Source organism: Andrographis paniculata, unplaced genomic scaffold (assembly GCF_009805555.1).
Source record: "Andrographis paniculata isolate CXL003 unplaced genomic scaffold, ASM980555v1 Contig69END, whole genome shotgun sequence".
NCBI classification, from domain to species: domain Eukaryota; kingdom Viridiplantae; phylum Streptophyta; class Magnoliopsida; order Lamiales; family Acanthaceae; genus Andrographis; species Andrographis paniculata.
In genome coordinates this window covers 5537440-5606112 of record NW_026137605.1, presented here as the reverse complement: position 1 = coordinate 5606112, position 68673 = coordinate 5537440, and the positions used below count along the sequence as shown (strand labels likewise).

Below are 68673 nucleotides of genomic sequence, written 5' to 3'. Positions count from 1 at the left end.
TCACCAACCAAATCCACGTGATCAACATTAGGGATGACAATGAGTTGGATCCAACCAAACCCGACTCGAATATACATTGTTGAACCCCAAGACGTGAATTGAACTCGATTAAACTTGGATCTGACCATACCGAACCCATCCTAAACTATATTCAAAAAATCCCAATGGACCAGACAAACTCAATTTAAAAAATTCTTAAATTTTAACTTAAACTCAAATCCGACACATTAAAATATATAATTTTTATTCAAAAGTAATATTATAAAATAAAAAAAAATAAATTAAACTTAAAAAATATTATTAATATAATTTATATTGTTAGAAATATTTTTTTTATATATTTAAATGATATACTATTATTAATATTTAATCAGGTTGGATAGGATCCACTCTATACTCAAGATCTAACCCGAATCCGACAAAGGTACACAATACATGAAGCAAAATAAATAAATCTTAGGCCTATCCGGACCCATTGTGATCCCTAAATTCAACATGCAGAAAGTTGATACAAATTTTATTTATGAAATTCACGTTTGGTGGTGATCTTAGAAACCTTTGCAGAGGCTAGTATACACTCAGACATGATATTTGTGATCATTTCAATTTCATGTGGCAGAGATAAAAAGATCAAAATATTAAGGCAACTACCAATGAAAATGCTCTTAGCCTTTTGTTTAAAATGGCTCTTCTAATCAACTATAAGTAAAAATTTACACACTTCCACACTGCTTTGATGGAAGCCAAAAAGGTTAATTTGCATTCCTGTGGATGATTGTTTACTTGCGTGCTGGCCTATGAGATGATTTCATTATATAGATCTCTATCGATGAAATCTTTATATGGGTAGTACACCACCTACCCACCCACACACCATAGACGTTGAGTAAATAAGTCATCACAACTAGGAATGATGCATCTCTATAATTCATTCATTCACAAAGGGAAAATAACTGGTAAATAATGGTTTCATAACAAAGTTTAATTCACCTTTATGGCCGAGTAAACACAACTGCATTCTTCATATGTAAACCAGGTTGAATTATTAAAAGGTTACAATGCCCATATGGGTTCAAATCAGATTTATTCACCAATGAATGAAGAGTTGACAAAAAGTTAGCTTTTACAAAATGTCTCCATCGAATATGTTACTTTTAAGTAGAAGAGATACAGCTTAAATGGATCCATATGTTCTTTCACTTGGTCTTGCTGTTCCTTGGGTGTAAGTTGGCTGCCGGTCCCAAGGACCTTGATTAGTGAAAGGATTGTTAGCATCACTAGGTTGTGTGTACCCATGAATGCCTCCACTTGCCTATTCAATATCAGTACAAAATAATGTGAGGCAGGTGCATGAATATATACATAATATACATATGCACATGAAGTTGGCAAGAGATTAACAGTTCAGAATTTTCATATAATACCAAAAAGCTTTGACTTACAGTTTCCAAACATGAGGATAGTATAGCAATTCCAGGGACTGCATCAATACCGTGCTGTAGAAAAACCCACCATAAACAAAAACAGGGCGATGAAAAGGCTAATTGCTATTCATTTTGGTGATGAAAGGAAATTAACAAACCAAGTTTTTCACTCGAGTTCTATAGATAAATCCTCCACAGCAGAAGAGTGTAAATGCTACAATGGATCTGTCCCATGTTTCAGAAATTAACCATCAATAGAGTGAAGCAGAAAGAAATACAATGCACTAACAAATCATTATGGGAAATTGAATAGCAGAAAATGTGTAGGCAAGCAGAGGATGTTTGCATCTGAAAGTAAAAAAGGCAAAACATTCGACATAAAAATTGTGACATACATGCAAGATATGATCCCGAATACAGCCCATCCTCTAGAATCCTCGCTGCTTTCACTTTGTGTGTGTTCTACAGGATTTGTTTAGGAAAATAGCATGTTAAAACCAAGCAAAAAGAACTGGTGTGGTGATCTGTCTGATGAAAAATAAAAGTTCAAGGTCTTTACGACTTCAAAACAGAGTCGACGGACAAGTAATGGAGGTGCAAACACATATGAAATTGAAGCTTACCACACATCTTTGCAAGGGTAAACTGAATAGGATCATAACCCTTTATTGGAATAGTAATTTCAACTTCATATGGCATATCAAGGCCCCTTTCACCTTAAAGAACAGTTGTAGAACATCAGGGAGATTGCCACAAAGTAAAGTTAAATGTATCATATGACATTAGCAAGGTCATTACATATCCATTCCACATGTATCATTGTGGGAGACAAAGTAGTTGGTGGGTCGCCATTTGCCCCTGAGCCAGACAACTGAACATCCAATCCTTTATCTGGAGAAATCTGAAAGGAAAATGCCAGAGAAAGAGAATAGACTGATACAATTATGCTCCTCTAGGCATTGACTGATACAGGTATATTCAGACATCAAACGATACTAGACCTTAACCATGGGCTTTTCCACTAAACCTGAGAGGGAAGCAACCGCAGTTAAGTATAACGTGACATCTCTTTGCTCAGATTTGAAGCTGCATTCGCAAAAAAAAGTCAACTAATTTGACATCAAGTCAATGAAATTCTAATCCAACTTTAAAATGCAAAAATTATTAATGTCCATGGAAAATAGGACAAGAGTGTTATAAACAGAAAACACAAGGAAGAAAAAATATGAAGAAATGGTGACTGAACTTGAAGCAAGGATTACAACTTCTTGGTGGTATCTAAAACAGAACAGAAAATTGAAATGCAAAGCAAATGTAAAAACTAATAAATGTGGTACCTAAACATATTGTGTGCTTTTTCATAACCCAACTGAGTCAGACCATTATAGACCTACAATAATGTAATGATATATGAATATATAGTTATTCACCATATGCGTAGCAATCCAAGAAGCAACTTTAATACAGAGGTAGCTTACAATTTCCCATGACCGTGGATTAAATCCAACTGTAAAGCCTTCAAATACCCGCAAAGCTGGCTTCCCACAAGGAATGGCAAGATCAATAAGCACTCTGTATCAGAAGAAGAAACTGATTACATGATCCGAGAAGTGGAAGGTAGATTTTTTATAGACTGATAAAATCAGTTGCGCACACAAAAATATAGAATTTTAGAAAAGAAAATACTCAATTGTGGATCCTTAAACAACCAAAAAGTACATTTCAAGCATATCAACTCATACATGCAGAAGATGCAAAACCTCTTGGATTATGTACTGATTAGCCATATCATTAAAACCGGTGTTCTGTGACCCATGGTCATCTAGCATTAGGCATTATATAGCCAAATAAAAGCTGCAAGCATGCATTGATTTGGTGCTTCCAGAAATAGCACAAAAAGTATACCATATTTCTATAATAAGGCCATATCATCTGTTAAATATATTGTTAGACATATATTACTCCCTCTATCCCACATAAAATGTCCACTTTTTCCATTTTCATCCATCTTACATAATTCATCCCTTTCTTTTTTGAAAAATTATTATACATTTTAATCACATTTTAAATTTCATAATTTATAATTTTCTTAATCTTAATTTTCAGATATACATATTATTAATGACGAAATAAGGGTCTATAATTAGACACATTATTGACTAGATAGACTCCAATAATAACAATTTAATCTAATAAATATAACCAAATAACAACGACCTAATCTAGATAATAGAAATCTAATCTAAACAATAAACTAAATGTCTAAAATATTTCAATATTTCTTTAAACTCAAGTGGTGTCACAGTTTGCAAAGAGAGATCGAATATTACTAACCAAAATCATCCATAGAGTTAAAAGAAACGCTATGAACTGAGTTAGCGTCGGAAACGGAACATACTCATAACAGAGTGTCGGCAACGGGACTTGCTCATGTCAGAGTTAGAATCAGAAATGGGAATGGACTAACTCATAACTAAGTTTGAGTCGAAAACAAGACTCTCAGTGAAGTAAAAAATAAAACTTCCAATGGAGTCGAAAATGAAACACTCAATGAAGTAAAAAATAGAGCTCTGTCGATTTCGGCAAAAAAAAAAAAAAAAACGATACTTAAAGTTTGGATATGGATGGACATCATAACTAGGCATCAATTTTTAGGGCATTCAAATCGATACTCTGTCGTAGTGGCGGCGCTAAACTCTAAAAATTGAGACTTTGACCAAATTAAGGTTTCTAGTGACGTCAATCCTCTGTCGTGGGAATGCGTCGACAATCCTTTGTCGCAATGGCGATAACTCGAATAAATCAAATTCTTTGCCAAGTTAGGATTTTTAATGACCATGATCCTCTGTCGCGGCGTCAACAACAAAGATATGTCGCTAGAGTGACATTAAATTAGGATTTCTGACGGCGATCCTTTGTCGTGCAGCGGTGCTAGTTCCTAATACGCAAAAACACTAGACAAAAAATTGAATAGAAAACTAAAAACCTTAATCAAAACTGAAAACAACTTGATAGATAGGTTGGAAATATATATTTCAACAAAATGAACCAATATTTCTCTCATATGGTATCAGAGCAAAGCGATTAACATGATACTAGGGTTTGGGGTAGGACATTTCGTAGGTTGTTTTGTTAGTCACCGGAATCGTTGCCATCACCGTCGCCTTTTTCCTGCCCGTCCATTACCTTCCCTAGCAAAGTGTGTGGGACTACATACGTTTGGTGGGGATTTTGACTTTGTTTCCCCATAGTAAATGTCCAAGTCAACGCCTCTGGTGGCGACAATACTTCTCTAGGAGTAGTACAGTTTCTAGTATATTCTGCTATGGGCGTGTTTCTCAGATTAAGCTCTGGGTGTGTTTTTGCAGCATGTTTATTCTTCTGACCTTATTTTCTTCTCTCTGGCTATGTCTTTGGTACAATTTTCTTGTGTATATAATGGGAGATAAAAAATCAGATTTAAGCGAAATAAAGAAGATGGTGATTGATGGAGTGCCCATTATTTCTCGAATTACAAAATACATATTAAATGGGTCAAATTACCTTGATTGATTTAAGACCATCAATATGTATCTATAGAGCACTGGTAAAGCTACCGACTTAGACAATGATCCTCTCTTGGTTATTGATGCATGTTATGATGATTGGTAGCAAGATGACTCCCGGCTATTCCTCCAAATTAAGAATTCAATTGAAATGACATAGTGAATTCCACATGTGCAAATTCAACCACAAAGGGAACAAATGGCAGTGATGAGTGTCTTGGCTGGCTTGCACTCTCGCTTTAAATATGCTAATGCCTTGTCGATTTTCTCCTTTGGTTAGCTTGTATTTCTTCTTGCTCACCAAGTCTCCATCGGAAGAGACTAGATGTGATTCATCAGCCCGGAGGACTCTAGAAAATATATCCTATAAAGAAGTAATTGCAGGGTCTACGAGTTTTCCCTTTGATTCTAGTGCTCCCACTCCGGTTTCAGATGACGACTGGTTAGTTTATACTGCGTCTCAGCCTCCAGCTCTATACCAGACTATCCACTTTCCACAGCTCTACTCCGGTCGCCCCAGAACCCCTTTTCCGTGTCCTATACCAGAATCCTCCTCGCCCACAGTCCCGATTCTTCCTCGCCTACTCCGCCCCTGAAGTCGGCTGATTCTCAATCTGCACCTCCTGTCGCTTATAAAGATCTCCCTATTGCCCTTCATAGAGGTAAACGTCAATGCACTTACCCTATTGGCTCTGTTGCTTCTAGTGACCGTTTATCACATCAGTCTCGTTTGTTTGTTTATACTTTTAACTCAATAACGCTTCCTAAGTCTGTGTTTGAGACCTTATCTCGTTCTGGTTGACGTGCTGCTATGATTGAGGAGATGAATGCATTGGACACCAATGGTACATGGGAGTTGGTTTTGTTGCCAGCAGGAAAACGGTCGAATGGTTGTTGTTAGGTATTTGCTGTAACATTTAACTCTGATGGCTCTATCGCTCGCCTTAAAGCGCAACTTGGGGCTAAAGGTTATGCTCAGACATATGGTGTGGACTATGTTGAGACGTTCTCTCTGGTAGCCAAGCTGACTTCTATTCGTATATTGATGTCTTTGGTTGCTTGTCATCATTGGCCTTTGTGGTAATTGAATGTGAAGAATGCTTTTCTTTATGGAGGAGATAGTGTCTATGGAACAACCTCCAGGGTTTGTTGCTTAAGGGGAGTCGGGGAAAGTGTGTCGCTTGCGAAAGTCTTTATATGGCCTAAAGCAGAGCCCTCGCGCGTGGTTTGGCAAATTTAGCCATACGATTGAGACCTTTGGGATGATGAATTGCAGATCGGATCACTCTGTGTTTTATCGTCGTACAAATTCTGGAATTACACTCCGCGTGGTGTATGTGGATGACATTATTATCACTGGCAGTGATACGGGTGGGATCTCAACCTTGAAGGAATTTATTCACTCACAATTCCAGACTAAAGATCTTGGTGAGTTACGTTATTGTCTAAGAATTGAGGTGTTTCGGAAGAAAAATGGTATATTTCTTTCTCAACTAAAATGTATTCTTGATTTGTTAATTGAGACCGGAAAGATTGGAGCTAAACCATCCAGTGCCCCTATGACACCAAACCAGGTGTTTACAAAGGTTGGAAAAGCCTTAATGAAGCCTGAAAGTTATCGACGATTAGTAGGTAAATTGAATTATCTCACCATAACTCGGTCGGACATCGCTTATCCAGGTAGTGTGGTAAGTCAATTTATGAGTGCTCATATAGTCCAGCATTGGGAGGTTTTAGAATAAATTTTATTAAAAGGCACTGCAGGATAAGGGTTATCGTACAAAAATTATGGTCATAATCAGATTAAGTGTTTCTCTAATGCTCAACCTCTGGATATTGCGTATTTGTGGGTGGTAACTTGGTTACGTGGAAAAGTAAGGAACAGAACGTGGTGTCTAAATCTAGTGCTGAGTCAGAATATCGGGCAATGGCACATTCAGTTTGTGAGATTATTTGGATTCATCAATTCTTGACAGAATTGGGTTTCCAAATCTCAACTCCAACACAATTATGGCCTGATAATCAGGCAGCTCTCCACATTGCGTCGAATCTTGTATTCTATGAAATGACTAAACATATTGAAGTGGATTGTCATTTTATTCGAGAGAAGATTCAACAGGGAGCGGTGGTTACAGGTCATGTAAGAACAAGAGGTTAAGTTGAAGATCTACTGACCAAGGCCTAACCTAGCACTCGACTAAAATATTTTGTGACAAGCTAGGCATGGTTGATATTTATGCTCTAGCTTGAGGGGGAGTGTTAGATATATAGTGTATATTATTTACATATATTAGTTAGTATTTGATATAGATTGTGGTCATAAGCCTTAATTAGATCAAGTATTACAGAGTATGAGCCCAAGCCCATATTAGTGTAAGGAATTGTATATTAAGTGTATAGGTTTATTTTTTAAATGATAAGAAATACACATTGATTACAAATACTAAAGGGCGTTAGTTCGTTAAGCTCTTCATATGTTCTTTTGAAATCCATAAAGTAATTCACAGATGGATTTGCCAAACATTTCAGCCCAGTAAAAGGCTTTGCACACATCGTATATTCGGGTAATATTCCCTTTACTAGGATACAAGAACTCCAAATATTGAATTCTTTCATAGTGTTGCAATGACACCAATCACTAGATCTGGACGTCAATCGAATCTTTAATTTGCAGGAATAATCTTTCATCATCCCAAGCAATGCCTTCCTTGTTTTTTCATCGGTAGGAGGTTCCTCTTCTAAATGACGGCCCTTTTCAATACTTAGCATGTAAGTTTCATGGTTTGCTCCACGCCAAATAATTCGATCCACTAAACTTGTACATGGTAATTTTGGATGTAACTAGGGAAACTTCAGAGTCAATAATGGGCTTGTTCTCATTCATAATGTTGCCGGAACAGAACCTCCACAGTAGTCTGGGGCTGGGGCAACAATTTGGAACAAACCCATTCAACATCTGGAGCAGAACCTGCACCCACCAGAACACAACTCACCAAAGTGTTACCGGAGCAGATTCCGCTCAGTTGCACCCGTCAAAACACCTATTGTTGCCGCACTCTCCTTCACACATTAGCGCATGAATGTGGGCGCGAACAAACTGCATGCATATGATCCACACGCTCGCCGGAACGCCGCGGCAGAGTTTGCTTGAAACCTCCAGACCTCCACTCACCGGGGGTGAGATGGAAGTCGGCCAAGATACAAGCTTAGGATCCTTGCCCTAAGACTATGATACTTTGTGAATAATAGATCAATATTTCTCTATTTCTCATTCTCACTATAAACAAATTACATCATGCATATATATATACATCATAAAGGAATAGTCTAGAGTTCTCTTAAATTTAACAAGAGGGGAAAGCAACATAACTGAAGACGGAACCAACTCCTAAGTATTGTTGGCATGCAAAGCAGACATTTCCTCCATCATAGCTTGACACCACCCTGAATGACCGAAAGTCTCACGCCACGAGCAAGGAATAGTGACAGAGTCTAAAACAGTCACAACACTACCTACACATGAAATGAGATAAGCGGTGAGAACTAAGATAATTACAAACAGGTGACCGACTAGACCGAGTACCTCGACGTGGGACGACAGGTGACCGTGGAGTTACAACCGGAGAAGGCGACAGAACCAGAAATGAGTCATAAATAGACGCAAGTGATGGTGAAGTAGGTATGTTCTCACGCTGCCATGTATACCGACTAGATCTGAAGTCGAGGCTTGGGAACTGGAAGAGAAGTCACAAGTATATGGAGATGATGACACTATAGTATGGTGATGACTCAAAGAATATGACATATGCGCTAAGGTAATATCGACAAGTGAGGAAAATAACATCTATCATTTTTGAACTCGAGATTACCCAATGAAAACATATTTGATGGACCGAGGACGTAATTTGTCCAAACCAGAAAAATGATCATGAACAAAGCACGTACAACCAAATACACAGAAAGATAAATGATATAAGGATATATTAGGTTGAAGACATTTTATGGGAATTTGATGTCTTAAGATAAGAGACGGTAGACGATTAATAAAGAAACATGTTGTAAGATTAGCATCTGCCTAAAAATGAAATGAAACATTATAATGTATGAGACAGGTACGAGCTATTTCTATTAGATGACGGTTCTTGCGCTCAACCACTCCATTTTGTTGGGGAGTGGAAGGACAAGACGACTGATTAATAATTCTTTTAGAGGAGACAAAATCACTAAATGACTCCACTATTATCAATTCTTAAAATCTTGATAGATGTATAAAATTGTGTACAAATTTCAGCATAAAACTATTTAGACAGTACTTCAAATTGATTTTTCATTAAATAAACCCATTTCAATCGAGAGAAATCATCACCAAACGTAACAAAATATTGAAAACCAAGAATTAAAGTAGTATAAAAAGGCCCCCAAATATCAGAGTGAACAAATGCAAAAGGCTCAGATGCTTGACTATCGACGCGCTTGGGAAATGAAGTACGAGACTGCTTTTCAAGCTCACATGGTGACAAAGATAGTGACAAAAAATTAGAAAAAAAAAATGCTTTAATTTAGATAGATTGAGATGACCTAATCATTAGTGGAATAATTTGAGAGACTCAATAGAGGATATACCAATGGTAGAGGTATTAAGAGGGGACTCATTTAGGTAATATACCCCATGAGACTCATGTCCAGGACAAATCATCCGCCCCGTGCTGCGATCCTAAATAACAAGAGAATTACTAGTTAGTAAGATAGAACAATCTGCATCTCTAGTGAGACGACTAACAGATATAAGATTAAATGGACTTTGAGGGACATAAAGTACAAACTTGTAAATTAAGTGATGGATAGGCTTTACCAACAGCTCGAGGGTAAACTTTATCACCATTAGCAAGAGTAACATGAGTTAGTGAATTCAATGGATGAAAGGTAGAAAATGAAGAAGGATTACCAGACACATGCTCAGTTGCACCTGAATCTAGAACCCATAGACCAAGAATGGTCTAAGAGACACCAATAACGACAGTATAGGTATCAGGTGAGGTGGCAGTACCGGTGGAGGAGCTGAGATGCTTGATACGGAAGGAATGTTGCATAATCTGCTCCACGTAAGGTAATAGTGTCACATGAATTTCCAAGCGAATCAGTAGCAACAACATTCGTCGAGCGAAGGGGTCGTCCATGTAAGCTGAAGCAACATTCTCATGTATGTCTTATCTTGTGACAATAACTACATTATGGACGTCCAGTGCGATCTTGATTCCCTCACCCCCACGATTTTTATTAGGATTACCGGAGTTAGGATTTTGGGATACCAAAGCTAAACTATCAATAGTATTATTAGATGGGGTAGCCACAAGGGTGTTACTATCGTACTAAACGAACAAGAACATCATCCAGCGTGGGTACAGTGACACCTCTTTGAATCTGGTCTCAAACATGATCAAGTTCAGGTTTAAGGTTAACAAGAGCTAATACAGCAAAGAATTTGTCCTAAGCAACTTTTGAATTTGCAGCAATGTTAAAAATAAGAGAACAAAACTTGTCGAATAGCTTCTAGTTTACTCAATAAGTAGAAAGATCAAGTGTGTAATCTTTAACTAAAACGAGACTTAAACTTCATAGCATATCTCAAATGACTTATACGTGGGATGTATGGTTGGATCTTAGGAATTCCACAATAAGGCACATAATTAGGTATCAGCTTTTGCCCATTAAAATTGAAGTTCTTTAATTTCTTACTCTCCTTGTAAGACAGTCAAATTTCCCTTGTCCTTTGAACCACAGTCGTATAGATGTAGCCTCTGACTTATAATTATATACACCTTCTAATTTATCGATTGTAATAGGCTCAAAATTTTGAAGTTTAAATTGATCAGCCATAGAAACATCACCAAAAAAGCTGTCTGAGAAAAAATACAGTGGACAGCTGACGGAGGCAGCGGAGAGCGATGCCACCCAATGCGTTTTGAGCAGAGGAACGCACCGGTGCGGAAAGTGTCTAAAAAAGCCACCGGAAAAAAGGTTGAAACCGACCGAAACCTACACTAGGTCGTCTTCTGGTGACGGCCAATGGGGAGCGTGCGCGGCGGACGGCGGCTCTCTCACTATAGTTGGAGGCGTCGGTCTATTGAGAGATAGATTATGGTGGTGGTTGGGCGGAAAGATAACTCAAATTGAAATAGGAGAAAAATTAGGATTTTGGTAGAATTAGGGTTTGAGAAGCAGTGGCGAACTCGCGGCAGCGGTTGAAAACAAGATTTTACCTAAATCCTAATTGGCTCTGATATCATGTACGAGAAAATATTGTTGTAATATTTCAAAGAAAAAAAAAAACGGAATAGAACATATATATAGAGAGAGATATTCGGAAAATCTATCATAGAATATGGATATAGATATTGATAAAGACATAGATATATAAATATAACAACCTGCATGCAGATTCATATGTCACATTGCATATGCATCCAAGTCCACCTAAATCAAGAAATGCAAAAAAAATTATTAGATACAAAAATTATGGCCCAAACAACTGTGTCTACAAAGAGCATTCAGACTTCAATATTGGCTTTCGCATTTGGGATGCAAATTTTTTATCTCTATCAATTTGGTTAAAAAGTCCAAGTAAAATAATTAGAAATTTAAGCATAAATACGAAACAAGACAAAAGGAAAGATAGAATAAAAGACAGCCCAATGAAGCTAACGTTGTGCCATATAAGCCCAAATTAGATCTAATTTTCCAAGTAAGGTTGGTAGCACTGGGTTTCTACTTGCCAGTTTGTACAGTTTAGATTTCAAGAGACAATGACCAAGCTACTATTCATTGCATGTTGTAGGAAAATAGAATAGAGAAATAGACGGAAATTATCCTTTCCTTTCATCATAAAAGAGAAAGGAAGAATACATATACATAAAGGTATTTAGAAATCTATACTAACACACTAAATCATAGATATGATATGGATATGGGTATAGATATGAATCTATCAAATCTAACACTCCCCCTCGAGTTGGAGCGTATAAGTCATATACGATCGAAGCTTGGTGCAGATGGACTCAGATCTAGGACCTCTAAGAGCTTTTGTAAATATGTATGCAAGTTAATCATTTGAGGACACACATTTCGTATCTAGAGATCCTAATAACGTTTCAGAAGAGACAATTTATTTCGATATGTTTTGTTCGTTCATGAAATGTTGGATTTGATGCAACGTGTAGTGTTGTTTGGTTATCACACCATAACTTCATCTTCATCACATCACAAGACTTGAGTTCACAAAGTAATTGCTTAATCCAGAGGAGCTCACATGTAGCTAAAGTCATAGCACGATATTCAGCCTCAGCACTAAAGCGTGTAACCAGGTCTTGTTTCTTACTTTTCCAAGATATCATATTGCCTCCAATAAACACGCAACAACCAGAGGTAGAACGCCTATCAATTGGAGACCCCGTCCAATCAGCATTTGAATATCCAACGATTTCAGAATGGCCATGATTTGTATAAAGTAATCCTTTTCCGGGAGATCCTATAATATACCGCAAAATACGCATAAGTGTCTTCCAAAGAGAGTCACATTGAGACTGCAAACACTTACTGCAAATTATATATCTGGTCTAGTGATAGTGAGATAATTAAGCTTTCCAACCAGCCTTTTATATCGTTCGGCATCAATATCAGTCAATCGCTCTCCCTGTCCTGGAAGCAATTTTGTATTTAGATCCATAGAGGAATCCACAACCTTACATTCATTCATACTTGTTTCTTCCAATATATCAAGAAAATACTTTTTCTGAGATGGCATAACACCATTCTTCAATTGGGCAATCTTAATTCCTAAGAATTACCGTAGTGGTCCCGAGTCTATAGTCTGGAAATGATTGTGTAAATGCTCCTTTAACTTTGTAATATCATCTATATAATCTCTAGTGATGACAATCTCATCAATATATAGACAATTAAGTAAACGCATCGCCTTTCTAAATCATGCTTAAAGAATACGGTATATTCAGACGAACATTGCAACCAATATTTTTAATAGCAAGACTGAAACGTCCAAACCATGCCCGTGGAGACTGTGTCAAGCCATAGACTGAACGACAAACGCAACATACAAGACCAGACTCCGCTTGAACAACGAAACCAGGATGTTGCTCCATATATCTCTTTTTGAATCTCACCATGCAAAGAACGTGATATCTGCACTACGGTAATATCGACGAGTGAGAAGAGAATAATATATATATCTTTTTTGAACTCGAAGTACCCAAGGAAAACACATTTGATGGATCGAGAACGAAATTTGTCTAAACCAGGAGAATGGTTATGAACAAATCACGTACAACCAAATACACAGAGGTAAAAGGTATAACGACACATTAGGCTGAAGACATGTGATGGGAATCTTATGACCTATTGCAGTAGATGGAAGACGATTAATAAAAAAACATGTTGTATGGATAGCATTAACCGAAAACTGAACGGAACATTATAATGTAAAAGAAGAGTACGAGTTTTTTCTACCAAATGACATGAAGGGGGAGGTCCTTCATCCTCTGAACTTCCACTATCAACAAAGTCCCCTTAATTGCCTTCAAACTCCTCAATATTGGATTCATTCTTCTGACTCCCACTATCTTGAGGACCCACTGATTCTCTGGTTCTGATAAACATCACTGTCAAACTCAATATGTTCTTTCGCAACCTTTGGACTTTTTGTACTTGTCTTTGAAAAGTTCAGCCTCATTGAATGTAGCATGCTTGCTTCTGAGAACCTTTTTACTTTCAAAGTCCCAAAGCCGGTAGCCTATCTTGTCTCCTCCGTATTCAATGAAGCTGTATTTTCTAGCTTTGGCATCTAACTTGTCACCATACTTTATTGTTTTCCCTTTCAACTCTTCTTCGGGTATCTTGAAACCTAATGGCACTGATGGTCCTTAGTTGATAAGATAAGCAACAGTGTTAATTGCATCAGCTCAGAACGTCTTTGGAAGTCAAGCATTCAGTCTCATGTTTCTGTCCCTCTCATTTAGTGTTTTGTTCATCATTTCTGCCACTTCGTTATGCTAAGGAATGCCTGGGACAGTCTTGATCATTCGGATTCCGTGTTCAGCACAATACTCGGTGAACTCTGTGCTCATGTATTCACCTCCATTATTCGATTTCAAGCATTTTACCTTCAGGTTAGTTTTTTAATTCAACAACAGTCTTCTATTTCTTAAAAGTATTAAAAACTTCAGACTTGTTTTTAAGAAAATAGACCCATATTTTTCGTGTTGAATCATTGATGAACATTACATGGTATGTTCCACCAAAAGACGAGACTGGTGTTGGTCCATAGACATCAGAGTGAACCAATTCCAACTTCTGAACCTTTAGTGTATGCCACCCCGTCTTTGTAAGAAAGACTTTCTTCTTCTTGCCAAGCACGCAGGGCTCACAAAACTCGGAACCCACCCTCTTTAGATCTGGAAGCATTTCTCTTGCAACAAGCATCTTCATTCCATACTCATGTGGCCAAGTCGGTGGTGCCACAAAACAGATGGACTTTGCTTGTTGGTTACTGCATTCGCTTAATTTTTAGAGACATCGGCCATGTATAGGGTACCCCTCTTTTTTACTCTGGCAATTACGAGATTCCTTTGACGACTCTCTATTGCCCTCCTCTAAACGTGACATTATATCCCTGATCATCCAGCTATCCAATGGAGATAAGCATTTTCTTAAGACTAGGGATTATCCCAACGTCCTTCAACGTCCGGATGGTGTCCCAAGGGGTCTTTAGATCTACGTCACCAATCCTTGTGAGGTCAAGACAGTCGTTTTTAGCCAAACAAACTTTACCAAAGTTACCTGTCTATAGATTCTTCATCGTATTCGTGCTAAAAGTAGCATGGAATGATGCACCATAATCTATAATCCACGACTCAATTGAATTCTTAACAGAACAAATTAATGCATAAATTAATGCTCGTCTGAGCTGTTTTTAGTGGCCAAGGTTGTCACGGCGTCCTCGCGGTGTATCATCACCGCCAGAAAAAATAGTCTCGCCATTCGACGAGGCTGGCATCCGGGCATCCCTTTGGCAACGCCGTCCCGCCAAGGCGACGCCATATGTCGACAAGTCCAGGCTTAGGGCCCTATATTCAGCCTAATTTAATTCTTAAACCCATATTAGAGTTTAAATCCATTCTAAATCCACCGAGCCCTAAACGTCAAACTCAGCCCTAGACCCAGCTTTACCTAAACCCAACGTCACCTCTGTTGTTAAGGTTAGTCTCACCCGATTCTGTTGCCGCCGCCATCCACCGCTTGGCCTCTATCTTCAGTCCGGCTTCCATCGTTGGAGCAGGTAAGAACTCCTTGAGTTGTGTGTTTAGCCTTGTTGTATGTTAGTATATGATATATATAGGATTTTTTTTATTATTAATGAACTAGCGCTGCAGGAGTTAGTGGCTAGTGCAGTATTTTATATTACTATTTTTTTCTAGTGCAAAGTGTTATGTTAGTTTCTAGTGGAGAGTGTTAGGTTAGTATATGATATATAGATATATATACATACGATTTTTTATTATTAATATGCTGCTGCAGAATTTAGTGGCTAGTGCACTACTTTTTATTAATAATTCTTTCTAGTGAAAAGTGTATAGATTTAGTGCAGACATTTTTATTATTATTCATGTACTATACTATTGAATATTATGCTAAAGCTATAGAACAAACTGCATTATTATATCTTTTACTCAATTAACAAGCACTATATATAATGTACTGTCTCGTTGGTGTTATATACATAATATTAATATATTAGTTCGATTGTACTTGTAACTACATATATGTATGTATTGTATTCGTAGGCAATTATATATATAAAGCTATTTTTGTTTATGGATTTTATATTTTTAATTTAACTTATTTCATTTTATCGATTTTATTTTTAATTATGTTGATTTTTGCATTAATTCTATTCATATTTTAATGATTGTCTTATTATTTAAGCATTTTATTTTATATTTTTTTGTATTAGTTCTAATTTAATGGCCGATAATGAAAATGTCCAAGATCATCTGATCTGGGATCCAGCGAGAAAGGCCAAATCATCTGATCTAGGATAAAAGTATGGATTTTAGCCGAATTTGAATAGCAAAAATTTAATTGAATGCGCTCTTTGTCATAGACATTCTGGGGTCAAGATGTTAAAGCACCATTTAGTTGGGAGTTACGGCGATGTGGTTAAATACCCTAAAACCACAGAAGAAATTCGTAAGAAAATACATAAATTTATGAGCAAAAAAGTGATGAATAAAGCATCGCGGGATACTACCGAATTTAATTATTTTGAGGATATCAAAGACAATGAGGAGTTTGAAGAAAATCAATCTACGGGTGCTACGAATTCATCTTCCAAGCCTTCAGTGCATCCAAATTCAAGAACAAGTAGCAAAAGAAAGATGGCTCAATCAACTTTAAAGTTTTCTGAACCTCCGAGAGTTAGAAAACAAAATAAGTCAATTATTGCAATGATTCAAAAGACTCTTGAAGAGATTGTTGAAGAAAGACATATGGACGGTTGTTATGTTCAGAAAACCATCGAAGCGTCTACGAAAAGAAAAGAGGTAACATCAGAAGTGCAAAGGTATATTGCCAATTTTTTCTATGAAAATTGCATTCTATTCAATGCTCCGAATCATAAAGTTACAAGATTATGGTTGAGGCCATCAGACAATATGGTTCCGATTTTAGACCTATTAGTTATCATCAATTGCGGGAACCATTTATTGAGGATACCGTAAATGTAACAAATAAGTTGAAAGAAAGGCACATGGAAGCTTCGTAGCAATATAGATGTTCCCTTATGTCAGATGGGTGGACAAACAAAAGAAGGCGATACTTGATAAATTTTCTTGTCAATAGTCCAGAGGGGACTTTCTTCTTGGAGTCTATTGATGCATCAGCTGAATCACATGATGCAAGAATATTGGCTACCTGCATGAAAAAAACAAATGGTTGAAGAAATTTGCAAGGAGCATGTTGTGCACATTCTGACGGATAATTATGCAAATTATAAAGGGGAGAGAAGATTATTAGAACAGCGCAATCCTGGTCTTTTTTGGACACCTTGTGCAGCTTATTGTATCGATTTCATTCTAGAAGACATTGGAAGAATGAATAAATTTGAACTCTACATTCAAAAGGCTAGGGATGTCACAAGTTTTATTTATTGACATATGAGAATTCTCATTGTAATGAGGGAAAAGACCAGTGGCAGAGATCTAGTGAGGCCCGGGACTACCCGATTTGCTACCGCATTTCTCACTTTGCAAAGTTTAAACAAACATAGGGATGAATTGAGACAGTCATTTGTGAGTGATGATTGGAGCGATAATAAGTTGTCGAAAACATCAAAAGGCAAAAAGGTGATGGAAAACATTCTTTATCGAAATTTTGGGATCAAGTAGAAGATTGTTAACGGGCAACACTTTCCCTTTTGATTGTTTTGAGGATAGTTGATGGTGATGAAAAGCCAGCCATACTTGAGCTTTGTTCAGCTATGAATCACGCGAAAAAGAAAATAACTGAATCTTTTACGAGCAATAACAAAATAAGGTTGTTGGTCAAGTTGAGGAGGAGTTACAGGTATTGAGGATAAAGATGATGACACTGTAAAGTATGGTGATGTCTCAAAGAACGTGACATCTATACTAAGGTAATATCGACGAGTGAGAGGAGAATAACATCTATATCCGTTTTGAACTCGAGAGTACCCAAGAAAAACACATTTGATGGATCGGGGACGGAATATGTCCAAACCAGGAGAATGGTCATGAACAAAGCACGTAAAACCAAATATACAGAGAGGTAATGACACATTAGGCTGAAGACATGTGATGGGAATCTTATGACCGAGTGCAGTAGATGGAAGACGATTAATAAGAAAACATGTTGTAAAGATAGCAACAGCCCAAAACTGAAACGGGACATTATAATGTAAAAGAAGGGTACGAGTTGTTTCTAGTAAATGACGATTCTTGTGCGCAGCCATCCCATTTTATTGTGGGGTGGAAGGGCAAGACACGAATTCATTAAATGAGTGGGAAAAATATTCTCTACCATTATCACTTCGTAAGACCTTAATAGAGGTGTAGTATTGTGTACGAATTTCAGCACAAAAGTTTTTTAATATAGTAAGTAATTCTGACCTATTTTTCAATAGATAAACCTAAGTACACCGACTGAAATCATCAATATAAGTAACAAAATATTGAAAACCTAGACTTGACTTAGAACGACAAGGACCCCAAATATCTTAGTGAACTAATGCAAAAGGTTCAGATGCTCTATTATTGACGCGCTTTGGAAAAGTAGTATGAGATTGTTTTCCAAGCTCGCATGACTCGCATGGTAACGAAGACAGTGATGAAAAATTAGGAAAAATATGTTTTAATTTTGATAAATTTGGATGACCTAGTTGTTGATTGAATAATTCATGAGACTCATCAGAGGCAGTTGGCGAGTAGAAGATAGACAAGAAGACTTATTTAGGTAATATAGCCCATGAGACTCATGTCCGGTATCAATCATCCGTCCTATGTTGCGATCCTAAATAACAAAAAAAGAACTACCGGTCAATGAAATAGAGAAATCTAAATCTTTAGTAAGTCGACTAATAGATATAAGGTTAAATGGACTTTGTGGTACATAAATGACAAACTCAAGAGATAAATTAGGTGACAGACAAACCCTACCAATAGCTTAAGGATATGCTTTATCACCATTAGCCAGAGTGACATATGTTAGAGAGTTTGACGGATGAAAAGTAAAAAACAAAGAGGGATTACCACATATATAATCGGTTGCACGGGAAACTAGTACCCATGAACCTAGTGTATATTGAGAAATACCGACAAATAAGGTCTGCGCATTATGAGAGGTGTTAGAATTAGTGATGGATGACTGCTTAGATGCCTGAAACTAAAGAAATGCATCATAATCGGCACGACTTATAGTAATAGAGTTAAGGGATGAAATATTCATTCAAATTGGCAACAATTGCATTAGTATGACCATTCTTATGACAATAGGTACACCTCAAACGTATACGTCTAGTACCAATTGACTTAAAAGAGTCGACCATAAAAAGTAAAAGAAAATAGAGAAAAAAAAAAAGGAAAAAAGAGAGCTTAGCAGAAAATTTGGCGTTGGCGGCAGCGGCGACACACAACGGCTGGAAAATATGGAGGCTTATCTAAACTTTAATTGGGCCCTGATACAACGTAGAAAATAAGAGTAGAGAAATAGAGGGAAAACATTATTTTATTCCATCATAAAGGATAAAGGAATAATACATATATATATATATATAAAGGTATTTAGAAATCTATCCTAACAAACTAAGATATAATATGATATGGATATGGATATGATATGGATATTGATATAGATATGATACGAATATGGATATAGATATGAATCTATCAAATCTAACACAAACAATAAGTGTTAAAAGGTATGGCTTGTGAATTCAGCACCATCATTAGTTCCTACTGTTATTAGTTGATGGAATGGCATAGGGACCCCATAGATCCAAATGTAACAATTCAAAGCACGATGAGACATGAGAGAAACTTTTATTAAATGGGAGCTTCTTTTGTTTAGGATGTGACAAGTCTCACAGGTGTAACGTGTCCGGAAGCTAACACGCCCGGCGCCTAGGCCACGCCCGCACTGAGGCCTAAACCAGCCGTCCCCTGTGTGCAACACGCTCGGGATATGCCATACAGTATAGGAGAATAATGCTGAACACGTACCTGCACCAAGACATATGCCGTCAATCAGCCGTACAGGACAAAGGCTCGCACACATCGGACGAACTATGGCTGAGAACATGGGGCAGGAATGACAACCTATGACAATACTCCCCCACTTTAAGTCGCAAACGCCCCCGTGCGATGCTATTCAAGTGCATTGACATTGTTTCTTGCACTCTCGGTAGGCCTCCGACGTCACTCCGTTGACCCTTTTCTGCATACCCTCACTCTTCGTGCTCACCAACAGCCAGCGAAGTCTTTTGTCATAGACAACCCACGTACGACCCATTCCACTGCAAATCTCCTCACACCATGCGGGACATCCTTTGTTGCGGCTTATGCATTTTTTGCCCGAAGAATGTCCTTAACATAGTTTTTTCCTCACGATCAAAGCTCGGCCACCTTGGCCAACAAGCAACGTCGAGCATACTCCCCCACCCTAGGAGTATTCCCTCTCGAGAATGTCCAATTCCCTTAGGACATGCTCCTCCTTGACGTGCCACCGACATACTCCTTCACTCGAGCAATGCCCCCACTCATTCGCTTTATTCACCACCACTGTCAAGGTTCGCACTGATACCATATGTAACGTATCCGGAAGCCGACACGCCCGACGGCTAGGCCACGCCCGCGCTGAGGCCCAGACCAGTTGTCCCTTGTGCGCAATACGCCCGGAATATACCATACAGTATGGGAGAATAATACGAAACAAGTACCTACACCAAGAAATATGCCGTCAATCAGCTGTAGAGGATAAGGGCTCGCACATATGGGACAGATTATGGCCGAGAACTTGGGGCAGAAATGTCAACCCGTGACACAGAGCCTACAAGTGAATCGGACATGCCAACACAAGCCAAACATTGCGTAACTTTATCTTAAGGATGCCTAAGTCTGTAGTTCCATAGGCAATTCTTATTGAATAAAAGTAGTTTCAAAAACATTCTAGTGACGGGCAGTAAACATGACTCCTGAGCTTTCCTTTCCCAATTTGAGCTTTACTTCTTAGGTTCTATAGAATGCAGTTAGTACTTATTAGCCATAAAGTCACAAGTAATTTAGAGTTGGGACACAACTTGTCAATAGATATGAGGCAGTATGTGAAGTTACGAATAAAAAAGACATTGTGCAGGGTACAATATTTCCAATGTGAGTTTCCATCTATGTAGTTATATTTGGCAAGATATCTTAGCTAGTTTTCTTAAAAGGAATTTCATCAATTGAAATGACTATTGTTGTTGCTCACATGGCATGTAGATCTTGAATCAAGATCCAAGATTCCTTAATGTCAATATCAGTAGTCACTTTAAGAAATTCATTACTGAAATGTTTCACTTCCAAGCATGTTGAGATGATCCAGAGTTTTGGATCTCTCTTTAAATTAATTCGGTTGGATAATCTATGGTAATAAATATTGTTCTTGATGTAGAACATATTCCCTCATCAAAAACTTAAAAGGATGTGATTGTGTTCGCCGGGCTTCCACAGATCCCTTTCACCACTTCCCTTTTTTTCATCTTGAGCATTCTTGCACCATTCAGGAGGCCAGGCCATGGAATTTGAAGCATGTCTCTTCGGTATGACTTATTCTTTTGCAATGAACACATGCTAATGCATTCTTGTACCACCATTCAGGAAGGCCATGGAGTTTGAAGCATGTCTCTTCGGTATGACCTATTTTTTTACAATGAACACACCCTAAAGCTCTCTTGTCAGTCCTCCTTCTTTCAAAAGCTTTAGATGATGCTTGTAACTCATAAGCATAGCATATGATTTGTCAAAAAAGAGGAAACGGTTCATCATCAGGATTTGGCTTCTTATTGCATCATATGTCAAGTAATCCTATCTACGTATCCATGACATCTTGTCTACTAGAATAAGTTCCTCCAACTCTTTCTTCTCTCCAAGCATTGGAGGTAGGTAGCATAGGTCATCATTCAATTTCTTCATTTTGGTGAAATAGGTTTCCATGCTCATGTTGCCTTTAGTGAGGTGTGAGATATCTCTTTGCAACTGATAAATCAATGGCCCATTGCACTTACCATATCTTTCCCCTAGAACTTCCCATAGTTCACAGCTAGAACTTCCATAACCAAAAGCATATGTCAAATGTTGTTAGATGAAATTCAAAATCCATTGAAGAAATACAAAGCTGGAATAGGAGCTCGGGAATGAGGAGGGAGCAAGGCCCCGTTGGTGTACAAGGCAGGGGCAGGCTTAGGCTTGCTTTCGCAAGCTTCGGATTTTATTTATCAATTTTTTACTATTTTTTTGCTAGGTCCTTTGTATGTCTCTTGTTTACTAAAAAAACTTATTTTTATCTTAGTAAGAATTATTAATACTACCTCCATCCAGTAAAAGTAGCACACTTTGGTTTGGAACGAAGATTAAAAAAAAAAATTATTGGAAGAGAGAAAAAACTTTTAAAAAATATGAAGAACAAATATAATAAAGGCAATGATATTTGTTGTAAATAAATTTTGAATGAAGAGTGATAGTGAAATGTTTATTTTTTTTACTTTGTCAAAATTAATAACGAGGTAAATTTATCGGACAAATGAAAAATAGAAAGTGAAAATAAATTTGGTGGATGGTGGGAGTAGTATTTAATCAAAAGTAGTTGGGGTTTGAGAGGGCATTCTTAGTCTTGGAAATAAAATAGCTTGTAGGCTTTCACAAATAAGTGACTCTGTTTCGTTGTTGTTCGGGCATACGGTTGGCATCATTTAATTGTTCTCATCTGGGAAATAGATAAGTAGAAATAATCAAACAATATCAACCGTTTTCCAAAATAACAATCAAACAAAATCAACTATTTACTCAAAAGTCTCCAGACTATTTTATTTCCAAAAGTAAAAATGTCCTCTCAAACATTACCTACTCAAACACTACCTACTCTTGATTAAATACTACTATTAAACCTTACCAAAATTAAAATAAATCCATCCAAATAAGCAGAGACAAGCCCAACTCAAAATAATAAAAGTTCATAAATAAAAGCCCAAACAAAGAAATTATAAAAAATTGATCAAAAAAAGCCCAATCTAAGAAATAATAGCAAACTCATAAATAAAATCCCAAGCCGGGAAAAGCAAGTCTTAGACCATCTCCGCCTTCGGTACACCAAATGGAGCCTTGCCCCCTCATTCTTGAGCTTTTGTCCTTGCTCCCTATAAACTCCATCCTCATTCGAAATAACCTTGTCCTCGAGGTTGAAGTTAAAAAACTCTTTGAAAATTGGCTTTAGTCTTTCAAGTCGTATCATCAACTGATTGCCCTACCCATTAAATCAACAACTACTTTTTCATTCACTTTTCTCACACCACTATCGCAAAGCCAATACCTCCTCAGGCTCAAATGCCGGCCCCACCGGAAACTTCAAACTCTCTGTAACTTTACCTCCATTAGTGGTAGCCCACCACTCAGCACATCATCATATCATTTTTTAACTCCATTCATCCACCATGTCACTTGAAATTCATGGGCACCATTTCCCAATTTGTACAAACTTCTCCCAACATGGCAAGCCACGCAAATCCCATAATTATATTAACCCATCCCAAGGAGAACACATAGTAGCTACCTCAATACCGCACCTCTGAAATGAGATTAGTAATTGCCTGCGCACCGCTTCTAACTCTTGTCCGTCACCTAATTGTACTCTGAATTTGCCCATCTTATCCAAGTTCAATATAGCATAGAAACTGAGGAAGAAATAAAATTGTGGCTTACACCACTAACAATCAAAATCGTCACCATGCATTATGAGAAAAGGGATCCAAGGCTCCACCTCAAAACCAATTGGTGATAAAGTAGAGTTTTCCTTCACCCTTATAAATAAGATGAGCTCTCAACATTCTTCCAATGTGAGACACTAAGACTCCTCACTCTAGATGATATTCATCTCGAAACCCGGATCAATATCCTACCCTATAGAGCCACTCATAACTCTGATACCATGTGAAGAAATGAACCGAAAAATATGATTCATGTTTTGGGTTGTTCCACCCAGTACATATATTTGGAATACATAAAGATATAAAAGGAAAAATCTAATCTAATCGCAAAATCCTAGGCAATAAATCAATCTACCCTAATTCATTGATTTAAGGGATTTAAATACAACATATTTATAATTAATTATTTGTAAATCTACATTAATTACATTGCATAAACTAGCCATGTATTTTACTAGAGTAAAACTAGTTTAGCATTGGTTCATATTTTGGTGTAACGTTGCTAGTTTGAGGGGATTTTACATTCAATTATACTTCCTCATTTTATATTTTTGGTTAATTAAATAGATTCACTAGCAGCCCTGGTAATCCACATTGATATCAGTATACTACAAATATAGTAGATAGACTATCTAGGCCTATATGTTATCTCAGAAGGCAATAACTGTGCTGTAAAAGACAATTTCATTCAATGTTCATTACCAGACAGGTTTACATATACATATATATATATATACATATTAATTCTACATCTACAACTTCGGAAAATGAAGTAATTATTAACCGTATTATACCTGTGCATTGTCCACTTGGACAATTTCCACAAATGATGTTCACCTGAGAGTGACAAACTTATGGTTATAATACAAAATAATCAGTTTGTTGCATTAATCAACTCATAGCAGTACCATGAGAAAAGAAAGAAGTAAATAGAACTAGAGAACTGTGACAAATGAAGCAAAACTTGTTGAACAGTCATTCAGCTGACCTGTGCTGTACGTCCCAACTTATCGTATGTTTTCTCACAATTCATTAGGTCACCACCATAATATTCCTGACAATGAGAAAGGAAAGCTTTAAAAAAAAAAAAAAAAAAAAAAAAGAGAGAAAAAGAGGATGGCATATCAAGGCCGGCCAACATCTTGCAAGAAAAAGTCACATAAGAAATGTTGAAGATGAATTTTATCATAAAACAATAACCACATAAATTTGTTTAAGTAGAACATATGAAAACATAACTTCAGCTTCTCTACTCAAAAAGATAAAAGGTCAATTCAATTCGATGATACTGGGAGCTCAAGAGCTCAAGATCCCACTTCCTCAAAATGTTTGTATAGATCACATAGACTCGGAATTGGATGTACCTTAATATGTGAGCCCATCTCAGCAAATGATAGTATATAAACTCAAGAAAGATAAAATAAATAAATAAATAAATAAAAATTAGTAAAATATAGATAAGAGTATCAAGGGCCGCTAGGGGTGATGAACCAGAAATATCAACAACTTTACAAAATCTAATATTGCCAATCAATTTTATTATGTTAACATGATATAATGTTCAATTGCTCAAATTTACTAAACATTTTCACAAGTTATATGTAAAATACGCATTCAACACTATTCATTATGTCAAGCAACACAACTTCAGTAAAATTCAAAGAGAGATGGTGATTAAAATTAATACAAATAAACATGGTACAAGGAAAGTTGTGGTGGCAGGGAAGGTTAAAAGAAAAAAGTCATAAAATTATCATAGCACTTAAAAAGAGGTGATTGAGCCCCTATAAATTTCTTCAAGGTTTTTGTTCATCACAAGAAAAGCACTCGAGGATTTAAATGCAGATACTTTGTCCCAAGTAAACAGTACAATCAAAATTCTCATAATAAATTAAGGACACCTGCACAAAGTTAACATGTCCTGTTCCGGCAACAAAATGGTTGAACTTGTCAAATCGTCCAAAAGCCACATATCCCTATTAATTGAGTTTCAGATGATTCAAAGCGATTAGTCTGTGGTGTCAATAAAGATAAATGAGTAACGCTCACATTTAAAAAGAAAATGTTAGCAAAGTGCAAGGACAATGACACATGCTTCAAAAGTTATTATGAGATAGTGGATATCAAAATATCTGGCAGTCAAGATTCTTAATTCCTCCTAAAGGATTAGAGAGAATGTTAAGGATTATATAATGTCCCGTGTGTGTATATATATATATATATAGATCCCATTGATGCAAAACTCTACATAAATAGGCACAAAAGGAATTAAAGAAGGAACGGATCTAAGTTAAGGCACAATTGCAGCTATTTCCCTATTCTGTGGATGCTGACTAGTCCCAAAATGACAGCTAAACGTAACCCTGAGATTTGACCAGATTTCTAACCTAACAATTATAATTTTCAGCACCCTCTCAAGCTGGTTTGCATTATTCATCCTTCCATTGCCACCTTGCTAATCAAATGACCAGATTGATGTTTGTGCTTCTTTTGCAAGTATATCTGAATGGTGAAATCTGTTGTTTTGTTGCAAGCTATGGCATGCATGTCAGCTCTTTTTTTCAATTTTCTCCCTGATAAAATGCTTATCAACCTATACATTTTTAGTTTAATCATGAAGGAATGGGATATTGAGCAAATGCAATGGCAGTCTCTACAACTTCAATAGAGATAACATGGAATTTTTAAGCCCTTTAGCATCTTTTGAATCCACAACACATAAAATATTCCATAAGCAACTACTTCAGGCAACCAAATCATGTTTCTTGCGTCACCATGCAACTGAATTCCCTCCTAGATCACTTCCTGCCCAATCTGCACCGGAAGGTGTCGATGTTTGTTACATAATATCCCTTCACCAAGTGAACACTTTAGGTTTCTTAGGGTCCTGTGTACTACAACTTCAAAGTGTTTTTGACCTAGTGAATGAAGGAATTGAACAACTTATGCCACATTAGGATCTGTACTAAATAAATTAATTAATATTCCAAAGGGAATTTTTATTTACATCTCTCACATCTTCAGCTTCAGAATGTTACAAATTCAGATTCAGTTTCATCAGAATTTCAAATGCTTTATAATCTTAAGGACTACTAGATAATATTAGGAATTATAATGCTTCAGTCATAAATCTATTCGAACTCCTATAGAAATCAGTAATACTAGCATTAAAGAAGGAAATTGTATAGAAGGGAGTCACAGCTATTTCCCAATTCTGTAGATATTCATTAATCCAAAAATTACAGCTAAACATAGCCCTGAGATTTAGACAAGATTTTTAGCCTAACAGTTATTCCAACACATACCTATCTGAATTTTATGCTTCTCAACTCTTCTTTTCATGGGTTTTATCAATGCAAATGTAGATTGTAAGATGTTGGCTCCGTACTGTTTTCTGGTGATAGTAATCAAATAGAAGATGTATGTTTATGGGGCAAGTAGTTGAAACTCTGAACTTTATACGTGTGCAGACTTAATTCAACAGATATGAAATTAGTTGTAAGAATTTCTCAAAGCGTTGTATTTAATAAGAAAAATGAGTAAAGAAGAAATTAACTACCGGTTGTGATCTTGTCTCAACATCTTTACAAAATCGCACCACTAGATCATTGGCCTGCCAGAGAATAGAGATATTCAGAAGCATAGTCTACAGTCCAACTTTCCATAATGAAGGTATCAGGCCATAAAGTCAGTACATGCATTGTAAGCTGTTGTTAATTTCATAGCACATCTTACCTTATCATCATCATACTCAACAATTTGTCCGATCAAATTACTCTGAGAAAACATGTAAAGGAGGTAATTTAACAATAAAAAGAGGCTAACTGAGTCCTTTGGATTTTAAAGCCAACATGTGATACTATGTAGTACTCCTTAGTTAAATTCAATTTGATGTTTTTCATATTGTACACTCCATGGAAAGCAGTATGCCACTGTGTCAAAGAAAAACATTTGCCCCATGTTGATACTCTATAGTGCTTGTAAGCCAGCATTACCAACTTACGCTGTATTGAATAACCTGACGCATAAATACCATAACAAGGATACAAAATCATGAATGTGACTTGTGTTGTCAAGGGCATAACAGCTAGTGATCGGAACTACCACCGCACCACCACCTTCAAATGCGTGAAGAATAACAGCTGAAAAACAACCCACAAAACCAAGAATTAGATCTGCTATAGCGTCAAAAACAAATAAAATCACATAGCCCTCCCCTGCCACGTTAAATAACACATTTCGTTAAAATCGCTACCTGCAAATACTACAACCAGAGCTCCAGCCATCTCTTCAGCATCAAAATTCCTCCAATTCGTAACGCTGAATGGAAGCGGAAACAAACGTACAGAATGTTAAACGACGTCGAGTTGCGGTGCGAGCGAAAACTTCTTCAATGCCAATCTAATTGGACCTCCGAAGTAGCACTGGGCCAATAGCTAAATGGTGGGCTGGAGACCTTGTTTGAATTTTTATTAAGTGTGTTTTTTAAAAATAAAAATAAAAAATAAAAATTACATAAAAGACTATACGTTTTTTTAAAAAAAAAATAATATATTTTATATATGCATATTATTTTTATATTATTTATACCATTTTTATAATTAAAAAAAATTAAATAATTTAAAAAAAATAGAGATATTTATCTTTTTCATCCGCCAATACTTATTTAAATTTACAGTAATTTAATATATTTTTAAATATATATAATATTTTGGGATGAAATGGGTGCTAATTTTTTTTTTCAAATTTTTTTACATTTATTTAGGGATGGCAACTGGAAGGCCCTATTAATAGGTGGATTTTGATTCAAATTTTCAGGTTTAGGATTTTAAATATGGTTTGGGTGATAAATTTGATCAAAAATTCATCTCCGATTTATTTTAATTAATACTCTATATTCTCTAAATTTTAAATTCTATACTTTTACATTTTGATTACTTCTATTTTTTAAATTTTTATAATTTTCAATTATGCTTATATTTTTTTTTCAAATTATTATTCTCTCAACTCTGAGTAATCATTATATTAATATTACGTTGGTTAAAAATATATTATTGTTATAGTGATTGAAATTTTTGAAATTTAGAATATTTGATGTTGAATTTTTTATTATGTTTTATTTTAAAAACTATATATCTATAAAATAATATATATATTTTGTAAAATAAGAGATATTTTTTCGAGTTGGTTATAAATTTGACGGGTTTAAAACAAAGTGGGTTATGAGACTTATAATGTTGACATGGTCGGCTCTAAAGCTTACAACACTTACTCCAAACCCGCCCTATTCTTATCCCTACTTTTGTCGAATAGATTATATTATTATATGTAAATATATATATATATATACTCTATTCTTCCGGAAAGTTATATAAGTTTGTTTGTACACAAAAGTTAAGAAAAAATAATATTGTAAAATTAAAGTGGGTGAGTAAAAATAAAGTGGGAGTATTGTAAAAAAGTTATTAAAAATTTAATTAAAACTTGATAATATAAATAAATAAATAAAAAGATAATGACAAATTAATTATTATTTGTTAAAATGAAATAATAAAATTTTAGGTTAATAAAAATGTTTATCGATTATGCAAAATTAGTGGATGGCCAAAAAAATAAATAGTAATATAATTTTAAAGAGTGGATTTAATATTAATTTATTTTTATTATATTAAATTAAATTATATTTAAAACAAAATACATACTTACAAATTTTTTCTTTTACACTTTTAATTTAATCTATATTTTTATTATATTAAATTAAATTATATTTAAAACAATATACATACAAATTTTTTCTTTAACACTTTTAATTTAATCTGTATATTTATTATATTAAATTAAATTATATTTAAACAATATACTTACTTACAAATTTTTTCTTTTAACACTTTTAATTTAATCTGAGAAAAATATTTCATAACATATTCACTTATATATTATATATCACAATCACACCAAGATTACAAGAAAATCTCACTACAAAAATGATGAAATTATTAAAAATATTTTAGGACAAAATATTTTTATAATAAATACTTGTCATTTAATTACAAGATTTAATTTCGTAGTTAACGATAATTTAGGGTATGTTGTTTTTGATAAGTTTGAGAAAATTTTGATTTGAGTTTGGTATTAAAATAACGTACGATAGGATATTTTATAAAAAAAATAATAATATTATTTTTTCGAAAAACATATAATCCAAATAATAAAAATTATGATATTTTGAATCAAAAGAAACGACCCTTATTTATTATGTTCAATAATTCCGTAGCTAGTTGTGACTTAACACCAACGAATTTGAAATATTTTATAATTATTATTTTAAAAAAATAATAATAATTTTAGTCAAATTGTCTACAAGAAAACTACAGGTGTGTTTGGATTTTTATTTTTTATTTTTTTTGGAATTTTAATAGTAAAAAATTGAATTTGAATAGTTGTTTGATATGGTATAAATAAATATTAATATGATGTTTTAAATGCAAAATAAATTTGTTATATAATATATAAAAAATAATTATTTGATTTGATATTTAAAAAAAATAATTTAAATAATAAAAATATGGATAAAATCTACAAAAGAACACAATCTATATTATTATTAAATTTGATTATTTCGATAAATTTAACCAAAATAAAACCATATATACTAATATTAAATCAAAATAAACCAATATTATAATTTATATACTCCTTAAAAACATATAAACAAACATATCATTGTTAAACAAACCCAAATTTAGAATTGCAGCTGCCGCAATCAACGTCTATGTGTTTTTCATTCACCGTCATCATGCCCTCAATCAGTATATAATATTCTTTTTCTTAATTACAAGTTTAGTGTCCTCAATTAGTATATAATATCTTTTTCTTAATTACAAATTTAATATAATGGGTGTCTCTTATAGGAATATTTATTTAAATTTGAGATATGGTTATACATATATATATATATATATATATAATTTTTTTTTTCTTTATTTGAATATTTGGTTGTTAAGAAAATGAACTAAAATATTTTTAAAATTAATTTAAGAGGGTTTTGTTTTATTACGTTCTTTATATATATAGTTATTTTTTATCACTTGTTTGCTTATTCAAGCAGTAGTAGTGTGATGTTTTGGCTTGATATGAATATATTGAAGTGTTGAAAATCTGTAAATTTATCCTGCTTCGCCTCCTCTACCGGTTAAAAAGTTTGAAAAGCCACTATAACTATTTGTATTGAGATAAGCCCCGTAAAATTAGTTGGCTTGTGATAGACCTGGGTTTGCTAGTAGGAATTAGTCATGTTCAATTAGAGATTCCTAATGGAAAGACCAAAATAAGATAAGTAAGAAAAAAATATTTCTCATCTAATATATCTTCACTTTCTTTTATCCGAAGTCAGTTCACGCTTACTAAATTCATGTGATTGTAGAAGAAAATGAAAATAAAAAGAAGAACCTGGCAAAGAGCCTAACTGATGCTCTAAAGCTTGTTTTACTAATAGGTATGTTTTCATCTTAGTTTAGAATAAACATGGCACGTATTCTTTTATACTTTATAGGTTTGTTTTGCTTTGGTAATAGTACCTCTCCCTTTATTTTAAGAGGATAATTTTTTTATATTTTATTATTTTATGGTCAGATTTGGTGGTTATAGCATTTGGGCTGAGCTATTCTTATTCCTTCATCGGATTGTTGTATGGTAGGAAACATTCAAAAAAACAAAGGGCAATCATAATGGGATGGATGATCGTAACAATATTATCGTAATAAATGATAGTTTTTTTTACTCATTTTTTGTGACAAAAAAAATATTTCTGGTCAACACATCAGTTTTAGTTGTTACTCAAATGTTTTTCGTAATAATTACTAATACATGAAAATTTCGTATAATGTACATTAATTACGCTAGCATATTGTAACAAATCTCCTTCTTAATAAAATTTTCTATTTTTTAATATTAAAAAAATCATGTACTCACGTTTTCAACTTTGAGGGGCAACGTGATCCTATTAGGTTCTTTGATAAAGACGAAAATGTTTCAACCCAACACTTAAAAAATTAGGGCATCAAGATTGAAGGGCGTTCTCTCCGAGCGTCTGTCGTGACTAACCTCGTCAAATCCTTCCATCAACGAAGAATTGCTCCGGCACTGGATATCAACTAAGGATTGTCACGTCTCCCCAATCCTTGAATCAATATGTTGTTCCCAAAGCCCAATTCAATCTTTGTAGGTTTGTGTGCGAAGAATGATTCGTCAATCACTTCGTTAGGGTTTCATTGATTTAGAACTTTTTTGGATTGTTTGAAACTAATTCATTAATTTTATTATTTCTAAGAAACGATTCTCAGCGATGATTGGCTGTTGATGTATTTCATTTGACCATCCGACAAACGTGTAGGTGGGTTTTGTCAATTTTGGTTTCCTTTCTTGATCGAACTTGGCGCTGCTTCTTTTTCAATCCGTAGTTTAGGAAAAATATGGATTTCGATTGGGTTTTTGCTGGAAGTACATTCAAAAAATATATTTATTTGCATATTCAAGTATAATACAATTGATACTCCCCCAATAGTATGTTGTTGTCGGGTTTGACAATAATTGTTTACTGATTTAGGTGGGTTAACTTTATGTTTGATGGGTTTTGGGTTTATTGTGTCCACTGCAGGATTCTGTAAGTTGTTTTTATAATTTGTTATTTTTTGTAATGTTAAAATTAAATTTCTTAGAAAGTGTCAAGCTTTTAGCTTTCTGCACGAGGTTAGTGCGCTAAAGTTTGCAATGCCCCTGTAAAGAACACAATATTTCTGTGTAAAGACGTATCTTTAGTGTTTCGAGAGTATTTTTTGATAACTTGAAAAGTATATATAAATATGGTTTATATATTGCATAGTTTCTTCGTTGATTGGATCATGTAATTATGAGTGTGTTTTCTCCCTACCTCCATTGCATTATTTTAGTTTTGCTAATTGTCTCATTGTGTTTATACCAGTTAGTATTGATGCTTTTTTTTTTTTTGAACTAAGCATCAATTTACTTAGTTTTTTTGTTTTACATCTCACAATAGTAATAAGCTATTAGATCATTTTCATGTGTGCGTTTGAGATAACCATAGATTAAAGAATAATGCGTTCATGTGGTGTTATGCTAAATGCTGATTGATGACATCAATTATCAATAAATTTGAGTTTTATATGTACTTTGGTAATAGAAATCTGCATGAAAGTTGGACTACCAGTTTTTAGGAAAGAACTAACACTTCTATTTTTTTCGTACTCCTTCGTTAAACAAGGCAGTGCCTAAGTGGGTCATTGCATATACTAATTCCAAACCTTATAAAGCATTAATTACCTACTCTTTTCAGCCTCTAATATGTTTGAAATATGGTGAATACTTTGTCCCCAGGTCTAAACATGTGAGCCGGGGGGTAATAATTTGGTGGAATGTATCAGACCACAAAAATAGTCTTCTTCTCTTTTGATATTGCTAATTGGTGTGTGCATATTTAATAATTTTTGTTGTATATGGGACAAATTGAATTAAAAGCATGCCAGATTTTTTGGATTTGTTTCTCCAGCAAATTAATTAATGCATGATCAAGTTGTGTCTATTGCTGGTAAGCAATTGAGTATTACTTGCTTGCATCCTTGTAAATTGTGACATTAGTCCATTTTTTCCTCATTTTCAATCCTCAGCTAAGTGTATTTTTCATTGCATAAAAAAACTCAAATAATATGAGTATATTGCAAAAATACAATTGTAATTTGTATTATGAGTTTTTTTTACGGCATTCCTTTTTAAATTTTTTATGTTGCATACCTTTTTTTGTATTTTTACTTTAATTTGATGTTCACAGTTTGCCCACTGTGAGAGAGGTCAACATGATTTGTTATACTTTCCTTCTGAATTGTATGTTAGTAATAAAGAATCAAAGTTACCAATATCCAGATTTTCTACACATTTTTAAGTTCAATATCAAATTCTTCATGTTCTTCATGCTATTGATGTACTGTTCCATTTGCAATTAAATTTTATTTTATGCCAAAGCTATAGCATTGTGAAGAATTAAATATCTGATAGATTGCATCTTTACGCATTTGGACTTAATCTTTGCTCATTATCAGCTATTTGGGCGTGATTTTACTTGTTTCTACCGGTCTTTAATCATGACTACAAGGATAGGTCCCTATTTTTTTTATTAGGTTTGTCGTCTAAAGTTCTTTCTTGTCTTTAAGCTGGCAATGTGAAAATCTTATGCTTTTTGAGTTTTATTTCAACTGTCAATTTTCATGTGATCAAAATTGTGATGGTGTATTGCAATATATATGATTTAGGAACAAGAATAATAATTGATAAAAACAAACGAAAATAAAATAACAAAAGAAGATTGATGACAACCAAGACAAGAGATCTTATGCGTTAACCAAATGTAAAACAATTTTTTTTTTCCTTTTTTTAAGATTATGGTGATAGCGGAATACAAGAAATCGTGGTTGATCCCCTAATGTGCAGTTTCAAGAGAATTTCAGAACTTGGGTGTTTGTGTGATGCAATCGCCATTTTTTTTTTCTTTTTGATTGTTCACATGACATTGTTTATGGCTATGCTGCTATTATACTATTTAGGTGCCCATTGCAGTTCCAAAACTGATGATCCGCTCCATTACTTAGGTTTTATTGGTGGATGACTGGTTTATAGTTCGAATTGCAATCACATAGAAAATTACAATGTAGTGCATTTTGGTGCCTAATTCATGGGTCGAATACCATGTATTGTAGTACATGGCTGAATGTGCATACTCGTGTTGTATGAGTTTGGAAGTTTACACTTCAAATGTGTTATGGCATGTTATACATACACTTCGAACGTGTGTATATACGGTGAACTACATACTCCAAAATTGCACTTGTGAATACTATAGGTGACACATTTTTCCTTGTCAAGGTATTTTTTACATCCACCTCAGTTCCGGACACACTTCTTATTTTGCTGACCATTTCTTGGGTGATTACCATTCGCGATATTGTCGGTAAAGATCCTATTGAGTGAAACTACAAGGACGTACAAATCTACTTTCATACCTTTCATTATTGACTTCCAAAACTTAAAAGAAATATGACTTAAACTAAACCTCCTTCGGTTGGCAATTGCAGCTCATGCACCACTCCTGAAGCATATCAATCGATTCCTTAACGTTTTGCCCCTGTTTTCCATATGTATTGCATGTCGTAGATGTGTTTGGATGGTAGGTTGTCTTTTGTGTGGTGAGATATGTGGTTATGGATTGATGGATATCCCTACTTGTTTATTTACTAGGTTAGATGTTTGAAATACTTGTTTTTTGTGGAACATAATGTTGTAGTGGAGATGTTGCTAGGCTTGTTTGATGGGTTACTTTATTTTTTTTGTTAGGTGATAGACATCAACTAGTAAATACCGTTATGTTAATATCATATGTTGGGATTCAGATTTTACGTTGTCTATTATTTGCAATTATGGCCGATCGTAATATTTATAGCATGGTTGTATACAATTTTTTTTTTTTTTGGGTATAAGAGAGATCACATTAGGTCAATTTGTTACGCGCAATTTCAACTGCATCACAATTAGCATTTTCTATGAGATGCCATTTCCTATAACAAAAGGATGAAATGACGTAACAAAAAGTGGTTTTTGGATGTTTGTTGTTACGACCGGTTCTGTGACCATAAGAAATGATATCTTTATTACGGGTTTAATATGTAACAAAAGGATGAAATGATGTAATAAAAAGTAATTTTTGGATGTTTGTTGTTACATCCAATTTCATGACCATAAGAAAGAATATATTTTTATTACGGGTTCAATGACGTAACAAAAAATCGTAACAGAAACTGTACTCTGACAAGTGGTCACTCTTAAGTTTTTTTGTAATGCCAGAAACTTTCGTAACAACTATCGTGACTAAATGCCCTGCCCCAGGCGCGAAAAACTCAATATTTAGATACATTGATAGGATAAATTGTAGAAGAAGGGCTGGACCAAGGAAATATTTTAGATGGATATACAGTCTTGCAAGGTCAAATTAGCAAGGAAAGGGAATTACGCAAAATTGATCATGGTTGTGAATGAACGGCCAAAACTCCGATTCTTGATATAAATATCAAATTTTATTTTGATTATTATATCTTGAATTTTTTTAATATCAAAATTTCAAGATAATCCACACTATGTATGTCGGTGAAATCCCAAAGTTAGACTTAATTAAAAAATAATTATTATAATTTTTTTTATTTCCCGTATGAAGGGTTATGTGTCCTCCCATATTACTAATATGTTAGAACGGTATGTCAATTGGTAAACATTGTTTATATTCAATAACTATGGTATGTTGTATTCATTGTAACTCAGATTCACACATCTTAATCAAAGTTATTATTATTTTTTTATTGCTTGCAATTTATTTCTTTTTACACTCTTTTCTTTTTCCCTTTATCCCTTATTTTTTACTATTAAATGTCTGTGCATTGTGTTTGGTACAAATTAATGATTTAATTACTCTAAATCCTCTAGAAATAAGCCTTTGGTTATTATCCAGTTATAAAAATTTCAACTCATGGTAAGATTTTGGCATGCCCAGTGAGATGATAAATTGTTCCTCACAAAAAATCACTCTGAATTTATCAAATTAAGATCAGAAAGACTTGTATGTCGTTTAATAGCTCGATTGAAGAAATAACATCGGCATAATATACCAATGTTGTTCGCACAACATCATCAGGCCTACCGCCTCCATTAGTATCCATTCCGGACGAAGTCACTCCAACACGAGTGGAATCTTTTTGGCACAAAATAATTGCCAAGAGGCATTAAATTTGGCCACACACGACAGTACAATTGTACTATCCGATGAAATTTTTCAGTAACTCTTTCACAATTTTCTAGCTACAGCCTAATGGATATCAAGTGCAAACATCCAATCGGCTTCTCAAATTGAAGGAGGTGTCAGAAGATATCTTTTGCGGCCGCTTACTTTGGTCGAATTTGGAAAATCATGGCCAAAATTGGAGAATTTGCAAATGTCTGCACTATCGTTTACAAGCGCCAATATCATCTAGACATACAATGTGCCACAAAGCATAGCACAAACCCAAAGCTATTACGCTCCGGCACATGTATACAATGGAGAACTATGTACATGTACTGGTGAGCCATATACACATACCGGAGAACCATGTACACGTATCGGCGAACCATGTATATGTACGGATAAGCCATGTACATGTACTTGCGAACTACGTATACATATTGGAGAGCCATGTACACGTATTGGCGAACTACGTACATGTATTGGAGAGTCATGTGCGCGTACTGCACGTCAACAAAAGACTACTATGCCATACGGGAACTTTCCTAGGACAACGCTAACTTTCACCAAACCCAGATACCATTAGTGTTTACAAGGCCGAATACCGTATTAGAACTTCGACCAGTATGGAATCCTCAACCCATGTTACAACCCACAAAAGATTTTAATCATGATATGGTACGGATGATTCAAGATGTTGTACGTCAACACTTAGGTGACCAAGGCCACGACTCACATGATCTTGCATACCAGAAACCTTTTCTGAAATGGGTGGAATGTAATATTCCATTGTCGCGACCAGTTAGGATTTCATAATCCTTACTGTTTTTCAGAGAGGATGGCAAATTATCGGTTGAACATGTGGCAGGTTTACGATACTTATTGGTAAAATTGTCATTTAATGAATTTTACAAGTTGCAATTATTTCTTTTAACTCTTACAAGGACTGCATTTACGTGGTACTCATCTCTCCATATTGACTCCGTACAAAATTGGGTTAAAATGGAACGAGAGTTTCATGATAGGTATTTTAATCCTGTACCAGAAAATACACTCATGGATTTAATGGAGACAAAACAAGTGTTCAATGAATCAGCCGCTGCCTTTATCGAGAAAATCAAGCAAATTAAAGCTCGATATCCAGTCATTATAAGTGAAGGCGAACTCGCCAATATTGCAATCAAGAACATGCAGCAACATATGCGAGAACCCCTCACAGTTCACGAAGTGCAAGATTTGGCACAACTAACGGTCAAAGTCGCACGCCTAGAGCGTCTTTTTCATGAGAAAAAAACCATAGACGAATAAGATAGACACCAGATTGCTGTAATTAATATGGAGGATACAACAAACGGGTATGAACTTCTGGATGTTATTGAAGAGGCCATAGCAGAACTGGTACTGGGCAAGCCTTACACTTGCTCCAATCTTAAGCCTCAAATGGGTAAAGTCATGCCCAAGGTACTAAACGAGGATTGCTTGTTCGATATCGCCCAGGCCGATGTAAATTTTGATGAGCTACTAAAGAACCGTCAAATCTGCATCCCTAAGGGTTAGAGATTGGCTTTGCCTTAGGAAATCAAAGGACGAATATATTGCAAATGACACAATTCATTTCGAAATGCTCTGTAAATTGCCTTCACTTCAGGATGATCATACAAAATCCATAAAAATGGACGTCTCAAACTCGTTGGTATGAAAATGGATAATGAACTTTTCCCTGAAGTTCATATCGCCACCGTAACAACACAGTCAAATTTACAAGGGAAACACTCATTCGGGATGACACAATGCCTTAAGGATAGTCTCCATACAGACGTGAGAAAGGTAATGCAAAAATTGAGACAGAAACAAAAGTTTGTGTGTTGGTTGACAATTTCTTGGTCAAATGTATAGCTCGATACGATGATCATACACCCAGTCGGATACATTGTCCAGGCCACATTTGAGGACACAAAGATGCAGGTGCACCATCTGAATTGGGAAATACTAGAAACATCATCCACCAAGTTAGGAATTGGATCCACTCTTCTCATTACGTTCCATTCAATATTTGTCTACACTTAATATTTCGAGACAGAGATAATAAGATTAAAGTGGTGGGAGTAGATCCGAAATTTTTCGGACACAACATCGAAATGTATGAATTGATACTTCTATACCTAAAAGGCATAAAACCGATTGTCGTTATAGCCTCTATTGAAATTAAGCCTTGGGATTTGTGTCAATTTACATTCCAGTGATTCAAGATGATATACACGGCCTAAAATGGGGTCAACTTCAACAACTAGGAGTTGATGTATCGATAGCAATCCAGAACATGTATCAACGGTTGGAGAATACCTTCAAGTCATACCCTTAGCCAAGATATGGATTGCTATGTATCAAATCGAAACCACGGTCAAACAGTGGCCTTACGATAACTCTTTTTTTTATCGTCAAATCATACCCTACGATAGGTTGTTGCGGATCCAGAGTTTTGAGTTATGAATTTTTATTTATCATATGACTTCAAAAGATTCATCTATATGGCTGAGGGGGAGTCTATGTTACTACTTAAAATTAATCGGCTAGATGCATCAAATAGTTGAGGCGTATAGGCATTCCAAATGGTGACAAACTCCATAAAAGTCACCCGAGTGTGCAAAATTAATAAGAATAATAATTTTGGAATAAAATAAATATAAGGCCGAAGGAAAGCCCATATTACCATGAAAAAATAGTTGAAATTCATGGAAAACATAAAATTCATGGACAATGAAGAAATATTTTTTACATGGATAAGTTGAAATTTATGGAAAATATAAAATCTATGAACAAGAAAATAAATATTTTTAAAATATGGTGCATAGATAAGTTGAACTCTATGAAAATAGGAAAATTCATGGACAAGGAATAAAATATTTTTATATATCCATGAAAAAAAAAACTAAAATAAATCCATGGACAAGATGAAATCCATGAAAAAAAAGTTAAAATTTATGGACAAAGAAAAAAAAATTATATTTTTCAAAAAATTAATATGGAACCATGAAAAATTGAGATTTATGAAATAAAGAAAAATTCGACTGGCGCTGGAAGGTTGACCGACTGTGTCAGATACGTGGACAAAAAATATATACGTGGATAGAAAATATACGTAGACAGGATAAATCTACACATAGAAGAAGAGCCGAACAAGAGAAAATATTTTAAATGGATATATTGTTTGAACGTTTGCAAGATAAAATTAGCAAGGAAAAAGAATTGCGGAGAATTGGTTATGGCTGCAAATAAAAGGCCAAAACTCTGATTCCCAATAAACTACCCCAAAAAAAGCTATTTGGTGCGGAAAAAACCGCAGCAAGTCAGCGCCATTTATGCTTACATGGCGCGGTCATTGTCACGGTTGGAATCCGCAGCCAAATGGTGGTTTCAAATGTCCGCAGTGCCGAAGTTCGGACCCTAAATAACACTATAGGCGCCAAAAGTGGTGCCAATCATAAATAATTTATTTTAAAAAAATAAATAATAGGCGCCGAAAGTGACGCTAATCATAATTATTATTTTTTTAAAAAATAAATGATAGGCGCCAAAAGTGGCGCCAATTATAATTAATTTTTTTAAAAAAATAAATGGGAGGCACCGAAAATGCCACCAAATATAATTAATAATTATTAAATTATATTTTATTTTTGGTGCGCCAAACAATAAAATAAAATAAATAATAAAATAATTGGCGCCGAAATTGGCGCCAAAATAAATTAAAAATAAATAATAAATATATTGGCACCGACAGCGGCGCCAATAAATAAAATATATCTATATATATAATATTTTTTTTTTTAATTCGTAGCCAATTAAATTTTTATAGTTATTAATAAGAAAACTGGGTATAAAAATTATTAATAAGAAAATTGGGTACACACCTCATGTAGACACGATAGGACATTTGAGATTGGATATCTGAATGTTGTCCTGAGTGCATTAGGAAGGCGAATGAATATTAGAAAGGCATGCAAAGCTGATAGTGAGAGAAAAAGCTAGCAGACAAAATGAGACCACAAAAACAAATAAGTGCCATCAATAAATATATTTACCAATTATAAGCAATTTTCAAATTATAAAGCATATAACCACCAAATAGCTTTGGACAACCAAAACATCAAATTATAAGGCATATAATCAGAGCTGAACTCACATAGTTCCAGGTAACAGCACGAAGTAGAAATTGGTCCGCAAGATTCCTTAGCTCCTCAGAACAAAAATTCTGAAGAAGATACAGAACATCTGAGAGTGAACCAACTTTCATTGTCCTGTTTTCAGCACCCAGGGAGTGATTTGCGACAAGACAAACATTGATTAATTAATTACCTTTTTCATTTTCGAAAGCAATGTTCTTGAAACCCTCAGGCTCAGCAGCAGCAGCAATACCTCCCTCAGGCTTCTCCCCTCCTCATTGTATGTATCGTTCAGCAATTCCTTGTCCTTCTCCACTGTGGTGTGGAACAAAAGAAATCAGGGCCAGATAGTAGTTGTTAATGGCATTTATAACAACATGATTGATTAGATTAGTTCATATATTGAACAATACAACATTTTACTCACCAAAGAGCTTCCGTTGAACTTCATGTTTAATGGCTGCGATCTCATCACTAAGATCATCTGCTTTAACACTTCCTTCCTCACCCAATTCAACTTCTTTGTCAATCACTTCATCATCCAAACTCAGAGCTATGATCACGCTTTCGACACCCGGGTCCCGTGTGTCAACACTTCCTTCCTCACCCAGTTCTATGACTATGCTTTCGCCACTCAGGTCTTGTGTGTTAACACTTACTTCCTCACCAAATTCAGCTTCATCATTAGAACCCAATTCTATGACTATGCTTTCGCCGCTTAGGTCTTGTGTGTTAACACTTACTTACCCAATTCAGCTTCATCATTCGAATTCAGAGGCATGACTATGCTTTCGCCACTAGGATCTTGTGTGTTAACACTAACTTGCTCACCCAATTCACCCGGATCACTTCCTTCCTCAAACTGGGAGAGGCAAAATGGTTTGGGTTCAAAATGATTTCCGTTCGGACCCTACAAAATGTAATAGTTGTTTATCCAAAAAGAAATATAGATGTAAAATACTTTGGAAAGATAAGCAATGCTGACATTTAACTAAAATTTCACAAACTTGACCATTTCATTAATCTCTTTCGAATTTATTTGTTTACTAGATATATTATTTTTTATATATTTCTTTTTACAGAAATCACCTAAAGAGATGAATAGCATACCACTGATTGTTTTACCATAAAATGTTTCTTGATTCCCATACATTAATAGGATTGAACCAAAACTTTGATAAGTGCAGATGTTACATCAAAGTGCTAAGATCTCAAATTCAATATAAATTTGCAATGACAAGGCAGTAAATAATCAGCATAATAAAGGATATTATCATCAACACCAACAATACATTTGCCATGTTAGCATATCACATTAGGGCTTTGAAAAATGCCAAAATAATAATATTTCTACATTACTAGTTACCATCAAAACATATTTGCAAAAATATATATGAACTTCATGATCCAAATTTACCATCAGAGAGGAAAATTCTGCGCACCAGCTAGAGAGGGGACAGAGTAGAGCATGGATACGCAGAGAAGATTACCTGTTCGGTGGAAAAAGTAACGAAGAAGAGGAGAAAATAACCGAGAAGAAGAAACACAGTGAAAAAGAAGAAACACAATGAAGAAGAAGAAAGTGGGGGAGGACACAGTGACTAGGAGAGTTGTGGGTAGGGTTTGATGCCTTTTTTTTATTTAAAAAAAATAATTTATAGGAAAGGCGCGAAAATTTGGTGCGCCTCTACTTTTTTATTTAAAAATTAATTTTGGTTTGTGTTTTATTTTTAAGATGAATATAATTAAGGGCGGTTAGCGGTTTTTTATTATTTTAAAAAATAATTTATAATATAAGTGCGAAAAATCATGTCTCTATTTTAAAAATTAATTTAATTATCTATTTTATTTTTAAAATTCATATGAGGTGTAATTTTTTATTTTATAAAATAATTTGCAAAAAATTGTCTCTATTTTTTATTTGAAAAATTAATTTAACTCATCCATTTATTTTTAAATTAAATAGTTGAGGCGTGGTAGTTCGCGCTTCTATTTTTTATTTAAAAATAATAATTTATACTCATGCATTTTATTTTAAAACAAATGTAGTTTAGGTATGGTGATACACGCCTCTTTTTAATTAAAAAATAATTTAAAAGAGAGGCACGAAAAATCGCGCCTCTATTTTTAAAATTAATTTAATCATCCAATTATTTTTAAAATTAATATAGCGTGCGATTTTTTATTTTATCAAATTAATATAGTTTAGACATGGTTTCTTAAGTCTATTTTTTTATTTAAAAATTAATTTGCGAAAAATTATCTCTATTTTTTATTTGAAAAATTAATTTAACTTATGCATTTATTCCTAAAATTAATATAGTTGAGCGCGGTGTTTTGCGCCTTTATTTTTTATTTAAAAAGATAAATTATACTCGTGCATTTTATTTTAAATTTAATATAGTTGAGGCGTGGTGGTTCGCGCCTCTTTTTAATAAAAAAAATAATTTAAAAGAAAGGTGCAAACAACCGCGCCTCATTGTTTTTTTTTTAAAAAAAATAATTAAAAATTAGGTACTTAAGACTGTGATTTATCATAAAATATTAATTATATTTTATATTAAAAATAATAAGGCGCGATGTTCCGCGCCAAATTTGTTTTATTATTAAGTTGACACAGGTTTCGGTTACTATATGTTTCGAGCCATGCCGCACTTTGTTATCCGTGCCATTTCCCTCTTTTTTCGGGTAGTGATATAAATGTCAAATTTTATCTCGATTATTATATATGTATATCGATGAAATTCCAAAATCAAATTTAATTAAGAAATAAATATTAATTATATGAAGAATTGTATAACTTTATATTACTAATATATTAGACAATGTATCGATTGATACATACAATTTAAATTCTACAAATATAGTATATTATATTTTATAGAATATTATAATTTTCTGTAACTCAAATTCACACATTTCCAATCTTTCTTTCCTCATTCTTCCCATATTTTTTATTATCTAGACACACCTCTTTCTTTCCTCATTCTTCCCTTATTTTTTATTATCTAGACACACCGCCTTAATATTTACTATTAAACATCTGAATACATTCGTATTTAAATTAAGAATTTAATTACTGTGAGTTACTAAAAAATATGAAGGAAAAAAAAAAAAAAAGTTCCTTCCTAAATTTCAAACACAAGGCACAGTTTTTTTGCGGTGCATGGATTAGGTGAAGACCATGGTTCTCCGGATCGGCCGAGTCCAGTCCGACTCGGCCCATCCGGAACCGGAACGGTCGTTCGACAAAAATATCCGATATTTTGACAAAATTCTCCCATCCATTCATATCTTATCTAAAATTGATTTTCAATTTTTTTCTTATCCTTTTTTCTACTTTTTATTCATACAATTCGTACTAATTCATCTCAATTCGACCAGATTGGAGAAGAAAACATTTACCTGGAGAACGAGGTGTTTTGGGTATCGCGGTGTTGGGAATGTGGATTTTGGAATCGTCGATGTTGAGAAAGAATTGGCAAAGAAATTTCGCTGCTCTTGAAGAGAGGCTGTCGCTCGCCGCTGCGTCTGTGCGCTAAAGAAGAAAACAACGGTTCTGCGTGCTGAAGAAGAACGTGAGAGGGAAGAAGGGTAAGTTTAATTATCATATTATTTTAATTAATTTAAATATTTATAAATATAGTATAAAATTAATTATTTTACTTATTTTTGGATTGAAATTATTACTTTGATTAATTTTTTTATTTAATTGATAGGTTTAATTATTTTAGATTTAATTATTTAGAATAATTTTTTTACTTAATTGATAAATTCAGTTTAATTATTTTGGATTGTATTTAATTTTTATTTAATCTATATAAATTGAGTTCATTAAAATCAATATTTTAGAATAACTTATAACTTTATTATTTAAAATTAATATTATTTTAGGCAAAATTTGTATTAATTGTAAATTTATTGTAAAAAAATAATATTTTAACTAGATTTTTTATATAAACAAATTAGTTATCTAATTAAATTTTTGTATAAGTTTGATTTATTAATAAACCAATATATATAATTTTTCTAGTTAATTAATGAAATACTATTTATAAATATTTTAACAATTGTATTATTAAATTACAGAGTTTGTGTAAAATGGCACGATACAGAGATATTGGTTGGGATCATGCTACTCCTATCAACAACGATAGAAAACAAGCAAAATGCAATTATTGTGGTAAAATTGTTCACAGTGGAATTACTAGGATGAAACAACATATAGCACATATTACAGGTCAAGTTGAAACATGCACGAGAGCTCCAAAAGAAATAAGAGAGTCATTAGAAAAAACACTTGATCCAAGGAAAAAGTATGCGAGCAACACATAATAAAAAGTTAGAAGTATTGCACAATTCCATTCGCTTAGAAGATGATTCTGACGAGGAAGAAGATGAAGTTTCTGAAATAAATGAAGATGAGATAGATGCTCTTAAAAGAAAACACTTAAAAAGAGCAATGACTGAAAGCAGAAATAAAGAATTTATGGAGCAGCAGCGTAGACATTCTGTATCCGGAGATCAACCAAGTTTGAATTTTAAAGCCAGTATATTTATTGAATTTATAAAATATATTTAAATATTAGTATTTTTTTTAGATAACAACCATATATGATCATATGTTTTTTTTTTTAATCTTTGTAGGAGGAAACAACTCGAATACAAAAGGAAGTAAAAGAAATTTTTTCGAAAGCTCTATGAAAAAGACAGAAGGTTTGCATAAAAAAAAACTTGATCCATACATGTTTCAATCAAAGAATAAGTCTCTGAAAAATATGTTTTCAAAAGATAATGCAAAAAAAAGTGGGTAGAGCAATTTTGAAATTTTTTCATTTTAATGCAATACCATTTCACGTTGCCGATAGTGGTCCTTACTACCAAACGATGATTGACACGATTGCATCTGTTGGACCTGGAGTTAAAGGACCTACTGGTAAGCAAATTGGTGGTGAATATTTAAACAAGGAGATGCAAGAAGTTGTACAGTATGTTGGTTCTTTAAAGCAGAAATGACAAACATACGGATGTACAATTATGTGCGATGGTTGGAGTACTCGCACAAAACATCCAATTATAAATTTTATGGTGTACTGTGATAGAGATATGATATATCACGGTTTGGTTTATTGTACAAATAAGGCAAAGACTGCGGACTTTGTCTATACCCTAATGGATAAGGTGGTGGAATCAATAGGGGTTGACAATAAAAAATTATGAGAAAAAGAAGCACATTATTTGGTCTCCATGCGTTGCAATAGATTTGATGTTAGAAGACATCGGAGATATATTGTCATTGAAATATACGATAAAAGAAGCCAGAAGAATTACAGGATTTATATACAATAATGATAAAGTGGTTAATTTGATGAAAACATATACGAATGACAGAGATATGTTGCGATCAGGCATAACAAGATTTGCAACCGAGTTTGTTGCAATGGAAAGTTTTCTGAGATATGCAACCGATTTGAAAAGAATGTGTACTTCTAGAGAATGGGTTGAGTACAATGATACATCGAGGAGAAGATGTGAAGCCGGAGATATATCAGACTTGATTTTGAATGAAAGATTTTAGAAACGGATACGCCGAGTTTGTGTGGTCATGGAACCCTTAGTGAAGGTTTTAAAAGTAGTTGATCAAGAGAAAAAACCTACACTACCTATCATTTATGAGGCAATGGATAGGGCAAAAATGGCAATAAAAACTATGGTGAAAGATTTTTAACAATATTGGGATATCATCGATGAAATATTGTATAATAAATTGCATCAAGATTTGCATGCAGCAGGTAATTATTGTTATTACTTTTTTATTTTTATATTGTGCTAATCGTTTGTTTTATTTTTTAATTTTATATACATTTCATGCAGCTTATTTTTTAAATCATGGTCTTCAATACTCCGGCACTTGTGAATTTGATTCATCGGAGGTTCAAAAATGAGTAAAAGAAGTTATCAAAAGACTCGAGCCAGATTTGGATATACAAGTAAAGGTTATGAATGAGGTAAATTGTGTGAAATTTATAAATAATATATATATATATTAATTTCTAATAATTTTACCATTATATTGTCTATAGATAAACATATTTGTTAACAAAATTGGAGAGTTTGGAAGTGCATTTGCTATTAGAACTGTATCTACATCTTTACCAGGTATGTATGATAAAATTCATCATTTAATTATATTTTTAAACATACTTGTTATAAAATGTTGCATTATTAATAATTATTTATTTATTTTTAATAGCTGACTGGTGGAATATGTACGGTGATGAAGCCCCTAATTTAAGAAAAATTGCATTAAAATTTTTGAGTCAAACTTGCACATCATTGGGTTGTGAGCGGAATTGGAGTACGTGGGCTTTGATCCATACTAAACTTCGGAATAGATTAGCTATTGAAAAACTGCATAAGCTGGTCTATGTCCACTACAACATGCATCTTCGGATAATTTTTTTTATGCAAATATAGACACAGACAATTTTTATGACTCAATTGATTTGAATCATATTTTTTTATAAAAATGATATTTTAGATGAATTGGTCAGAGAAAATGAATCTCCATTTATTCGTGATAGTGATTTGAATTGGTTGGATGAAGCTATTGAAGAAAGTGGAGATGGAGGTCAAAGTGAGCATAATGATCATGACAGCGATATGTTTTTATCTCAATTTATAGCTAATGGAAAAAAGAAGGCAAAAGAGAAAAAATCAAAAAAACAAAAAAACTGTCAAGAAAAAAAAAAAGCAATCATATTGGAATCTTCATCTTGATCAACTAATGGTGAAGATAAAAATAATAACAATAATGATGATGATGGTGGTGGTGGTGGTGGTGGTGGTGGTAGTGGGAGCTACAGGGATAGCCGATACTCAAGTGATATGGGATGGGTTCAAGGAAATGAAAATTATTATGGTACCCAAGACACTGATCATTGATATCGTCCTGGTATAGAAACTCAAAGAGATTTTCTAAATAGTTTAACAAAATTTTCAAGTGAAGCCGATGCTTCAAATTTTTCAGGTACTAGGAGATATTTTGGAGTTCACGAACATATGCAAGACTTGAATATAGGTTATTCCTATGGAGATTCTTCTCACAGTTCGAGTAATAGATTGAGGAGACAGGAGTGGGACCAACCAAATGCATATCATAATCCCTATTACCCAGGATACAGTTCATCTAATTTACCCAGACATCTTCAGGATTCAGCCGATCTTTCTATATTTGGATCCAACCAACCAGTTGGAACATATTACGGATGGATTACATTTAGTTCGGGTAATATTGATGATCGTAGACAAAATTATGGTTCATCAAGCAGAAGCAATGATAATAGAGAATATCGAGGTTTTGATGTATATAGAAGGGGTTCATTTAGAGAAAATCAATATGGTTCGAACATCTCCCATTATCCACACAATATGAATCCAGAACAAAAATATTCATACTATAATCGATCGGCAGATGAAAATGATTTTAAACCTCCACGATATTCCACATGGTATTAAAAGGTATGTACAAATATTTAGTATAAATATAGTTTGAACATATAAAATTTTATTGGTATATTTTTTTTCTAATTATTTTTATTTATATATAATAAAAATAATAAAGATAAAATCTTGATATTGACGAACTACATTATTTTGTTACTAAAATAAATTTATTAGTATAATAACAATATGCAAAACATAAAATTTAACATTTATATTTATATATATATGCCCTTAATTATAAGATATTTTTTTAATAATGTATATTTTCAAATTAATTATATTTATAATTTAATGTATTTTAATTATTTATTTATTATTTTTTTTAAAAATATAAATTTTATATAAAAAAATAGAATAGGGCGATATTTGACCGCCGCGAGTGAGATGCCGGATCGACGCTGAACCATGGTGAAGACGAATTAAATCAAGTGTCTTTCATTAGCCTTACATTCACAGTGAGTTTCAGCTTTTCCATACTATTTCTAACCGTCACTCCAGACAATGCATATATACATCATATATATATATATACACACATATACTTAGACACACACGATTAATTCTCTTGGAATAAACCCAAAATTAATTAATAATTAACAAGCAGGCATCTTAATTAACTATTTGTAATGAATATCGCTCAATTAATTCTTAATTCACCCATCTTCGGAATTTCATTCATCAGATTGACTTGTTTATTTGCTGGGGCGGGGGTTTACACATAAGCTGAGAAAGAGTGAGTAAACAGCTAGCATGCAATGTACACAGTACACAAACCATTATATTAATAGTAATAGTAAACCCAATCTCTGCATAATTAGGAACAAGTAAATATATATAGACATGCATACTGCTAAACAACACAAACGGGACAGTGCCAATCCAGAACAAAGCTAGCTAGCTATGTGTCACATGACTAGCTGGCTGGCTTATTACAAACTAGCTATAAGAGGTGCATATAGATATATATATATATATATTGCGAATGACGATATATAATTAATTAATTAATTAATTGTTGTGGCCTCCTCCCGGTAGCTTTTCCTTGATCTTCTCCATCATACCTTTCTTCTCATGGCCAGCAGTAGCAGGTGCACCATACTCGGTCCCTACCCTACCAGCACCGGTAGTACCTGTGGTCATGTGAGTCTGCCCCTGAGGCTGCCCGCTCTGCCCCCCTCCTCCTAGCTTCTCCTTTATCTTCTCCTTCATTCCCTTCTTCCTCCGACCACCTTGCCCGTCATCCTCCGACGACTACAATCCAACACAAACATACATACATGCTAATTAATTATATTCCATCACGTGATCCAGCATATTTGAAAAATAATTAATTAATTATTTTATTACCGAGCTGCTGGAGCTGCCAGATCGCCGATGGAGACCGCCTCCTCCGCCGGTAGCTACGCCGGTGTCTGTGGTTCCCGGTGCAATCCCTCCGGCGTGAGTTCCATATGGTCCTCCGGCGGTGGGGTGCTGACCAACACCAGCAAACTGGTCGGCGCCGCCGTGTGTTCCGGCGGTATGTCCTTCGAACTGAGCAGCACCTGGTTGTGGGATGGGGTTGCCGTACTCGTCAACGTGCCTCTGCGTCTGCCTGCCGTATTGGTCGCCGTACTGATGAGCCATGCCTGGATATCGATCTAATGTAAATATTTATATATGAGGTGCAATGCAGCTTATGGAAACTGATCGATGTGTGGTTATGATAATTGATGTACGACTGACTGTTATTATGGCCAATGGGTGGGTCTTTATTGATATTTATACAAATAGATTAGGGAGGCATGGGCTGCCTGAAATTTACAGGTGTTAGTACGGTCATGCAGATAAGGACACGTGGTTACGGTGTCATCACACGTGTCTCCTCAGTCGGCCATATGGATAAACTCGTAGACGTATTTTATTTCACTTCAAATTGTTGATGACCCAACCGTACCCGACTTAATTATTAAAATATGTGTATAGGGTAGTAGGGGAAATAAATAGGATGGCAATGGGTCGGTTTAGCCCGACCCGAGATTAGATCCAAATATTTTGGTTGAATTTAAGATTCGAATTAGATTTTACCATATTCAGGCCTGATTATATTCGGGTCCGATTTGAAAAATATTTTACAAGACCCCATGGATCCAATTATAGACTCAGAAATTATCTTTACCATTCTTAAAATTTAACTCAAAATTAAACTCCAATATATATTAAATTTATGCATTTTTATTCAAAAATATTATAATAAAAATGCAAATATTAAACTAAAAATTAATAAGGATACACTATATTCAATCGGGACTCGAACTCAATATCTTAATAATTAGGCTATACCCTAAATAAATGGGTTAGGTCCTTGTCGAACCCATCTCTCGTGTCTATCCTGATATATTGTTATTTCTAAGAATATATATATATGTCTTCGGAAAAAAAAATAAAAAAAAATAAAGGATAAATAAATATCCTGAAAGGAAATAAATAAGTACATAAATATAACGATAAAAAAGACAACAAGATTACATTTAAAATAAAATTGAAAATGCATAGAAATAAGGATTAGGTAACTTAATATATAGCTTTCTAGAATGTGGGTTTGTTAAAGCTCGGGATTCATGGTGTCGACTCGACAACGACTTGGTCAAGAAAAGGAGCTCTACGTTACATAGTTAATTCTAATCAACCTATTAATTAATTATGTGGCTCGATCAACAATATATATATATAAAGAAGAAATCAATTTGAAGTTGAGACACGAGTCAAATATTTAAGTAAAAAAGAGAATATTAAATAACTAATGTAGAAGATAAAGGGGGTAGCATGGGAAAGAAAGGGCAGTTAGAGTAGCCAAGGAGACTGCCTACTGTTACTGTGTCTGTGTCTGTGTCTGTCTGTCCAATATAGATCATATAATAGATAGACAGATATATAGATATTACGGGCAGGGCAGGGCAGGGCAGTAGTGCAGCGCTGCAGGCAAGTCATCCTTGGCTATCAAACATGAACCCTTTGTCTCCATGCAAACCCACCCATATCTATCTATCTATCTATATCCAATCCCTCTCTCTCGCATTGCATGCATAATAGCATATATATATATAATTAATTAATTAAATAATGAACTGATGCATTGGAGATGAAGACACTCTGATCTTTCTCAATTCTATTTATAGAGCTAGCTAGGTAACCAGGCAGGCAGGCCATATATCATAGAAGAATAAGATTCTGTTTCAATTCAATTCAACTCAATTATTCAGCTAGCGGGAATATGTTCCATGACCATTTTTATTTTATAATTATAATTATAATTATATTGCAATGAAATCAATCCATTTTACTTGATCACTAGTGATTCCCATTGAAACATTTCAGGTCAATCACTACGTATAGTATAGCTGCATGTATGTACATATATACATATTCTCTATATAAATGAATTATATAATTGAGAAATTAATCAAAGAGTTGTCAGGTCATGTCATATTCATTTTTTGGGAAAGGGCATTTGACCTCTCAAAAAAGTGAGACGCAGATATGTTTGACTTCTTCTATATAGTATAATTAATGCACTGTGTTTGTGTGGGCGCATCATCAAATGGAATTGCACTTTTAATTTTCTCAGAGAATCCAATCCAAATCCAATCTTCCATTATATATGTCAAAGCTTACCTGTCTGCCTGCATGATGCATTTCAATCGAGTAAGCATTCTTTTATTAGAAGCAATTACTACACTTATAATTAGTCATGAACCAACCATATATCGGAAAAGATTACAATCGTCGATGCATGTGTATAGCATGCACGTAAATAAATATATAACGTAAAGTTGTCTTGGTTGTCTTCATCGATCATCTACCAGATTCAATTCATCCCAGACCAGTAATTAGTTAGATATCAGTCAGATCACTAATTCTGCAATGGCACTGGTTGAATGGATGGATTCTTTCCCAAAATGTATTAGACAGACAGGAGTGGGCTGGCAGCACAATTAAAGGCAGACATACATACATAGCCTCTCAACCCCACCAACGCTGAAAGGATCTCACTTCTGTCTGAATCCAATTCCATGTAACAACTGGCATGGCTCCAGGCCGAGAGAGAAAAAATAAAAAATAAAATTCTAGCCTGCCGTTCTTGGATGATTGCATGGCTTAGGCAGCTGGATCGGAGTGGGGAGTGTCGTTTCCCCAGCACTTCCATTGGGAGAGATAAGCGGAACATTAATTTTATTTATTATTTTAATTTTCAAAACAATATGGTTGTTTTCCCCAAATTTGCGTAATAGTCCTAATGAACAAAAAAAATATATTGTAACAAAATTTGCGAGGGATTTTATATATATCCCTTGTAAATTACAGTGAATTTTAAGACCGACCCGGAGAACAAATCGCTAATTACTCATTTTTCGGGAGAATTAGTCCGTCGTAAAACTTTTCCATTTGCTAGGAATAAAATGAAGAAAAGCATGCATGTCGCACATAAATCTAGTGAAGGAATATGCGGAGAAACTACCAAAAAAAACCCAAATTGCCTAAAAAAAAAAAAAAAAAAGAAAAAAAAGGTTAAATTTAAAGTAAATCCGAAGCTATTTTGAATTAGTTTCGGAGTTTGTCTCGGATTGCTACCCAAAGCTGATTTTTTGTGGTTGTTTTGGATAGTTTCGGAATTTCCGAGGCTAATTTAGATAACTTAAAAAATTCCTCACTTTTTTTTTTTTTAAAAAAAATTATACACTTTGATCTCATTTTAAATTTTAATTAAACTAATGAGACGGTTGAAAATAGCTTCGGAAATCCCGAGACTAACCGAAATAGCCTAAAAATTTCCGAAGCAAATTTTAATTTTTTTTAAATATAAATATATATTATTTTTAAATTTTGTTATATAGCTTTGTCCCACATTAGGGTATTTTAAATTGAAGAAAATTATTGTCCCACATTGTTTGTGGTGACAAAGTTGTCATAAGTCTCCCCTTATAAATTGGTAGCCTTGGGTTGGGTTTTAGACACACCAAAATTAGACAAGTACTCATTTTTTTATATATTTGTGGGTTACTTGTTTTGCCTTGAGAGTATTTTGGGAGATTGAGAGTTGTGGGTTTTTTAATATCTATTCGAGCATATTTTATATTCCTCTCTTGATAGTGAAAGTTTGTCCCGTCTTTGCCCGTGGATGTAGGTCATCTTGACCGAACCACATATATCTTTGTGTCTTTTAAATTTCACGTTCTTATTTTTGTCATTGTCAATGTTTTGCAAATACTTGCTTGGGGCTATAATCCTAACAAATTGGTATCAGGGCCCTTGTTATATTTGTGGGAATCTTTTGTTACCACACAATGACAATCACAAGGACAATAGTTGAGAAGTTTGACAGAAATGTCAACTTTGGGACGTGGAAGCTCAAGATGTAGGCCATTTTGGTTCAATGTGAAGTTGATTTGGCTATCCAGGGTATTGAAAAAATGTCCAAGGATATGGAGAAGTTCAAATTTTTTGAGTTGGATAAGAAGGCTCATTCGAGTATTATTTTAAATCTCTCTGATGAGGTTTTGCGGGAGGTTGCAACGGAGACTTCAGCTAAGGCAATGGGGGATAAACTTAAGGTCTTATATATGAAGAGAATCGTCTGTACCTAAAGCAAAGCCTTTATCGAATGGTGGAAGGTACATCATTGCTCTCCCATCTTGATAATTTTGATTCGATTATTATGAATTTGGAAAATATTGATTCTAAGATAGATGATGAGGATAAGGCGTTGCTACTTTTGTGCTCATTACCCCAATCTTTTATAAATTTTTCGTGATACTATAATTTATGAGAAAGAATTTATTTCATATTAAGAAATCAAGTCTGCTTTGAAATCTAAGGAGTAGATAGATAGAGATATCGCTGGAGAAAATATTGGGGTTAATGCTGAGAGCCTAGTTGTTAGAGTAAGATCGTATAAGAGAAACTATGACAATAGTAAATCTAGATCGAAGTCTAGACATTGAAATATAAAGTGTAACTATTGTCATAAGATGGGGCACATTAAAATTGATTGCTTTAAGTTGAAAAATAAGCAAAATGGGAAATCGGTAGAAAAGAAAGATAACACCGCTGAAGCTAGCGTTGCTGCTGATGATAGTGAATGTAGCGTTTTCTTTGTCACTCATGATAGGGTGTGATCTACAGATGAGTGGATTTTGGATACATACTGCTCTTATCACATGTGTAGCAATAAGGATTTGTTTGCTACTTATGATTCATGCAACAGATAAACTGTCTTAATGGGCAACAACGCCGTTTGCAATATTTTAGGGAATGAACTGTTCGTATCAAGATGCATGATGACATTGTGAGGATACTTACTAATGTTAGGAATGTCCCTGATTTGAAAAAAAATCTAATCTCTTTGGGGACACTTGAGGCACTCGGTTGCAGGTACACGAGTCAAAATGGTGTTCTGAAGATTTTCAAAGGTGCTATCGTTATTATGAAAGGTATCCGATCTGACAGCTTGTATACTTTACAAGGGACGACTGTTATTGGGCATGCAGCTGTTTCATCATGTTCTTTGGCTGAATCTGACATCACCAAGTTATGGCATATGCGGTTTTAGTATATTTTTTTAAGAATAAGAATGATGTTTTCCTAACTTTCAAACAGTGGAAAGTTTTGATTGAAAATCAAATAGGAAAACAAATCAAGCGGTTGAGAACTGATAATGGCTTGGAATTTTGCGAAGGGGAGTTCATTGAGTTTTGCAAGAAATAATGAATCATTCGGCATCGCACAATTAGAATGATACCTCAACAGAATGGCGTGGCTGAACGTATGAACAAAACACTCTTGGAAAGTACAAGATGTATGATCTCCAATGCAGGATTTAGTAAGGATTTTTGGGCTGAAGCAATCAACATGGCTGCCTAAATTGTCAATCTCTCTCCAAATTCTGCTCTCAACTTCAATACTTCTGAAGAAGTTTGGTCAGGTACGCCTGCTGATTATTCTAATTTAAAGATCTTTGGGTGTTCAACATATATGCAAATAAATGAAGGAAAATTGGAGCCTAGGGCTAAGAAATGCATTTTCCTTGGTTATGCTTCTGGGGTGAAATGATATAGATTACGGTGTCCTGATCCCAAATCTCCAAAGTTTGCAATCAATAGAGATGTTACCTTTGATGAAATGTCTATGTTGTCTAATAAGGAGTCTTTGAGTTCAAGTGGGAATACACATAAGCAAGTGGAGTCCAAAATTGGTTGTTCTAGCACTCCTTAACCAGACTCTTCTGTTCAGAAGACATCAGTTGATATTGAAAGTTCAGAAGAAAAGCCATATTCCATAGCCACTGGAAGACAGCGCAAAGACACTTGACCTCCATAGCGGTATACAGACTTCGTCGCATATGCATTGTCTGTTGCAGAAGAAATAGGTGGAGATAGTGACCCATCCACATATTCAGACGTAATTTAGCATGATGATTCTGCTAAGTGGATAACGGCGATGAATGAAGAAATGAGTCTCTTCACAAGAATAATACTTGGGTTCTTGTGAAACCACCGCCAGATAAGAGAATTATTGGAAGCAAATGGGTTTTCAAGAAAAAGGAAGGCATTCCAGGAGGTGATAAAGTAAGATACAAAGCACAGTTGGTTGCAAAGGGCTATAGTCCGGTGCAAGGTATTGATTTTAATGATGTTTTCTCACATGTTGTTAAACGTATCTCTATTCGTGTTTTGCTTGCTTTGGTTTCGATTGAGGATTTGAAGTTAGAACAGATGGATGTTAAGACAGCCTTTCTGCATGGGGAACTTGAAGATAATATTTACATAAAGCAACCCCAGGGTTTTGAAATCAAAAGAAAGAAAAACTATGTCTGTTTGTTGAAGAAATCCTTATATGGATTGAAGAAATCTCCGAGGTAGTGGTATAAGATGTTTGACTCTTTTATATTGAGTAGTGGATATTTGAGGAGTACTTATAATAGTTGTGTTTATTTTCGGAAGTTAGCCGATGGTACTCGCATTTATCTATTGTTGTATGTTGATGATATGTTTATTGCTGCCAAGAATATGTCCGAAATTTACTCTCTGAAGTTACAGCTTAGTAGTAAATTTAAAATGAAGGATTTTGGAGCAGCAAAGAAAATTCTTGTCATGGATATTTAACATGATCGTGGACATAGAAGACTGGTCTTAACTCAAGAAAGCTACGTTAAGAAGGTCTTGGAGCGTTTTGGCATGAAAAATGCCAAACCAATGAGTGTCCTTTTTTCTAATCACTTACGATTATCAGTTGCTCAGTCACCACAATCAGTTGAAAAGGAAGAAGAAATGGTGCGGGTTACCTATTCAAATGCAGTCGGCAATCTTATGTACGCAATGGTATGCACTCGTCCAGATATTTCGCAGGCAATCAATGTTGTTAGCAGATATATGTCTTGTCCTGGAAAAGCACATTGGCAGGCTGTGAAGTGGATTCTAAGATACTTACAAGGTACTTCGAATGCCTGTTTGGAGTTTGAAAGAAATTGTAGCTCTCTGGTTGGATATGTAGATTCTGATTATGCTGGAGATCTCGATAGAAGAAGATCTCTCTCAAGCTATGTATTTTGCATTGGCGGTTGTGCAGTTAACTGGAAAGCATCCTTACAACCAGTTGTGACATTGTCTACTCCGGAGGCAGAATATATGGCATTGACAGAGGCAACTAAAGAAGCTTTGTGGTTGAAAGGTCTTTGGGAGAGCTCAGTCTACATCAGAGTACTACTTTTATTCATCGTGACAGTCAAAGTGCGATATACTTGACTAAAGACCAAAGATCATAATAGAACGAAGCACATCGATGTGAAGTATCATTTCATCCGAGATATCATTGCTGAAGAAAAGGTCTGCGAAAATTGATACAAAGGAGAATCCTGCTGATATGTTTACAAAATCTCTTCCAGTCCTCAAGTTCAAACTGTGCTTGAATTGGATTGGATTTCAGCGTTCGTGATTTAGCCCGATGGGGCTTTTATGAAGAAGGTGGAGTAAGCTCACTATTTTGTCAATGTTGGGCACGCCAAGTGGAGATTTGTTATGTGGCTTTGTCCCACATTAGGGTATTTTAAATTGAAGAAATTTATTGTCCCACATTGCTTGTGGTGACAAAGTTGCCATAAGTCTCCCCTCTATAAATTGGTAACCTTGGGTTGGGTTTTAGACACACCGAAATTAGACAAGTAGTATTTCCATATATATTCGTGGGTTACTTGTTTTGCCTTAAGGGTATTTTGTGAGATTGAGAGTTGTGGACTTTTTAATATCTATTCGAGCTTATTTTGTATTCCTCTCTTGATAGTGAAAGTTTGCTCCGTCTTTGCCCGTGGATATAGGTCATCTTGACCGAACCACGTATATCTTTGTGTCCTTTAAATTTTGCGTTCTTATTTTTGTCATTGTTAAGATTTTGCAAATATTTATTTGGGGCCATAATCCTAAGAAATTTTAATTTATAAATTTTGGATTGCCCCCGCAACCCCATCGTCGCCTGAGAAGAAGATGAAACAGCTCCGCTGCTACAGCTTCCGCCGACGCCTTCGAAAAAGGAGAAGTCCCCGGAGAAGAAGAAGAAAGAGGAAGGAGGGCTAAATCCGCCGCTGATAGAGAAGAAAAAAGAGGAAGTTTCAGCACTGTGACCGCGCCGGAGAAGAAGAAGAAAAAGAGGATGATGGACCTCCGCCGCTGCCGCTGCCGCCACCGTGCCGGAGAAGAAGAAAAGAAAAGACACGATCGGGCCTCCACCTGCCGCGGCCGCATAAAAATAAGAGGAAAGACGTGGTCGGGCCTCTGCCTGCCGCCGCACTGGAGAAGAAGAAAAGGAGAGAGGCGGTCTGCCCTCCACCCGTGCCGCTGTCTGTCCCCTCTGCTGCCGCTGCGCCAGAGTTGGAAGAAAAAGAAAGAGGACCAGCCTCCGTCGCCTGCCACCGCCGCAGTCTTCATCGTCAGAGAAGATGATGGAGGAGGGAGAGAAGGAGAAAATGAAGAACCCATGAAAGAAGTAAAGGAAGAGAGAAGATTTTTGAGAAGAAATTATTTTGAATTTGGAGGGAAGAAAGAAGAAGAAAGGGGATTGGAGAAGAAGAAGTTGGAGAATAACCTGGTGCTAGTGCTGGTGCGGCTGCTGCTGCAACTGTGTGGAATGTATTATGGTTTTGGGGTAATAATATATTTATAATTAAAATTAAAATTAATAAAATAAATAATTATTAATGATATATAATAATAATATAATATTATTTTGTATATTTGTATTTTAATTTTATATATTTTTTTATATAATTATAGTATTTAATTTAAATTATTTTAGGGTAAAATATATTTTGGTCAAAATTTATTTATATTTGTGTCAATATTAGTTTCAATATTATTTAAATAATAATTAAGGACTAAAATTGAATTAATTTAATGAGTTACTAAAAGTGACACATTAGTAAATAAAACAGGCAAAAAATATATTTTTTCCATTATTTTATTATATAATACATCATCATTTTTATAATTTATTTATATTTAAAATTTAATACAATAACTTATTAAAATTATTATTTTAATAATTTTTATATTAAAACAATTTAATCCATTATTATTTTTATATTTTTTACACAATAAATAAATTATAAATATATATCTAAATAAATCAAAATCAAAATCAAAATTACTTAATTTATAATAGCGGGAGAATTAAAATTATTTGATAGATTTTGAAAGTTTCGACACTAATTAAAATAGATTCGGGGTTCTCAAACTAATAAAAATTTGGAATTTTCAAGACTTTTTAAGGTTCGGAATTTTCAAAACTAATTTTAATTAGTTATGAAGTTCCAAGACAAATTAAAATAGTTTCGGAATTCTGAGACTAATAAAGGTTTGGAATTTCCGGGACTATGTAAAATAGGTTTAGAAATTTCGAGACTAATCAAGGTCTCAGGATTTTTTAGACTAGTTAAAATAAGTTCGAAATTTCTGAGACTAAAAGTCTTGGAATTTCCAAGACTATGTAAAATAGTTTCGGAATTTCCAGACTAATAAAGGTTCAAAATTTTTGAGTCTAATTAAAGACTTCGGAATTTTCGAGATTTATTGAAAATAGGTTCGAAATTTCTGAAACTAATCGAAATAGGTTCGGAAATTCTGAGACCATTCAATATTATAAAATATATATTCGGTATTGATCGTGGGAGCTTCTCTTTTGTGGATCTCTTCTTCCTTCACCCATGTGAGTTCATCGCAAATAGTGAGCTTTAGTAAATCTGCAATGTACCGGGAAAGTTTCGGCATAGACCCGCAGAGTGCCGTTTGTACCTCTTCTCGGATATGATTATGTAAAACACTAGCTGGGATCGTCACCATTCTTTCCACACCTCCCGGAGGTGCAGAGGATTCATCATGTGTGATTTCTCCGGAAATATGTGGCACTGTAATTTCGCCGGCAATCGAAATTGTGGTTCCTCTCGGAGATGCTTAACTTGCAATTTCTTAGTTACGTAAAAATGCGAGACTCGTTGGAATCCCATTGGGCGTGTCAATCTGTTGTCGCTGAAATTCATCGATTACAACCCAATAAATTTAGGCCTTTCGAAATCGATGTAAATTGGGATCCTTGGCATACTCAAGAAAGTATTCGGGCTAAGTCTTGCAACAAAAATCAACGTGCAGACAGATCCAGATGATGCCAAACGGCGATTAACTAGCTCGGACCTGATTTCAAGTAATGAAATCGAACACAAATAGACTATACGGATGATAAAGAAAACAAATATTAATGCTGGAAATTAAATAAAATATCAAGATGCAGCAATGAAAACACAAGGTAAAACAATAACAAGAAAGAAACGGATCTGATCTTGGAAGAAATAAAAGAAATAAAAGTATAGAAAATCAAGAGTGCACTAAAATAGAGAAAGAAAAATAAAAAAAAAAACAAGAAAGGATTTGATGAAAATGGTGCTGGACGGATGTCTTCCTCTTTTCTAAATCCTTTGTGTCCTTTACATACTTGTGAATTTATTTTATTCCCCAATTCTCTTTACTCCTCCATGATTTTAGGAATCAACTTCTCATTTCTTCGGCTACTCAATCCTATTTCTTTCTCAACTTCTCAACTCCCTCGAATGTTTCCTTATCCAAATTAATTTTGTCTTCATCTGGAGTAGGCTTTTGGACTAATCCGATTCTCATTTGTGGTGGGCCTCCGGCTTGGACTGGGCTTCTTCGTGAGCTGGGCGCCGCTCTTCATCAGGCTTAAAAATTAGATAGTAACAAATCCATTTCATCATTCTAATTTTTTTTTATCACGATCTTCTTTGTAAATTGGTCTGCTCACAGTACAAAGAAAAATTACTTTTGTAATAAATATTTTATTTTGATGTTCTCGATATAGTTCTGACTTATCTTGACAAGATAATACTTTTCAATTTTGCGAGTTAATTTAAACTATTTCTCATCAATGTGAACTATATCAAGTTCAAGTACATATATACTTTTACAACATCGAATAGAACCTTAATCTGTTAATCATATTTCTCTCTTGTTAGAGCACTACAAGAAAATAGTATGCCCTTAAGTACCATTTTTAACTATAGATTTGTCAACATTCATTTTCTTTGCTATACTAAAATAAGATCCTTTTTTTTGGTAATGTATGCCCTGAAGTACTATTTCATAAAAAAAAAAAAAAAAATTCTGGATAATCTTTTTCAAAATTTTGGCTAACTAAATATGTGGGCATACCTGATTTTTGTTGTTGCAATAAAAAGTGAGCTATCATATTGAATTTATCACAACTTTTTTTTTTTTCCTTTCATATTTTGAGGTGAGAATAATTTTACTACACCTAATTGTATTAAATGTTGTATTTATAAGGAAATTTGATTGGTTTAGGGGAAACAAAAAACATTGCATGTTTTCTTTGAAGGAATCTTTAACATTTACCAACACTTGTGTTTCTGTTTTCAGAGATGGAGAAAAGTTTCCTTCTGGTCTACTTCTAATTCCTACTAATTCTGCTCGTGGCTGTCAAATTTCTTTTCGGGGAATATAAAAATTAGTCTTGTTCTAAAATGTCATTTACTGTTGGTTTAGGGGCTTTGACAAAAAATGATTTATATGGTTTATCAGTACATTAATTATGTCAAAGATTAATTAATCTGGATATATATTAATCTAAAATTGGTCTATTATCATTATTGTTTTAATTCCATAAATATTATTTTTTTTTAACTATATATATATATAAAATAGTAATATACTACGCGCAACTAGAATTTGACGAGAAAGAGTTAATCTTTAAATTTTTTGAAATGATACAATCTATTTATGATCATTTTTTTTTTGTAATGTCATATTTTGAAAATCTTGCAAAATAACAAATTATAACATCAACTATATATTACAATAGTTATTTTGGTATTGTTTGAAATCAATAGGTACAATTTTTATTAGAAGAAAATTTTATTTTAAAAAGCAATATCCAAAATTGTTTCTTTATCCAATGTGGTGTTTTTCTAATATATATATATTTTTATCTTTACTAAAAATTAATTTTATATTCAAAATATCACATAAGATTTATTTATATCACACACAAATATTTAAATTTAAAACTTCTTAGTATTAAAAACCTATATTCAAAACTTAAAATCCAAACAAACACATCGTATATAAAATTTTAGTATATTTTTAATTTATTCTAAATTTTTTTTATATATATTACATATATAAATATTATATATACACATGTTAATATTATTATTTTTTTTAAAAGTAAAGTAGTAAAAGAATTGTTGCATATTATATATATATATATACTAATGCTCGTATGTGCGCGGCTACACGTAGAATATTTTTTGTGATTTATTTTTTCTTGATATTAATCTGTTGTATAAGTTAAATTATTCCTACAAAATGATATATATTAATATGTTTCAAATTTTTAATTAAATTTTAAAAATTAAGAATATGAATATATAAATTTAAATAAATAAATAATATGAATATAGATATTTTGAAACAAAAAGAAAGTGACTGACCGAATTGGTTGGATGGAAAGAATAGAGAAATTAAATAAAGAGAATGAATTATATAAATATCTTTTTTATAACTGTGCAACGAACCAATTTTAAAAAATCTGATTTTTTTTTTTCAAAATACCTTTTTATATCGTACTTTTTTCAGTATGTTTATGTATTATTAGAAAAATAATTCTCTAGAAGAAGTGGCAAACCGAATTGGTCAGATGAAATGATGAGATAAATAAAGAAAATAAAAAAAAGTGGCAGATCGAATTGGCCGGATGGATTGAAGGATGAGAGAAAAAAAGAAAATAATAAAAAAAATGACAGACCGAATTGATCGGATGATGAAAAAAAATAAAATGAATTATATAAATATATTTAGTGAGAAATTGAGAGAAAAAAAAAGTGTTGACCGAATGAGAGAGAATGAGAGAAGAGAGTAAATAAAGAAAAAAAAAGAAAGGAAATGACGGACCGAATTGATCGGATGAAATGATGAGATAAAGAAAGAAAATAATGAAAGAAGTGGTAGACCGAATTGATCGGATGGGGTCGGTTGGCCTCACATGAGAAGGATTGAAGACAGCCGTCCAGGAAAGTCTGTTAGTGATAACTCTTGATTCTGACATATTTAGTAGTTTATTTTTATCTATTTAATAAATTAATATTTTGCACAAAGTTTATATTTTATATATATATATTATAATTTTAATATTTGAATATTTGTATTTCAGTATTTGACACATTTGTAAATTATTGGAAACATGTAATTGGAGATAGATGAATTTGCATTGGTGATGGAAAAAAATTAAACGATTGAGTCCGAGCATCATCATGAGAATTTCAAAAAAATTGGCTTGTCCGGTTTTAAATCGAACCATTATGTTCGATTTAGTTTGATTTTACAAATTTCGATTTTAATTTTTACAAACCGAGTATCGATAAAGTTTCAAAGTTCGGATTTGTTCGAGCCAAACCGAATGCTCACCCCTTCTAAAAACAAACTCCTCAAATTACAAGAAATTATTGTATTAATAATTTCAAATAATTATAGAATACATATTAAATATAAAATGAGACAAGAATGAGACAAGACGTCGATCCTAATGAGACCAAATCCTCTTTCACAAAATTCTCTATTCGCTCAATTTTTTCCAATGAAAGAGTGACATGTGTGTCCTGAGGAATACAGATAAGTTTAATTTGGTATGTACATTTTATTTTTAGATTTTCAATTTTTTAAAAAATAAATATAATATACTTCTATTTAGGGTTTGTTTGTTTTGTGAGAATATTGAAAAAGAAATTTTTTATGTGAATTATAAGAAATCGTGTAAAAAATATAAAAATAGTAGATATGTGTAGTATATTAGTATTTTTTAAAAAATGTGAGAGAAATAAAAGTAGAAAGAACAAAATCTTAATTTGAATTTATATTTAATTTTTTATTATATTACTTTTATAGTTTTCAAAAATATTACATTTAAAATTAAACTAAAAAATTAAATAATAAAATAAATAGTATTATATATTTAAAATTTAACTTTTTATATATATAGTAATATTTGCAAACTGGATAATACAATTTTTTATATTATTTTTCATTTAACTAAAAATTAAGTTTGATATTTTGTGAAGTAAAATGTGATTTTTTTGGTTGGGATTTTAATATGAAATCATCATTATTCATTATGTACGATTTTCAATAAAAATATTTTATTTTTAATTATAAAATATAATATCAAAATACTATTTAAATATGAATTCAAATAAACACTCTATTGTAAATCAATTTTAAACCACAACTAAACAAATTAAATATACTTTTACAAGTCATAAGAAATAAATCTCTGAATATTGTATAAAAAGTAAATTTAAATATATAATATTTCAAGAGTTAGTTTGTATTTAATTTGGAGTGTGATATCTTTTAAAATATAATACTCCATCTCTCTTGCAATCAATTATCATTTTCTATTTTTATCTGTTTTATTAGAAGGTTGTGATCTTTACATATTATTACAAAAATTCCTATTCTACAATTTTACACAAATAATAAAATTAAAACACATTTAATACCCCATTAATTTAATACCTACCAACTCATCTAATACCTGCCTACGCCATCCTCACTCGTTACTCTCTCACTCACCTTGGCTTCGATTAGAGTTTGTAACCCTTGTGATTCTCTTCTCCGTCACCCTTTCTTTCCGGCTCATTTTGCCGGTGATGTCACTCGCCCTACGCTCCCCTGCAGCGGCGGAGGGCCGTTCCCCCCTCAATAGGAATCCTTTATACTCTATAGATGGATATTTTGAATTGTTTAGTGACTCTAATAATTTTTCCAAATCCATCGTCGTCAATGTCTTTTCCGACCCTAATTTTTCTGGATCTACTACAACAGACGCTGATCCCATGGTGGTCCATTGATTCGCCCTTGATTCGGAGCAAAACCTGGAGCCGGAGGTTGATTCCAGTGTTGCCCTTGTTTAAGCCAGACGATCACTGTTTCGAATCATTTCTTCGTCGACCCAAGATAGGATCGAAGTGGCTCCATTGAAGAATTGAAAAAGAATAAGAAGAGAAAGAAAACGACGGACAGAAGGAAGGAAGAAGAGAAAGAGAAGAAAGAAGAAAAGGGGAAAAAGAAGAAAGAGGAAGAAGGGACTGGACAACAATTTTTTTTTTCCTTTTCCCCAATTTTCTTTTTTGTTTCTCTTTCTCTTTTTTTCCCAATTTTCTTTCTTCTTTATTTTTCCTCCATAATTCTTCTTTCTTCCTCAATTCTTCCTTACGCCGCTGCAACCAGCAGCATCAGGTACTTTCTTTCTTCTTAGATTGATTTCAAATTTTCATGTTAAATTGATTTCTTAGATTTCTAGGTTTCGTAAAATATAAGAAGAAATCGACAATGGGTAATAACTTACGCATTCTCATATCCATCTTCATATCCGGTTGATTAATTGTGTTATAAATTTGGGATTGATTTCAAATTTAGTTATGTTTAGCGGATTTAAAATGAAAAAGAAAAGAATTGAGATTAAATTATAAAAGTATGCAGAAGAATAAGGAAGAAGAAGAACGAGGAAGAAGAAGTTGTTGTAAAAAGTAGTCATTAGGGTGTTTTAGTAATTTTATACAGAAATATATCAGTTTATGGACCAAAAATCGCATTTCAGGCGCGTGATATACAACCGCCGTTAAATCCTAACGGAGGGGGGGAATTTTTTGCAATATTTTGGAAACCACAAGTAGGGTTTTTGGAGTTTTAGAAACACGAGAGGTTTTCAACAAATTTGGGAAACCACAAGGGGTTTTTTTGCTATTTTACCATTAATTAAAGGCTCAAAAGGCCAATTGTTACAAAAATAGGATATATATATTAAAAAAGAACAAAATGGGAGGCGCCACACACATGCTTCCAAGGAGAGAACACAGTGTAGAACAGACACAAGGAGAATTCGCGCGAGGGTAAGAAGAAGAAAGATTCTTCCCAGAAGATTTCGAGTTCTTCCTATCAATCCGATCTATCTAAGGTGATGTTTATCTTTTCTTTCTTTTTTCTTCCTCATATGATTAGCTAGTAGTTTACTTTTCTAGTTTAGGAGTGAATGAAACAATTTGGTATGGGTTTGTGAGATTAGACTATGTTATGATTTATATAATTTTTTGGTTCCTAAGTATTTTTGTGATTTCTGATTTTAATGTTTAATACTCTTTGATTTGGTTGGGTATTGTGGCTAAGTATTTCAATAAGATTAAAGATGAATTGCTAAACTAAATTAGGCGTCGTAATTGCATTTTTATTTGGTTCAAGTAGCAACTAGGGGCAGACACTACTAAAATCACATAATCAATTTTAAACAATTGGCATAGGTAATTGTTAAATTGAAATAGACTATTCTAGTTCGCTAGGCGGTTAGGCTAGTAAATTCTTTGTGACGTCACTAGGGTTTTAGTGTAACTAGGGAAGCAGTTGACGGGTGTACCTAGACTGTCAAAAAATTAAGGAAAAGTTGGTTATTAGGCGCGTGTCGGTAACTATAATTAATTTATTTAGAAACTAATAAAACTAAATATTTATCGATGATTAAGTTCAAAATCCAAGTTGTCAATTTCTTACCTAGACTGGAAACCTATTTTTATTGAATTTATCTTTTAGTCGTAGATTTTTAGTTTTTTATTTATTTTTTTTATTTCCATCTTCCAAACCCCCCATTTATTATATCTATATATTAAACAACCGAAAATAAAACCTTTTGATTCCCTGAGGAGTTGACCCTACTTCATCTATACTACGTTATTTTTATTTTAGAAGTAGGTTAATTATATTTAAATTTTGTAGCATGTGACAAACGTCTGTCAAATTTTGGTGCTGTTGCCGGGGAATTCTAATTGGTTTATTTATCTTTGGTTGTTTTCTATTATCTTAAAAATCTGACTTTTTCTGGTTTATGTCGAGATCTCATTGCACAAGAAACTTGATTTTCGACCCCGAGATTGAGAGACTGCGTGTCAATTAAGAAAAGAAGCTAGGGAGCGTCGCCAAAAAGATTTAGCTTTATAATCATCTAGCAAGTTTAGTTTTGAAAAGTTTGAGCAAGAAGAAGAGATGGATCAAAGGACACTAAAAGAGCTGGAAGCTCCTAACTTGACTCAGCAGCATCTCTACATCATATATCCGAGTAACACTACTTTTGAATTAAAATATACAGTTGTTGTCTTCTTTCCATGGGTTGCCAGGAGAAGAGCCGCACAAGCATCTTCAAGAATTTGACGTTGTTTGCACAAGTATGAAGCCACCAGGAATAACAGAAGATCAAATTAAGGTTCGTGTTTTTTATTTTTCACTGAAAGACGCTGCAAAAGATTGACTATTCGATCTACCTGCCAGAAGCGTCACTACATGGACTGACATGAATATAAAGTTTCTAGAGAAGTATTGTCCTGCCTCACGAGCTGCGCTCATGAGAAAAGAGATATGCAGAATCAAACAACATACATGAGAGTCTTTATTTGAATATTGTGACCGCTTTAATGCTTTTCTTATTAGATGTCCTCAACATTAAATCCATGTGCAATTAATGATTCAATATTTTTATGAAGGTTTGACTTCCATCGATAGGAGAATCATAGATGCAGCAAGTGGAGGAGCCTTGATGATCAAAACCCCTAGAGAGGTGTGGGACTTACTAAATAACATGGCAATGAATTCATAAAAGTTCGGACCAAGAGAAGTCATAGCAGTTAAGGAAGCAAGCGAGGTAAGTACCTTAAAACAACAATTAAGCGAGCTAACTTTAATTGTTCGACAATTAGTTGTAGAGAAGGCACAAGTTAAGGCTTGCGGAATCTGCACAAGTCCGGAACATCCTACTAATACTTGTCCTACCTTGACTCAAGAAGTAAATGTCAATATTGTGGGATTCATCCCAAGAGCATACGACCTCTACTCAACACTTACAATCCAGGATAGAGAGATCGTCCAAAATTAAAGTATAGAATCAACAAGCCAACTTTAGAGATCATTCTAGAGGATTTACAGCACCTAACCACCCTCCACAACCCTCTCAAACGGTTCTGGTAATTCCCAGCATTGACTCAAGAAGTAGATATCAATGCTACAGGATTCATTCCAAGAGCATATAATTCCTACTCGAACACTTACACTTCATGATAGAAAAATCACCTGAACTTGAAGTATGAGAATCAACAAGCTAACTTTGGAGATCATTTAAGAGGATTCCACGTACCTAACCACCCTCTACAACCTCTCAAACGGTTCCGAGTAATATTTTAGAAGATGTGATGAAAACTATGGCATCTAACGTGTTGCAATTTCAACAAGAAACTCAGAATAGTATAAGGAGCTTGGAAGAACAAGTAAGTCACATAGTGAATGAGATGCGTGAGAGGAAGTCAAGAGAAAAAGGTAGAACCCGATGCTAATCCAAAGAATGTGAGCTCGACTGTTATACAGTGTGGCGAAGATTTAGCAGTATCAAAAGTTGAAGTTCTAAAGGACAAGAATAAGGATAATATTGAGAAAGAAATAGAGCGAGCCGCCAATGAAACATCGGACAAGGTAAATTTCAATACACCTACTAATACTAAAACTAATGTTGCACCGTTTCTTTGCAGGTTGGTGAAATCAAAGAAGAATTACAAAAATAAGGAGATGATGAAGATGTTTCGGAATGTGGAATTGAACATACCCTTTCTGGATGCCTACAAGCAAGTACCAAAGTATGCGAAATTTTTTAAGGAACTTGGTGCGAACAAGAAGAGACTACGATGAGACAAGTACATTATTGTTGAAGAGAGTGTATATGCTGTTTTACAATGTAAGCTTCCCCCTAAATATGGAGATCCAGGTATGTTCTTGGTTCCTTGTAAAATAGGTAAGTTGGAGATTAAATGAGCAATGTTAGATTTAAGAGCCACAATTAATGTGATGCCTAAGTCTATTTATAAGTCCTTAAATATTGGGCCTTTAAAAAAATGGGAATTATTATACAATTAGCCGATAGGACAAACGTTTATCCTGAAGGAATGATAGAAGATATCCTAATGCAATTTAACGAATTAATTTTTTTCAGTTGATTTTTATGTGCCGTATATGCATGATGATAA

The 68673-nt window shown here is 34.0% G+C and overlaps 3 protein-coding genes across 4 annotated transcripts; all 3 read right to left on the bottom strand.

Moving 5' to 3' along the window:
• Positions 1-967: 967 nt before the first annotated feature.
• On the bottom strand, positions 968-27920 carry LOC127263558 (uncharacterized). 2 transcript variants are annotated; one of them, XM_051292654.1, is made up of 17 exons: positions 27766-27920; positions 27558-27652; positions 27246-27287; positions 27070-27123; positions 25412-25486; positions 24499-24564; positions 24305-24347; positions 11398-11443; positions 2903-2996; positions 2762-2814; positions 2426-2510; positions 2223-2325; positions 2048-2140; positions 1820-1886; positions 1583-1649; positions 1443-1496; positions 968-1312 (listed from the first exon to the last, which is right to left on the bottom strand). In XM_051292654.1, exons 1-17 carry the CDS (start codon positions 27794-27796, stop codon positions 1175-1177), a joined length of 1206 nt encoding a protein of 401 aa, XP_051148611.1. In that variant the 5' UTR covers positions 27797-27920; the 3' UTR covers positions 968-1174. The 2 variants fall into 2 exon arrangements, with proteins under 2 accessions (XP_051148611.1, XP_051148612.1); XM_051292655.1 differs by lacking the exon at positions 25412-25486.
• Positions 27921-40181: 12261 nt separating this feature from the next.
• LOC127263557 (uncharacterized) lies at positions 40182-42067 on the bottom strand. The gene is made up of 6 exons (XM_051292653.1): positions 41996-42067; positions 41253-41415; positions 40933-41163; positions 40699-40820; positions 40526-40594; positions 40182-40302 (listed from the first exon to the last, which is right to left on the bottom strand). The coding sequence occupies exons 2-6, from the start codon at positions 41284-41286 to the stop codon at positions 40255-40257; spliced, it is 504 nt and encodes a 167-aa protein (XP_051148610.1). The 5' UTR covers positions 41287-41415; positions 41996-42067; the 3' UTR covers positions 40182-40254.
• Positions 42068-48769: 6702 nt separating this feature from the next.
• LOC127264037 (dehydrin DHN1-like) lies at positions 48770-49751 on the bottom strand. Its single transcript, XM_051293374.1, has 2 exons — positions 49359-49751; positions 48770-49262 (listed from the first exon to the last, which is right to left on the bottom strand). Exons 1-2 carry the CDS (start codon positions 49635-49637, stop codon positions 49020-49022), a joined length of 522 nt encoding a protein of 173 aa, XP_051149331.1. The 5' UTR covers positions 49638-49751; the 3' UTR covers positions 48770-49019.
• Positions 49752-68673: the final 18922 nt, after the last annotated feature.

Coding starts and splice junctions, on each gene's coding strand:
- LOC127264037 (XM_051293374.1), bottom strand. CDS start 49,637: ATGGCTCATCAGTACGGCGACCAATACGGCAGGCAGACGCAGAGGCAC. Junction 49,263..49,358: donor CTGGCAGCTCCAGCAGCTCG/GTAATAAAATAA, acceptor GTTGGATTGTAG/TCGTCGGAGGATGACGGGCA.
- LOC127263557 (XM_051292653.1), bottom strand. CDS start 41,286: ATGCCTCTGAATTCGAATGATGAAGCTGAATTGG. Junction 41,164..41,252: donor GAATGATGAAGCTGAATTGG/GTAAGTAAGTGT, acceptor TTGGTGAGGAAG/TAAGTGTTAACACACAAGAC. Junction 40,821..40,932: donor AGTTCAACGGAAGCTCTTTG/GTGAGTAAAATG, acceptor TCCACACCACAG/TGGAGAAGGACAAGGAATTG.
- LOC127263558 (XM_051292654.1), bottom strand. CDS start 27,796: ATGGCTGGAGCTCTGGTTGTAGTATTTGCAG. Junction 27,288..27,557: donor CAAGTCACATTCATGATTTT/GTATCCTTGTTA, acceptor ATGTTTTCTCAG/AGTAATTTGATCGGACAAAT. Junction 25,487..27,069: donor TTGAGACAAGATCACAACCG/GTAGTTAATTTC, acceptor CTCAATTAATAG/GGATATGTGGCTTTTGGACG.